Below are 72,089 nucleotides of genomic sequence, written 5' to 3' on the forward strand. Positions count from 1 at the left end.
CTAAAGCCACACTAGAAAGGCAGTAGGATCTTAGGGAGGTAAACAAGTGGCTCTGGAGTTGGTGTAAGAAGGAGGGATTTGGGTTCCTGGAGAATTGGGCTGACTTTGCGGTCGGCTACAGGCTCTACCGTAGGGACGGGCTGCATCTTAATGGGGAGGGTGCAGCTGTGCTGGGGGAAAAGATGGCTAGAAGGCTGGAGGAGTGTTTAAACTAGGGACTGGGGGGGGGGGGTAAAATGAGAAATAGTGGGGTAGCCAGTGTAATTAGCGATCCGGGTCCAAGCAAAGGGAATGGGGGACGAGCAGGGGGTGGGGTTAGTACAGTTAGAACTGATAGATCAGCCACAAGTACGAATAGCAACAAAACAAATTTAAAAAACAAAAAAAATGATATAAATTGTATGACCACGAATGCACGAAGTCTGATCGGTAAAGTGGGTGAGCTTGAAGCGAGAATGACTGATGAAAGCTATGATATAGTCGGAATTACTGAAACATGGCTTGATAAGTGCGATTGGGCGGTGAATTTGCAGGGGTACAATCTCTTCAGAAGAGACCGAAGGAACCAGAAAGGGGGAGGGGTATGTCTGTACGTCAAATCGAACTTGAAGCCGAGGCTACGGGAGGATATAGGGGTAGGAGACGAACAGGTGGAATCTCTGTGGGTAGAAATACAGGGAGGAAAAAATAACAAAATCCTGATAGGGGTCTTCTATCGACCACCAAAAGCAACAGAAGAAACTGAAAACTTACTACTAAGGCAGATAGAAGAGGTGTCAAAGCGAAACGAAGTAATTATCATGGGGGACTTTAATTACCCAGATATAACATGGGAGAACGAAACCTGCAAATCTCACAGGGGTGATAAGTTCTTGAGAGTAATTAAAGACAATTACCTGAACCAACTTGTGCAGGAACCAACAAGAGGGAGGGCCATTCTGGACCTAGTACTAACCAACAAACCGGAACGTATAAAGGGGGTGCAGGTTGAGGGGCACTTGGGGAACAGCGACCACAATATAATCAACTTCCAGCTGTCAATCAATAGGAAGCCTTATCAGGGAGTGGCTAAGAAACTAAACTTTAGTAAAGCAAAATTTGATGAGCTTAGAACTACTATCGGTAACATTAATTGGGACAACATCCTCAAAAATATCAGTACGGAGGAAAAATGGGAAAAGTTCAAAAGGATCCTAATCGCCTCATGTGAGCAGTTCATTCCCTTTAAAAATAAAAGGAACTCAGCTAAAAGGAAACCAATGTGGCTCGACAAGACGGTACGAGGGACAATAAACGAAAAGAAGAAAGCGTTCAAACTACTAAAGCAACAAGGCAGCGAAGAAGCGCTAAAATCATACAGGGAAAAAAAACAAAATATGCAAAGATACGATCAAAACTGCCAAGGAGGAAGCAGAAAGACGGATCGCAAAAGAGAGCAGAAACAACCCGAAGCTATTTTTCAACTACATAAACAGCAAAAGGATTTGCAGGGAGAGCGCTGGCCCTTTAAAAAACAATGCAGGAGAAATCATTGATGATGACGAAGGGAAAGCAAATCTACTAAACAGTTTCTTCTCAAGTGTGTTCACCAAAGAAAAGGAAATGCCACACGAGATGCAGGGGAATAAAACGAACCCCTCACAAAATATCTCATACCTAACGCAGGAGGAGGTGCGGAAGCGTCTAAAGAAAACTAAAATTGATAAATCACCGGGCCCAGATGGATTACACCCAAGGATACTAAAGGAACTAAGTGACGAGATAGCTAGGCCGCTATACCTAATATTTCTAGACACTATCAAGACCGGAGTAGTACCATTGGACTGGCGCATTGCCAACGTGGTTCCAATTTACAAAAAAGGGAGCAAAAGTGAGCCTGGTAACTACAGGCCAGTAAGTCTCACTTCAGTAACGGGAAAAATTTTCGAGGGGATTCTGAGAGACGCCATCGATGAGTACCTCAAGGAAATTAAGGGCATAACTCCTCACCAGCATGGATTCATGAAGGGTCGCTCATGTCAGACAAATCTGATCAGTTTCTACGATGAAGTAAGCTCTAAGCTGGACCAGGGAGAATCTATTGATCTTGTATATCTGGACTTCTCTATAGCCTTTGACACCGTGCCACATAATAGGCTAATATACAAAATGAGGCAGCTCGGACTGGGCGAAAACGTGTGTAAGTGGGTAAAAAATTGGCTCAACGATAGAAAGCAGAGGGTGGTAATAAATGGCTCATACTCTGATTGGACCACAGTCGCTAGCGGGGTGCCACAGGGTTCAGTACTAGGCCCCACTCTGTTCAACATATTTATCAATGACCTGATAGAGGGGCTGCACAGCAAAATATCAATATTTGCAGATGACACAAAATTATACAATATAATTAATGCAACGGAGGACAATGTACGGCTACAAACGGACCTAGATAAGCTCGGGGCTTGGGCAGAAAAATGGCAACTGAAGTTCAATGTTGAAAAATGTAAGACTATGCACATGGGCAGGAGAAACGGATGTCACAAATATTCACTTAAAGCGGTTGTCCCGCGAAACAAAGTGGGTCTATACACTTCTGTATGGCCATATTAATGCACTTTGTAATGTACATTGTGCATTAATTATGAGCCATACAGAAGTTATCAGAAATTTTTCACTTACCTGTTCCGTTGCTAGCGTCCTCGTTTCCATGGAGCCGTCTAATTTTCAGCGTCTAATCGCCAGATTAGACGCGCTTGCGCAGTCCGGTCTTCTTTTCTCAATGGGGCTGCTCGTGCCGGAGAGCGGCTCCGTGTAGCTCCGCCCCGTCACGTGCCGATTCCAGCCAATCAGGAGGCTGGAATCGGCAATGGACCGCACAGAAGAGCTGCGGTCCACCGAGGGAGAAGATCCCGGCGGCCATCTTCAACCGGTAAGTAAGAAGTCACCGGAGTGCGGGGATTCAGGTAAGCGCTGTGCGGATTTTTTTTTAGGTCCCTGCATCGGGTTTGTCTCGCGCCGAACGGGGGGGGGGGGGGGGGGGGGGGGTGGCTGTTGGAAAAAAAAAAAAAAACGTTTCGGCGCGGGACAACCCCTAGGGAAAAGTGATAGGGAAAAGGATCTGGGGGTATTAGTGGATAATAGACTAAACTGGAGTAACCAATGCCAGTCAGCTGCTGCAAAGGCAAATAAAGTCTTGGGGTGCATTAAAAGAGGTATAGGGGCGAAGGATGAGAACATTATCCTTCCATTATATAAGGCACTTGTCAGGCCTCACATGAAATACTGCGTACAATTCTGGACACCGGTGCTCAGGAAAGATGTCACAGTGCTTGAGGGGGTTCAAAGAAGGGCAACTAAACTAATACATGGAATGACGGGACTGGAATACCCAGAGAGGCTATCCAAATTGGGACTATTTACTCTAGAAAAAAGAAGGTTAAGAGGCGACCAAATAACCATGTATAAGTACATGAGGGGACAACACATGGATCTCTCCCGCGATCTGTTTACACCCAGGACCACGACGGTAACAAGAGGACATCCACTACGATTAGAGGAAAGTAGTTTTCATCACCAACACAGAAAGGGGTTCTTTACTGTAAGAGCAGTTAGACTGTGGAACTCTCTACCGGAGGAAGTGGTGATGGCAAAATCCATAGAGGAGTTTAAAAGGGGACTTGATGTCTTTCTGGAGAAGAAGGATATTACAGGATATAAATATTAGGTAAAGTGTCACTCCTGGTATATAGGCAGGTAGGAACTATTAGGGGTTGATCCAGGGAACAGTCTGATTGCCATTAGGGAGTCGGGAAGGAATTTTTCCCCCCAAAAGGGCTAATTGGCTTCTGGCCTTGGGTTTTTTTTGCCTTCCTCTGGATCAACACAGTAGAATAGACAGGCTGGACTAGATGGACAATGTCTTCATTCGGCCTTACATACTATGTTACTATGTCATAAGGTCCCTATCACGGGACATCACGGAGGACGGGGGCAAGTATTTTCACCTTCCCTCACGGATCTGATCCATGCGGGGAGGTGAAACTAACTTTTTAAACTTTTCAGTGATCACCGTTATCCATTGGATAGCACCGATCGCATGACCGGGGAAAGGAGGAGGGGATCTTCCCACAGGCCCCCATGACAGCTCCAGGTTGTGAGCATGGAGCTGTCACTTCCACAGGCCTTTAGTCCTCAGAGGAAGCATGTTTTTACGTCCCTGAGAATTAAAGCCCACTTGGCTACAATGTAAAAACGCAATGGGGCCATCGCGAAGGGGTTAATGACCTGGAAGAAGCATTGCACAGTAAAGTATCAATAAGTTTGCAGATGTAAAGATTAACACCAGAGGACACTAGAAGATTGCAAGAGGATCTGGATAAGTTGGGGGTTTGGGTAGAAAAGTGGCAAATGAGGTTTAACACTAATAAATGTAAGGTTCTGCACATCGGCAGGGAAATGCATGACACCATTGCAATAAATGGGAAACCACTGGGGAACACTGACAGGGAAGAGGACTTTGGGATTTTAAGTAACTAAACTAAACTGGAGCAACCAGTGTCAGGCAGCTGCTGCCAAGGCAAATAGGATCATGGAGTGCATCAATAGAAGACTATAGGCACATGAGAACATTGTTCTTCCTCTTTACAAGTCCCTGGTCAGACCACACATGGAATATTGGACAGTAGTGGGCCCTGGTACTCAAGAAGGACATATCAGAGCTTGAGCGGGTACAAAGACTGGCAACTAAAGTAATAAATGGAATGGGTGGACTACAATACCCAAAGAGGTTATCAAAATTGGGATTATTTAGTTTAGAAAAAGACAGCCGAGAGGTGCTCTAATAACTATGTATAGATATATCAGGGTCAGTACAGAGATCTCTCCCATCTATTACACCCAGGTCTGTGACAAGGTGGCACCCTCTACGCCTGGAGGAAAGGTTTCTACACGGACCTAGAATGGGGTTTACTGTAAGAGCAGTGAGACTATGGAACTGTCTCCTGAGGACGCAGTGATGGGGATACAATAAAAGAGTGTAAGAGGGGCCTAGATGTCTCTCTCATGCGATACAATATTACATGTCATATCACCAATCACTTCAGGACGGTCGGTGATCCAGGGATTATTTTGATTGCCAGATTGGAGTCAGGATGGAATTTTTTTCCTTTAAGGGGAAAATTGGCTTCTACCTCATGGGGTTTTTTGCTTTCTTCTGGATCAACATTGAGGTGGGGGAGAAATAGGTAAACTTGTTTCTTTTCAGCCATAGATACAATGTTATTATATACTATATTGTTGGGGGAGGGGCAAAGATTCTCATATTCACCCCACAAGACATTGTTGTGTTTTTAAAATTTTATTGTATCAATTTTTTTTAACAATTCTTTATCCAAAAGTACAAACATCTTGCTTAGAAAAAAAAAAATATGCAAGTTTGTGAAAACCAAGATTTGTAAACAAAGTCTATAAACAAATATTTCCTGAGTGTAGAATACATGACTAGAAATTACAAAATCACCCCACTATAATACATTAGCACAAAGTTACTCTTTAAAGGTTAGCTTAATGCAGTGTTCATAAATCAGAAAACAAGACTCTGCTACCTGACACCAAATGGAAACCGTGTGACTGAAGCCAGCTGGAGCAAAGGAAGCAGAAAGGAGGAATTACGTAGGAAGAAGCTGGAGATCAACAGCCAAAAGCAGAAGATGAAGGAATTTCCTCGCTATGAAATAGTTGAGATGGATTATGAACTGGTACCCTGCAATTTTGATCATCACAGCAATGAGACAGACACTGATGGTCACTTCCAGTCAATGGGAAACCAGAGAGTTTAATAAAGGAGAACCAAACACCAACTCCATATCCAACAGAAGCTCAAAACCTTGAGTGAGGAGAAAACTTTAGAGCCCTACAATGATCAGAGAGAGTCCTATAATGAGATGGAGGTCTGAAGCAGTAAGGCAGTCAGTGAGCAGTGATGAAGATAATGAAGGTATTAACACAGTGTAGGTTACTGAGAGCAGAGATTCTAAAATCGCTGCATCCAGAAGAGCAATAGTTTTAAGAGACGTGGGCCACCTCTCCCGATACGCAAGATTGATGATAGTCTAGAGCAGTACACAAAAGCTATAGAGCTGTCCTGTAAAATGGACCACTTGGTTCGGATTCCATCTCTAGAAAAGCAGAGTCTGGTAGAAGCAGTAACCATGAAGAATAATATGTGGGAGTCTGCGGAGGTCATCACTGCATCTAAACCTTCTCCCCTTGCAAGGACACAGAAGGCATAAACCTTGACATATTGGAAATGATCCAGTGGGGTAAAGAACAATCTGAACCTGTTCTGTCACAGCCGTGGACAAGCAGCCTAATGCTGAAATATGGAACCCTGCTACAAGTGCGACAAGTCACAACTCTGTTTCACTCTGGAGAACTAGCTTCATAAACCAATATGCCCAAGTAATAAGCTTAGTTCTCAAGTTAGTGACTGCTGAGCCTTTTAGGGGGTTGCCCAGGACTTAAATATTGATGCCCTAATCTTAGGGGAGTTGCCCCCACTTCTGGCTATTTTGCTGCAGGAAGCAGACAGCTCTGTGCATTGCACAGTGGCCTTGGTTGGTACTGCAGGCAGAGTTCCTTTCTCTTCAGTAGGAATCTACACAGTAATCTGGGTTGGTACTGCAGGCTGTGTATGGTACTGCCTGCTTTCTGTAGAACAAACCCCTTTTTGAAGAAGTTGTCAGGGTCAGATTTGTAGGGATCCAAGTCCCGGCCTCCCTGCTGATGAGTTGATTCAAGCAGCTGTGGTCCTCAGACTAGCAGTATGACCGCTTCATTCTATACTGGGCACATTACTGTACATTATGTAGCAGCCAAGCCAGGTCTTTCAGTTCAACCCTGGTAGGTTAAATGTAATTGAGCTGCAGCAAGTTCATTGACCAATAAATGTGACCTCACAGGTCAACAAGGACAACTGCACATGCCTGAACCCCGTGGTCCCTTTAGTTGACCAACTGAAGTGCTGGGAGTCACATATTGCTGACCCATCCTAAGGAAAATTTATCAGTATTAGTGTCCTGGTTAATCCCTTTAAAAAAAACAAACAAAAAACAAACAAACAATCAGACACCCATTGCAAGGATCCTCCTTGTCTATGTTCTAAGCCAGCAGATAGTTAATTACTTTTTCCTCTAACTTCAGGTGTCAGGAAATTAAATACTGCTGAAAGCTTATGCAGCACATTCAAAAGTGAAGAACACCCTACCCTTCGACTTATTGTAACCGTGAAAAAGTCCAATAAGTGATAACTGGGTCCATATTTGCTGTTAGAAAACTGACTTGAGCACAAAATTAACAATCTTACTTACTGAGGCTGGATTCAGACGATCGTATATCGGCTGGGTTTTCATGCCCAGCCGATATACGTAGTCTTTCTCTGCAGGGGGGAGAGCCTGGAAGAGCCAGGAGCAGTGCTCTGAGCTTCCGCCCGCTCTCCGCTATTTGCAATGGGAAGAGGCGGGACAGGGTGAGGGTAATTCTCAAAGCTTAGCCCTGACCCCGTCCCGCCTCCTTTCATTGCAAATAGTGCAGAGGGGCAGAGAGGGGGTGGGAGCCAGTTCCTGCTCCTGGCTCCTCCATCCTCTCCCCCCCCCCCCCCCCCCCCTGCAGATGAGGACACCATATATCGGCTCGGCGTGAAAACCGAGCCGATATACGGTCGTCTGAATCCACCCTGACAACAACAAAAAAAAGGCAAGTCTCATGTCCAAGTTACCCAATCACAATGGGCATTTAAAGAACTTTTTTGTAATGCTTTATTTATAAACGTACAGAAATATAAATAGAAAGGAAAAAAGTGAAAATAAAGCTTGCAACATTTTAATTTTAAACTTTTAAGCCACTTTTCCTCCCCTGCATGGATCACTAATTAAATGTACTAATACATACACAGTTCATAGAAGTCTATTAAGATGGGACACACACACACACACACACACACACACACACACACACACACACACACACACACACACACCTGCAGCTTCTAGTATAAGGGTGCAGCCGAGTAGAAGATCCATCACCCGGCTCCCTGTCACCTTCTGTAAAAGCACCATAACTTTATGGTACTGTAGGCAGGGGACAGGTTCCCTCTAAGCAAGCCAATACCCCACCTTAAAACCTAGCATCAAATGGCATTAGTCAGAAGTATCATCCCACTCAGGCTGACCTAGAAGTAGGTTTTTTGTACCAAGTTTGTTACATCTGTTCCAGCAGATAGCATAGCAATCATATTACCTTCAGGGCCCAAGTCATCAGGCCAGTCACCATTTAAACCCATTATTAAATTATCGTTTTAGAAGAAATCTCAGTGTAATCATTTGACCAGTGTTTAACTACCTGCCAGAGGATATCATAGGAGCTGAAGTACAGCTGCCTTGGAGGTGTAAAGATAGAATGTAATGTGTGTACAGGCACCAACACCCCATAAAGACAATAAGAAAACTACAGCAGATCACTTGGAACATTAAGTTACAGAAATAATCCAGGTGTTTAATGAACTTTCTGAAATGAAGCTATTCACAGATCAGCAAGAACAGTCAACATTCAATCAAGGATCAATTCCAAATTCATCCAGTTATTTTAATATATTTAGTTCTATAATTTGGTTGACAGGTTCCAGTAAGCTTCATATTCTCAATCTTACCAGTCATCTTGTCAATAAAAATATAAGATAATAGGGGCTCAGTAAAAAGGCACATCATCAAGTTTAGTTTTCCTAAAGGTACCGCCTTAATGGTTATCAGTACATTTCACATTGCAAGTAAGGTAGTTCAAAGTTGTCCAGAAATTCACAGCAACCAAGTGATCCTTATAAAACGTGGTTAAGGTCTCCTTAATCAACTTCTCCGCAGTCCGATATGACTATTTTTTTGGTAGGACGTCCATTCTTGCTGCCAAGAGTTTCCATTTTCTTTACAACCTCAAAGCCATCTTTAACATGTCCAAAAACCACGTGTTTACCATCCAGCCTGGAGGGACAGAAAATATAGCTAAATATTACACAACACTTAGCAACCAGATCCCCTTAAGGTCTTGGTCAGACGATTGGATAGCCATGTGTAGGAAAAAAAAAAAAAATCTGCATGACCACATCCATATGTTCTAGTTTTGGTAGGTGCGGATTTTTGGCCGCGCATGCGGTGCGGTTTTTTTTCCCACGCGGATATCCACTCGTCTGCCTGAGCCCTAAAAATGTGACCAAGGTCTAATTTAATGCAATTTATTTCAAATGTGTCAAGTTCTTTATAAAAAGAAAAGCCTCAAGAGTTTGGGGAGAGTAATGACCTCCTCTGTGGGATCAATGAGCCTTATTGGTTGTAATCGCTTTCAGTGAAGCAGTTGATGACGGAGCTGGTTCTAATGCTTTGGTACTGGATACATTGGGGTCCATGCACACATCCATATGAAGTGCAGAAGAATAATTTTTTTAATAATTAAAAATAATATAAAACAATTTTTTTTTTTTGCCAAGAATGGAATATAATTTTTTTTTTAGCCATTTTCCTCTTCTGTAGGCTCACTTTGCAATTACCAGTTTTTTCAGAGCTCAGCTGAAGAATGGGTGGAGACTAGGTGATATGAGGTCTCCATACCCAGCTCCTAATCCTCTCCCTGAGGCATACCCACAGAAGCAGCATGTAGGAGATTATATAGCAGTACCAAGCAGTGGAGCTGTAAACCTTGCAGTGGGGTGACAGTGACATTAGATTTTCCTCATCTATAATGGTGACTTGCTAAGAAACCAGACTAGAAAACTTTTAGCTAAGAAAAAAAACCAAGGTAATTCCAGATACTTCCTTTCATTGCATCTGTACATGTAGAATAAATCACCACAGCAGCTATAAAGTTACTTTTGAACGCGAGTCATGCTTAAAGTTACTCACCATTCTGTTTTTGTAGTGCAGATGAAGAACTGAGAACCATTGGTGTTAGGCCCTGCATTTGCCATTGAAAGGATGCCTATATGGGAGGGGAAAAGAACAAAAGTTGTTATGTAATAGGTTCAGACACAACGATTAGCACTCAAAAGATGTCTTGAGCGATAATCGCTGTGTCATTTACAGCGTGATCATCTGAACGATCACCTTGCGCTCTGAGCAGAGGATGCAGAAGACAAGCAGGGTGTCCCCGCTTGACTTCTGCATCCATCTGTTCTCTGCTTGCTGCGCCCGGCTGTTATACAGCCGAGCGGGGGTATGGAGAACACAGCTGGAGCGCTGTGTTCTTCATACCCCGCCTGTGTGCAGGGAGTGGGATACAGCTGAAACAATAGTATCAGCTGTATCCCACTGTGAATCCCTAATAAAGGCTCATCGTTGTCTTTCAGCACGCTACAAGACAACGATGAACTGAACAAAAACTGAACGATGTCAGTGAAGTTACAGACAATGATTATCGCTCAAAAGACAGCTTTTGAGCGATAATCGTTGTGTCTAAATGGGCCCTTAGAGATTTACCACCGCGGGCTCCTCCGAGAGCCAGCCTAGGTTAAATGTAGGTGTCACAGCATAGTTCACCCTTTGCATTGGAAACAGATGCCCAGCATTTCTATAACAGAATAGGCATGCTGCAAATTTGTAAATACTCAGCAAGCCCCAATATCTGTGCAGACTTCTGCCAGTAGATTGGATTTGTAAATTTATCTACATGTAGTATACTTTAAATGTGAACAGTTACGCCAGGTCTCAAGATGGCGCTCTTCATCTTACAGGAAATTAAAATGAATGATAGGAAAAAGAAAAAAAAAAAAAGAAAAAAAGAAAAGGTTTGCTCTGGAGCAGAAAACCCCTAGTACAATACTACAGCCTATAAAAACTATGACCCCGTACATGGGGCTGCGACAACTCCGCATGACAGGGAAGGGACACACGCATACAACCTAAAGACCTCTCCCTCTGCTTATACGCCCCAACATAAAAAAAAAAAAAAAAAAAAGAACACGTTCAAGGCAAATAATTGCTACAGTGAGGGAAAAAGTATTTAGTCAGATTCCAATTCTACAAGTTCTCCCACTTAAAAAGATGAGGCCTGTAATTAGTATCATAGGTAGACCTCAACTATGAGAGACAACATGAGAAAACACATCCAGAAAAATCACATTGTGTGATTTTTAACGAATTTATTTGCAAATTATGGTGGAAAATAAGTATTTGGCCACCTACAAACTAGCAAGATTTCTGGGTCTCACAGACCTGTAACTTCTTTAAGAGGCTCCGCTGTCCTCCACTCATTTCCTGTAGTAATGGCACCTGTTTGAAATTGTTATCAGTATAAAAGACACCTGTCCACAACCTCAAGCAGTCACACTCCAAACTCCACTATGGTGAAGACCAAAGAGCTGTAGAAGGACACCCAGAAACAAAATTGTAGCCCTGCACCAGACTGGAAGACTGAATCTGTAATAGGCAAGCAGCTTGATGTGAAGAAATCAATTGTGGGAGCAATAATTAGAAAATGGAAGAGATATAAGACCACTGATAATCTCCCTCGATCTGGGGCTCCACACAAGATCTCACCCCGTGTGGTCAAAATGATCACAAGAACGGTGAGCAAAAGTCCCAGAACCACATGGGGTAACCTAGTGAATGACCTGCAGAGAGCTGGGACCAGCGTAACAAAGGCTACCATCAGTAACCCGCTACGCCGCCAGGGACTCAGATCCTGCAGAGCCAGACGTGTCCCCCTGCTTAAGCCAGTACATGTCTGGGGCCGAATGAAGTTTGCTAGAGAGCATTTGGATGATCCAGAAGAGTATTGGGAGAATGTCATATGGTCAGATGAAACCAAAGTAGAACTGTTTGGCAGAAACAACTTGTCGTGTTTGGAGGAGAAGGAATGCTGAGTTGCAGCCAAAGAACACCATACCAACTGTGAAGCATGGGGGAGGCAAAATCATGCTTTGGGGCTGTTTCTCTACAAAGGGACCAGTACGACTGATCTGTATACATTAAAAAGAATGATTGGGGCCATGTGAGATTCTGAGCGCAAACCTCCTTCTATCAGCAAGGGCACTGAAGATGAAACGTGGCTGGGTCTTTCAGAATGAAAATGATCCCAAGCAGACCGCCAGGTCAACGAAGGAGTGGCTTTGTAAGAAGCATTTCAAGGTCCCGGAGTGGCCTAGCCAGTCTCCAGATCTCAACCCTATAGAAAACCTTTGGAGGGAGTTGAAAGTTCGTGTTGCCCAGCGACAGCCCCACTCACTGCTCTTGAGGAGATTTGCATAGAGGAATGGGCCAACAAACCAGCAACAGTGTGTGCCAGCCTTGTGAGGGCTTACAGAAAAAGTTTGACCTCTGTTATTGCCAATAAAGGTTATATAACAAAGTATTAAGATGAACTTTTGTTATTGACCAAATACTTATTTTCCACCATAATTTGCAAATAAATTCGTTTAAAAAAAATAATAAAAAAAAACAATGATTTTCTGGATGTGTTTTCTCATGTTGTCTCTCATAGTTGAGGTCAATTACAGGCCTCTCATCTTTTTAAGTGGGAGAACTTGTACAATTGGTATCTGATTAAATACTTTTTTCCCCCGACTGTATATACTGACTTGTCCTATAATCTGTCTCCAAAAGGATAGTTGAGGCTTGTATGGCCCTTAATTCTGTCTACTAAATATTGCCTGGTTACTGTGGTGAATGGATAGCAGAAGACCAGAAATCTAGGTTTGCTGACAGTAGTGAGGCTGGACATACTTTGTTCCACATAGGTAGACCTCCAAATAGCCACTTACCTGGTCCAGTGTGTTTCAGAATGAAGTTCTCATCAGGGAAACGACTGCCATAAATAGATTTGCCACCAGTACCATTATGATTAGTGAAGTCTCCACCCTGTAGAAAAAGTTATATACAAGTTACACCCCACACACTGGAGACAGCAACAGATTACCAAGTAGTAAAAGAAACCAGGAAGACTAAAGTAACTCAGGTGCACCACATACCTGGCACATAAAGTTGGGAATTACCCTGTGAAAGGTAGATCCCTTATAACCAAAGCCGTTCTCACCCGTGCACAAGGACCGGAAGTTCTCTAGGGATTAAAAGTAGAGATCCTCAATTTGTTTTATTAAAACAAAAAGGCAGCCTGCACCCTACTAGCAGAATATAACTTTTAATACATCAATAGATCTTTTCCCATGCAGCTCAACAGGGTTTGTTTTTTTACTTAAAGGTTTAAAGAGAAAACTTCTATTCCCGGTAGTGGACTTGAATATGGGCTTCGCTAACCATTTATATGTTTACTGCACTGCAATACGTGTAATGCAGTGTATTTTTGCCCACCAGTGCCTTACCAACAGGCAACCCATTACAGCAGGGGCCAATATACACATACATGGCAGTTTCCATGACTGCATGCTTTTTGCAGGTAAATAGTAACTTACCTGCAGAAAATGCATCTACAGGTGTATGCAACCCTCTAAAATAAGTTACAATGGATGCAAATCTGCGTTTACAAGGAGTTGTGGCAACTGACAACCCCAGTTTATATACCCCAATAGAGAATATGGATGACAGAAAAAAAAGGGTTCCAACTAATTGTTTTTTTAGACAGTATCCCACAGAGACATTTTGTTACTTACCAGCAGTTTTTGGTACCACATCTGCTTTCAACTGTAAGAAAACAAGAGGTTAAGTGAGCAAACAAGTAAAATATGGAACAGCACACAATCACGACTCACAGAAAGCACATACAACTCCTGCAGTATTTGTCTACTGACCCAACGTTGGGTTTCTTGGTATTGCATCATACAGTGTTCGTTTTGTATGTTTATTCATTTTTACCTTTTGTGATATTTTTCCCCCGATAAGATTGTCAATATTGACCATCAATCAGGCGCCAACAAATGTTAGCAGTTCAAGATAATGAATCTTTTGCAATACTTCATGTAGTGCATCAGTCCCCGGCCACCTATTAGGTGCTTGTTTTTAGGTTATGGTGGTTCAGTTATTTATAAACTCCTACAGTACCCTTAAAGGCCCATTTACATGGAGCGATGATCGCTCAGACGACAGTTTGAGCGACAGCTTTGAGCGATCATTAAGTAGCTACTCAGCTACTTAAGACCAATTAAGTGTGCAAATGAAGCCTTTTCACAGTGTAGACTATTTTTACATTAAAACTAGATTTTATTTCCAAATATTAAAATACCGCCATGTGGGGGCACACCAACAAATCTGCAAATGAAGCCTTAGCTGAACTCAGTTAATAGCCCAAGGGCTCTTATCTGCTTTCAGTTCTTTTGATCTCCAGCAGGAAACAATGCCATCAGCACTCCCCGTGGAGAACTGCTGATAAGGCTGAAGGACAATTTTATAGGTTGAACTGAATTTAACGATAGGCGTGCGTTTAGACCCAACGATTATTGCTTAAACGATCGCTTGTTAAATCGATTTTTGAGCGATCATTGCTCCGTGTAAATGGGCCTTGTTTGGGCATACTCCTAGTTGTATAGGCTTTTGTTTTTAAAGCCATCACATTAGTTATTGTAGGTCTACAAGCATCTGTCCAGGTTATCTAGTAGTGGACTACACTCCAAACTTAAAGATCCTTTCATACACCTGTGCAACATGTCAGTTTGCTGTGGTACTCTTGGTGAACAGGATGTACAGTGAACATGTGACCGTCATTTCAGGTTATTGTACTTTTATACATGTGGAGTTTTTGACCTGATGTAATAAGAAATCACCACACGTCAATCGGGGCGCAGTTCCTCTTTCACCAAGGCCAAAACTGTCTTATGGGGGCGGACAATCACTAATATGATGGTTCATCCCCACAGGCTGGTATAGCAACTTCCCGGTCACACACGGACCACTGATCAGCAAGCATTTTTTATGCTCTCAGACAAGCTGATCAGCTGACAAAAGTGTTCATTGGCAAATTACTGGTCCCTTTACTCAGCTCGCTTGGCCTAGGTAATTGTTCTACATAGAGGACTAACACTGGTGGAGCTGCATACATCTTACTAGCTTCAGGGGATGCAACGAAGGCTCCTATCAATGCCATTATTACAAGTGCAAGGGCTGTATTACAATAATCCAAGATGTAAACACTGACTCAACTATTGTTTTACTAATCTGTTTACTACTGGTGATTTTAGGAGCCTCTCCGACCAATGCAGGACCTGGTTGGACATACTTTTAGTGGCAAATAATAAGTTTCCAGGGGCATCAATAGGTAAGCAACCTGCATGTATGTAGCGTGTGCAGATGACCTCCGCCTGCAGACCTGTAGCTATACGTGTATATAGCAAACCAGGGAGAGTTCAGCACTTGATGGGCTGCATTTACCAGACCTGCAGGGTTTAACACTACAAATGCATAAGTCTTAAGATGGTTATATACATTAGATGTATGACTGGCAGGACCAGCAGATCTGAAGGTTAGGGCACCTCCTGACTCTCTCCCGATGGCAGATGGTTTTCAACATTCCTAATCCTTTTGCTGTTGAAGAGATAAGGCATAAACATTGAGGTCTGACAATGTCTCACCCCCTCTCCCTATTCAAAACTTGAGCGCGTGTGGTAGGGTCAGAAGAGATAGCCATCTAATGTGTATGGCCACTTAAATGAAGGAGGCAGTTGAAGCAGTTGGGGACCAGGGTTAATAAAGCCACCCTCTGGCCATGGGCAAACAAAGACAGCCAAACCACTCCTCTGACTGATACGTGCTATGCATTTGTTTGCATTATTAGTCTCAGGCTAGGTTCACGCAGGGTGTATTTGCCACGGAATTTCCATGGAGCAAATCAGCCTGCAGTCGCTAATCCCGTGATTAGCCAGCTACGTGGACGAGATTTTGCAAAAATCACAGAGCGGCCAATCCATTGCGGAAAAGCCGGGCAGAATCGGCATTGCGAATTTCGAGTATACAGCATGTCTTCCGCCCACCCCGTTTTGAAGCTGCATTTTCCCAGCAGAATGCCCGTGGTTTTTCGGTGCAACCAAACCGCGGGAATTACACTGGAAATCCACCCCATTTGAACCCAGCCTAAAGCCCCTTTTCCAAGGGACAATTATCATGCAAATCGTTCATTAGGTCAAGCGGTGGGCAGTGTGAACCCATGCAGTAAAAAAATAAATAAATCAGTGATAAACGTCTGATCGGATCCTTCATGCAGTCATTACATCATGGCTCGTCAGCCGTTGCATCGTTCATTGTGAACAGGCACTTCATCTACAAATGGAGGCGGGTGGGAAGATCTCTGGCACGCTCCGCCTCCAATCACCGAATGATGACCTCCGTGTAAAAGCTCAGGAACGATCATCGCTGGGGCGGCTGTTGGGTGCTGACAGTCGCCCCCTGTAAAAGGGGCTTTAGATACTACAGTACACAGGGCTTTGACTGGCCAGCTCCGCCCACATCAGTGACTTACAATGGTGGGTTCTACCCATTTAACACCCCCAGGTTGTGTCCTCAGAAAGCAAGAAGTTGTTTACCTGTAAACAAGTAGCTCAGAGAATTGATGACTAAGGTGTTCAGGCGGTAAGGTTTCTAAAGCAAACAGGTTAGACAGCACACAGCATACAAGTCATATAATAAGACTCCTAACAAGCCAAAGCTGATGACTGACACACACAAACACACACCCCGTTACCAGAGCTCAACCCGAGACAAAGCCAAGTGTTCACAATTACGCGGGATATTACTCCCATTTGGAATGACAGATACTTCCAAGCATCTGTAGTGCTACAGAACTACAGATTTAGGACAGCTGCCACATCGGTCCCCAATACAGGAACAGCCGACACCCCAATCACCTTTAGCAGTTTTTTTTTTTACTTTTAGGGGCGGGGAAGACTGATGCAGGTGACACTTGTAAAACACAGAGTGAGGAGGATGGTAGACTTGGGCTATTTTAGGCACTGGCTGTAAAGTCCAGCACCTCCCTGTAGTTTCTATCCATGAACTGTATCTCTACATGGCAGTCCTAGTCACATGGCTACAACATACAGCTAGTTAATGGGATGGGTCATCAGTTTCATAATGATGGTGACTTAGACTAATGAAACTTTGTACATCATTACCCAGCCGCTGGATGACTACAGACAATACTGCAAGATGACCAACAGCAGAGTCAGCACCGAGGCTGCACCATGGAGGGCGCCAAACTCCCAGTATGCAGCGGAGCAGATGACTGAAGCCCCGCATGGACGCAGCATGCCGTTGGCTAGTCTATACACCCATAAAGGGTTCTCTAAAACATGGCACAATATTAGGGTTCTACAGACAATAAGAGACCAAAATACTCCTGCAATTTGTTCTGTTAAGATACGAATCTACTGAAAAAATGCTTTTTAGAGTAGTAGAGTGATGGCCAATATGTCCATTTTTAAAGCTTACAAAATACTGCGAGAATCAAGAACAGCTAGCCTGTATGGTACTGTGAAGGTATTAGGAGGATCTCAGTACACTTGTTATTCAAGAGTTAATATTTGGCTTTGTCTGAGGCTGAGCGTGTCCTTGTAGTAGGGCGCTCAGCAATCCTGCCGACCATAGTCATTTTATCCGCATTCTTTTACCCTTATCAATATAAGTAAACCTCACACTGTAGTTATTACCACTTGCGGTTTTTTAACGCTGCGATATCGCTGTTTTTTTAATGCGATGGTCAATGGGACTCTCTAATTTTAAAAGCGCATTTCAGCATTTCAAAAAAAAAAAAAAAACACAAGTGGGTAGGCACCCTAAGACTTTGTAATGATTTGCTACTTTTAGAGAGTTGTCTGTGATTGGACTATTATACCTTTCTTTGTTCTATTAATAAAGTCAACACTGGGCTGGTCCCCTCATAAAGAGCAGTGGGGACTTCACATAGTTGACATCTCTTGTTCTTTCTCTGATGATCATCATTAATTTGGATACAAGAGAACTTCGATCCCAGTAGCCCAATTGCCGATTTTAACGCCAACACCACCAAATCAGACCTGAGACTCTACAAAGCAGTAGGGCAGCCGATACCATTGCACTGCTTAACATAATGAAAGCACATCAGTTTGCTAATTGTACACTTTCTACTTGACAGTCGGTGTTGACTGACTGATCCAGGACTAAACGCACATTGCATAAACTTGTGTACAAATGCCACCACCGTTGGCAGACACCATGACCCAACAAACTAATGTTCATAGAGCTAAGTGGAAAACTCCAACGCGCCCTGCACTAGCGCATGGTGCAAGCTGCGGACCGCACTTAACACAATAGACAAGCTTGCCTCTTAGTAGATTTGGTGCAGTTTCGCCATTCCGTACCTGAATGCGAGACCCCAATCCTGTCACATGGAGAGAGACGTTATCCAACCGAGCAAATGATGACAGAGTTGTTGGCTTTAACATGAACTCAGTTTACAGCACAGACCACTACTTTGGCTGCCTGTCCACGGGCATTAGTTCATTGCGTTACCCGCAGCGATTATCCGGCCATAGCGTTGCTATGGAAAGCGCAGCCTCGCTGTCCACAAGCAGAGAATCATAGCGATTCTTTGCTCGCGGGATTCAAATTGCAGCATGCCGCAATTCTCCGCGGTGAGCCTCTGACAGATAAGCTCACCGCAGAGCACTGACAGTACTTCCGCTCCCCTCCCCCCCCCCAGAACATCGCTAGCGATATTCCGCAACGGCCGTGGACAGGGGGCCTAAGTCTTTCCATCATTTGCTCAATCGTTGCCCTTTCAGAGGCCGGCGGACAGGAACGGCTCGGTCACTGCCTCTTACACATAACGTGAATGAATAAGTGAATTGTTCAGTTGTTGGCCGAGCAGAGGATTATAACCGATTGTTCCGTGTGCGAGCTCCAACTGTGACTGGAGGTAGACGGGATCTAAAGTTTACACTACTCCCTGGCATAATTAAATATTACTATTTAAAATAGTGTGTGTGTGTGTGTGTGTGTGTGTAGGGGGCGGTCATGGGGAGCTGTGCGGGTGTCATCGCAGGTGGGGGCCTTCTGAAAGGCCCCAGGGCCGTCATGGCAGAATGCCTATCAAGCTATGCCAGTGGGGTGGCCTGATAGAATGCCTGTTAGACCACAGTATTACCCTGTTTCCCTGAAAATAAGACATAGCATGATTTTCCAGAATTTTTGAGGATGCAAAATGATTTTTCAGGCTTTGAGGATGCTTGAAATATAAGCCCCACTCCAAAATTAAGGTATGTAATGCTATGGTATTACATTATACTGCAGGGGCGATCAAAGTCATAAGTTCTTGTCTCCTCCAGCAGCTTAAAAAAACACCCATATATAACAAAATGATCTAAATTGGGGGGAAAAAAAACAAAAGGGAAAAAAACACACACACACACACACACACACACACACACACACGGTACTGCTGCGTCTGTAAAAGTCTGATCTATCAAAGTAACGCACTATTTACCCCGCATGGTGAACATCATCAGAAGAAAAAAAAATGCCAGAAATTTGTTTTTTTTGGGTCACCCTGTCCCCAAGAAAAAAAAAATGCAGTAAAAAGCAATCAATAAGTCACATGTATTCCAAAACTGTACCGAATGCAAACTACAGGACATCCCGCTAAAAGTGAGTCCTTGTAAAACCACGCCGACGGAAAAAATAAAGTTATCATGGTGAGAAAATAATTTAATATCTTTCAAAAAATTTTTAAAAAAAAGGATATATACTTGGTATTGTAGTAATCGTACTGACCCATAGAATAAAGTTGTCATTTTTGTTGCAGTTTGTTCGCCGTAGAAACTAGACGCACCAAAAGATGGCAGAATCTCTTTTTTTCCCATTTCACTCCACTTAGAATTTTTAAAAAGTTTCAGTACATTACATGGCACATTGAATTGTACCACTAAAAAAGGCCATATCCTTTAAGGGGTTGTCTCGCGGCAAACATCAAAATTTTACATTAGCCCATTCCCCGTCACCCCTGACATAAAATAGCAATTTAAAGCGGTTTTTAAACCGCTTGCTACTTACCGATCCGACGAAATAAGGACTTTAAAAAATCTTCTGCCTAAGATGGCCGCCGGTCCTTTCCCAGGGATGCACTGCTGTTTTCTCCCATGGTGCACCGCGGGTCTTCTCCCATGGTGCACCGTGGGCTCTGTGCGTTCCATTGCCGATTCCAGCCTCCTGATTGGCTGGAATCGGCACACGTGACGGGGCGGAGCTACGCAGTGATCCGTAGAAGGGGCGGAGCCAGAACGCCGCTCGTGCCAGACCGAAGAAAAGCCAGAAGACCCTTCTGCGCAAGCGCGTCCAAAAACGCCAGAAGACAGCAGAATTAGACGGATCCATGGAGACGGGGACGCCAGCAACGGAGCAGGTAAGTGAATAACTTCTGTATGGCTCATATTTAATGCACGATGTATATTACAAAGTGCATTAATATGGCCATACAGAAGTGTTGAACCCCACTTGCTGCCGCGAGACAACCCCTTTAAGGGGTTAAAGTGACCACCTGGGCAGACTGACATTGTCTGCATGGTGAACATTTCTCACTACATGTAAAACGGACACAAAATATCCAACAAACAAGAGCATAAAGTATAAAGCGGGAGCTTAGCTGCCAGACAGGACAAGGGCAAAGGGTCGCGCTTACCAACGCCTCCTTTAGGGGGCACTACACACAACCTCTACAGAGGACATCACCTCTCACTGGCATGTTATATCTGTCACCACCACTAGATGGCGCAGACTCCACAACTCGGATTAGCACGGCCGCCGCTTACACTGACAGGGGCTTACCTCCAGGACAATGCGGCCCAGCGGCTGGTTGTCGGCGACCACATCCATGTAGACCAGCGGGTTCTCCTTACTGGCGTCCCGGCTGCACGGTCTGACCAGGGCGAGGGCTCCGGCGCGGCCGGCGCTCAGCAGGAGACGACTAGTGGCGGACAGCATGCTGCAAGTGGTGTGACCCGGAGGCGCTGCCGGGCTTGAGATATAACCCTGCGCACAGCGACACCTGCGGACAGCTGCGATACTGCACACGGCGCTGACAGGATGGCGCGTGAGGCGACAGAACAGCACGTGCTGCCTGACTGCCGAGCGGGAGATATAACCTTGCGGACAGCCACGGTACTGCACACGGCGAGTGAGACACCAAAACGACATGTGCTGCCGGACACATGGCCACTGCCGAGTGTATAGGGTCTGTCACGCGGTTGCTGCAGGACTAGGGGCTCTGGTAGACTGCTGAAGGTCTGACCTGCGGCCTGCACGGCGGGCGCTGAGGGTTGGGGGGATCACGTGAGCAGGTGGGGCTGGTCTGGGCTGAGAGCTCCTGGGATAACATTTGCTGGAAATCGTTCTACTCCCACAGCAGATTTCGGGCACAGGGTAGGGTTAAAGATAACGAGGAGCCATGCATTAGAGCAGACAATGGCGCAGTTCGGCCGGGCGTTAAGTTTACACGCAAACATATAGCGCCCAGTTTGCAAGACAATAATGGAAGGATCGGCGTCTACACTGACTGGTGAGCGAATGACGGTCAGTAGCATAAAAGGACAAACCGCACTGAACGCTTACCATCCAAGTTTGACGGGTCAGCGTTTTTTTTTGTTTTTTCTTTTAACGATAATCGTTGCGTGTAAGAGCGCTCCTGAGGAGGGTCCCGTTGGGGCGGATCTGCCGCGGATGTTGTATGGGCGGACCCTTAACATGGACATTCTGTGACATTTGCAGGATCCGCAAAGTGGATGAGATTAATACAAGGATTGAACGTGCGCAGCAAATACATGTTATATGCATGTTTGCTGTGTACTGCATATTACACACATGAAAAGCCTGCAGCCACGTACGGCCATGGGAGTGCGCACTTTTTGTGACAATTCTTACTCTGCTGAACGCCTATATTTTTTCGGTGAGGAGCAGCGATAGAAGAGATCCAGCAGATCCCAGAGCTTTCTCTAAGCTAGAGTAATCCACACGTTAGGCTGCAATCACACGGACGCGCGAGAAACTCTGCCCGTTACTGCGCTTGCCAATGTGCAATTTTTACAGAAATGCGATGCGTTCTTGATTGTAAATCATATCGCTGCTGTGAGATTGCGATCTTTACGCGTCTGAAATGATCTCGATGGGAAAAGTCACATCCACTCGCATGCACATCACACGGGATGCACGTGTCATGTGATTCTTTTTTCCCAAGGTCCTATAGGAAACCACGCCAATTCCTCCTGTGGGAACACCCAACAACGGAGCCCGCTGTGAGGACAAATGTACTCATATAAATAAATTCATTCTAAGCAACGGATTTCACATTCATGTGAGTTTTGCGCGCATCGCGTTATACCAAACTTGTGCGAGTTTCTCGTTCATGTGAATTAGCCCTTGTCTAACACCGTATCGGAGAATCCATTTGAAGTGTGTAAAAAGTGCGATAATTGTTACGTCCAAATGCAAAAACATCCTTTACTATTTGTTTACATTCTATCGCTCACTTTCAGCCGGTATAAAAATCATCCTTGAGTCGCTGACTTCTCGCTGCGTGTAAATGCTCCCCACTTAGTGTATATGTAGAATATGCAGCGCTGAGCGAGAAGGCAATGATAGCGCTGATGTGTCTGTCTAATAACTAGCGGTGACGTCAGCATTCGTGCAGACGTTTATAAGACCGTCGTTCTGTATAAACCCAGCATAAGGCCATGTTAGCAACGCTGCATTCAAGCACAGGTCTGCGCTCAGGACACCACGCTAATCGTGGTAAAAAGTGGCTGACGTGAGAGCAGCCTGTCTCAAGGCCCATTTACACGTAACAGTTATCGCTCAAAATTCATTCAACCGAACAAATTTGAGCGATAATCGCGCAGTGTCAATGTGAAAAAAATCGCTTACCTGTTCGCGGTTTGTTTAGCTGACATTTCAGTAAGCATAAAAAACCTCATTGGCTCCCTGGCTTGTCGTTCCATGTTAACGCTCCCCACTCAGCGCTTCCCATAAGAGGTTCACATCCGCTGTATAAGTGAGAGGACTGAACGAGGACTTGGTAAATGGAGCGATTAGTGAACAAGCCAACGGTGATTTTTATGCTCCATAAAATGAGCGGCGAATGAAAAGTGAACGATTTATTGTTCGCCGCTCGGCCGTTGGCTGCGATTATACTAAACAATTGTTGTTCACTTTTGCTCGTTTGAACAATTTTTGTTAAAAGCTGATTGTTCCGTGTAAAAAGGTCTTCATTGGGGGTCCTTACATGGTTCTGCAGGCAGCTCTACAACTTGGGAGGTGTCACTGAGGGGATAGTGATGAAAGGCTGCAGTGACACAGGAAGCATGCCATGCAGTGATATAACGACAGTGCTACATTCCCTTACTGGTCACATAATGTACATTGTGTCAGAATTAGTCATGTCATGGAGTTCTGACACATTGTTATAAAACAGCAGTCACAGTCTCCAGATATGTTGTTACATTTCCATACTGTCATCAGAAGTAAACGTGTTTCATAAATAGACCAAGAACATTCTATATTTTGCTACCATCGCAGCCGAGTAGTAAACGCACACAGTGTACATGAGCCTATTCACAGTCCGCTCATCCTGACAGCACATAGCGCTATACTTGTCAATTGACCAATTCAACAGCAGTTTTTCCACACGGACTGCTTGAAAAAAACAGCATACATTATTCTCTTACGATTTGCGGATATGACTGGCCCATTCATGTCAAGGGGGATGCAAAAAAAAACGGACAGCAAGCCCACTGCAAATTGGTGTAGCTGTTAACCCTTTAAATGCCACTGTCAATTCTAATTTTTAACATTTAAATGCCCTAATTAGCGTTCTGAAAAAAATCTCTCTGCGCAACAAGATTGCTGTTCAGTCGTCATGGTAGCCAAGGGGCTTCTGAAGGATGGGCCTGTAGCTTGTCTTAATAGAAAGCCTGCAGAAGTACCATATACCACAATACTGAAGTAGTATGATGTTATGTCATTTTACACAGTGTGTACGTCCCCAAAAGATGGCAAAATTGTGTTTAGTTTTTTCATTACACTCCACTTTTTAACATTTTTTTTCACTAGATTATATGGTACATTACAGAGTGCCATTGAAAAATTAAACTCACCCTGAAAAAAACAAGCCCTCAAACAGCTACATCAGCAGAAAAATAAGCGTTATGGTTTTTTGAAATTGGAGAGAAGAAAGCAAAAATTAAAAAAAATGTCTTCATCCATAAGGATCAAAGAGTTTCTCCCATTGTTTTCAATAGAAGACCTCACATTCTATGTGCCTAGCACATGGAGCGATGCTGCCACTGGCCCCATTGAAAACAATGTCCGATGAGATGCGAGCGCACGCAGAAAGATAGAACATGCTGCGATTTGTTTCCTGCATTGCATTGCGGTACCATGCAAGAAAACATCGCTCATGTGTATGACCCCATTCAAAAAAAGGGGATTCATATTTGTGTGTCTCGCCATGTACAAATCTTGCGTGATTTTCTCACCCGTGTGTAGACAGCCTAAGGGGTTAAGGGCCTATTCACAAATCTAGAGAACTGGCGTACAGGCCATAATACAGGTAGATATGCCCCAGTGTTCTTATATAGTATGTTTCTGTTTGCCAAGATCTTATTAGTGACCTTTCACACTGGACAGAATTAGTTTGTGCAGACATTTTACACGCCTATTACCACGCAACGATTATTGCTCAAAATTAGTTCAAACGATGGTTTTTGAGCGATAATCGTTGCATGTAAATCTTACCATCGCTGGCTTTTCTGCGGAACAATGGATTTCATGGGAAATCCATCCTTCGTAATAGCAGGGACTGCACGCTGAGTTCTCCACGGGAGCGCTGATAACATTGTCGTCAGCTGCAGTTCCATGGCAGAACAAAAGGGCTGTATGCAGGTAACAGACCACCTGCTGTTACCTGCATACAGCAAAAGGAGCCTCATTTACATGCAAATTAAGCTAATAAGCTACTAATGAGCATTAGTGCCTATTAGTACCGGTAGTTTATGCAAAATGATCGCTCAAACTGTCTTTTGAACAAATTTTGAGCGATCATCTTTACATGTAAATGGGGCTTATGTCTGAACCCTTGAACCATGTGATCTGAATCATTACTTTCCTGACTATATATTGTCTCCACACTGTAGCAGAGGTTATCCAAAAGGCTGTTGTGGTCGCTGCAACTAAAATGTACCCTGTGATGGGATTTGATAGTTCTGGTGAGAAGCAAGTCATCAAGTTGTATGCTGCAATAATCCAGTGCAAAATCTGCAAGCAGAAAAAATCAACTAAAATCATTCAAATGAGCAAAACTGAATAATAATAATTCAGTTTAAACCCAAGCTAACAACTGAATGATGAACGAGAATCACGCACTTCTCGTTTGTCAATCAGTTTCAGCCGCATTAGAAGCAGTGTCGGCTCGTGCACTTTAGGCCTCTTTCACACGGTTGACAGCGATATCACCGCTACTAAACTGCACCGATATCGCAGCTTTGTCCCCACAATTTTTTAGCGGCAGTGATGTGTTTTCCTGTGGAAAATCTTGCATCGCTGATGCCTACGATAAAATCATGCAATTTTTTTTGTTATCGTGAGAAGGTTAAGCCCTACCCCAAAACTAAGCCCTAGCTGCACTCCAAAAAAAAAAGGAATGTTTACCTAGCAGGCTCGGTCTGTGTCCTCCCGCTGCTCTCCGGGGCTCAGCCGGACGTCCTGCAGTCTTTGTTTGCTCACAAAAGATCCCTTCCTGGTTGCGTGATTTATAAATTCCGCTTCCTGGAAGCAATGGTTCTGACTGGTTTAATTTTCTTGCCCCCGCATACTCCCCAGCTCTTATTTATTTTTGGTGGGAAAGAACTTTATTGATTCCTTGGAATTATTCAACAGAAGCACATAAAAATGACCCGTCATGGCGATTTTATTAGCAATTTTTTGAAAATTTAACGTTAGTTAATACGGTATGTATATTACACATGTATATTAAACTATGCATGGGAGAGCTCCAGCATCTCCAGAGGTCCAGCATAGTGTAATATAAATATCGGACCTCTCTCCTGCATACTGTATCATACATATGCAGAAGAGGACTCCAATGACGGACCTCTCTTCATAGTGTTAGAAACAAGTGTCAGGCATCGCCCGACATGGGAACTATGCAGCGAAATCACAATGTTGGATGAACTCTGATACTGGATTGGAAAGAGTTAAAGGGGTTTTCTGGGACTACTAAATTGATGACCTTTACTTAGGAGTGGCTATCAATGTCAGATCCGTAGCAATTTAAGTCCTGCCAGTGTGCCATCCGTAACCGGTAGTGGCTGGCGTTATTATGCCTTCAGCTCTGCTGTTTGCCTCTGACAATGTCTATTGGAAATACCTTACTGGGGCCTTCATCTCCACTCTACTGTAACATCTATGCTATGTATGGACTGATCGGTTATCAGGGAGGCATGTTCCCTGGGTGGCCAATCAGTCATGGTGTGAGTATATTTAACCCGCTCACACCTCTACCTGGGTGTGGGTCATTCTGTTGTCTACCTGTTTGTGTGAGGATTTGTGCTGTGTAGAGCTCTGTCTGGATCCGGTTTGGCGTGGTAGTCTAGCTCTAGGTTGTGTCAGATGGGTGTAATCTTGGCGGTGGTTTGCCTGGATCCAAATTAGAATCTCGTATCATCTAAATTTCTCTTCTAACCATTGGTGTGTGGACGCCAGGTCTAAAGTCTGAATGTATCCCTACCATCTATTGGCTTGCAGATGCTTGAATCCTCTGTCCGTTGGTGTGGTGACGCTTGGTCTTAATGTATCCTTTTTGTTTGTAGTTGCGCAGATACCTAATCTGAATGTCTGTCCTCCGTCTGCTGGTAAGTGGATGCCTGGTCTGAATGTCTACCCTCCGTCCATGGGTGTCTGAATGTCTACCCGCTGTCCGTTGGTGTGGAAACACCCGGTCTCAATATCTACTCACTGTCCGTTGGTGTGGAGACACCTGGTCTGAACTACAAGTCTCACTTCAATAATTGGAAAAATATTCAAGGGGTTTCTGAGCGATGCCATCCAGAAATACCTCAAGGAAAACCACGGTATAACTCATCAGCGCGGGTTCATGAGGGGTGATCATGTCAGACCAATTTTATCAGCTTCTAAGTTCTAGGCTGGGCCTGGGAAAGTCTATTGATCTTGTATATCTGGACTTCTCTAAAGCATTTGACACCGTGCCGCATAATAGGTTGATATATAAAATGAGACAGCTCTGTCTGGGTGAAAACATGTGTATCTGGGTAAAAAACTGGCTCAGGGATAGAAAGAAGAGGGTGGTAATAAATGATTCGTACTCTGATTGGGCCACTGTTGCTAGTGGGTGCCACAGGGTTCAATATTAGGCCCCATTCTGTTCAATATATTTATCAACGATCTGATAGAGGGACTGCACAGTAAAATATCAATATTTGCAGACGATATTATACAAGGTAATTAATACAACAAAGGACAATGTACAGCTGCAAACGCACCTAGATAAGCTGGGCGCTTGAGTAGAAAAATGGCAAATGAAGTTCGATATTGATAAATGTAAAGTTATGGACATGGACAGGAGAAACAGATGTCACCAATATACACTAAATGGGGTATTGCTATGGAAAAGTGAGATGGAAAAAGACCTGGGGGTACTAGTTGACTGTAGACAACTGGAGCAAACAATGCCAGTCAGCGGCTGCGCAAGCAAATAAAGCCTTGGCGTGCGTATAGGGGTGAGAACATTATTCCTCCACTATATAAGGCACATGTCAGGCCCCACATGGAATACTGTGTACAGTTCTGGACACCGGTTCTCAGGAAAGATGTTGCGGTGCTGGAGGGGGGTCAAAGAAGGGCAACTAAAGGAATAAACAAAATGGGAGGACTGGAATACCCAGAGAGGCTAACAAAACTGGGATTATTCACCCTGGAAAAAAGACTGTTAGGCCTCATGTCCACGGGCAAAAGAAGAATTAAAATCCGCAGCGGATTTTAACTCTTCTCCTGCCCGCGGATCCGTACCCCATAGGGATGCATTGACCCACCGCGGGTAGATAAATACCCGCGGATGGTCAATAAAAGGGATTTTTTTTTAAATGGAGCATGAAAAAATCTGGACCATGCTCCATTTTCGTGTGGGTCTCCCGCGGGCTTCTATTGAAGCCTATGGAAGCCGTCCGGATCCACGGGAGACCTAAATCGGAATTTACTCACCTGCTCCGGATCTTCCCTTCGACGCGGCTTCATCTCTCCGTCGCGGCCAGATCTTTTTTCTTCGGGCCGGCGCATGCGCGGGGCACGCAGCCGACGTGCCCTGCGCATCCGCCGGGCCGAAGAAAGTAGATCCGGCCGCGACGGAGAAAAGATGAAGCCGCGGCGAAGGGAAGATCCGGAGCGGGCAAGAGGTGAGTTAATTCTTATTTTCAACGCTCATGTCCGCGGGGCAGGAGGGACCCGCTACGGATTCTCCATGGAGAATCCGTAGCGGGCCTGATTTTCCCCGTGGACATGAGGCCTTAAGGGGTGACCAAATAACTATGTATAAATACATGAGGAAACAATACAAGGATCTCTCCTATGATCTGTTTATACCCAGCACTGTGACGGTAACAAGAGGGTATCTTGTAGGGTTAGAGCAGTGGTTCCCCAAATTTTTCAGCCATGGAACCCTTTTTGAAGCAAAAGTTTCTTGTGGAGCCCCAAGATGTGGTCAGGGGAGGGGTTAGGGGCGTGGCTAATCACAACATATAATTTTTACCTCCGTCATTCTAAAAAGGACAGGACCGTTTAAAAATGAAAACGGGTAGGAACGCTGAATAGGCTATTGATATACATTATATTTAAATTAGCATACTGCGGAATTAAATCCTGCATCACATGTCAATATCCGAACGGGTGTTGTTCAGATTTTTTCCACAGCGTATGAATGAGACTTTTTAAAAATCTCATCCACTTTGCTGCTACAGCTACTGTAAACTCCAAAGCAAATCCGCCCCGTGTAGTAATAGAGACCCCCTATATTGATGGTCCCAGTAGTAATAGTGACCCCCACAGGGGCCCCAATAGAAATAGTGACTGCCCCCACAGTGGCCCCAGTAATAATAACCCCACAGGAGCCACAATAATATTAACCCCCTCAGTAATATTATTAACCCCCTCAGTAATATTAACCCCACAGTAACCACAGTAATATTAACCCCCTCAGTAATATTAACCCCACAGTAGCCACAATAATATTAACCCCCCTCAGTATTATTAACCCCACAGTAGCTCCGTCGGCTGCTCGTCACGGAGATGCTTGATCGGAGCCCCTGACTGTCGCTCTCGGAGCCCCAAGGGCTCCGCAGAGCATAGTTTGGGAACTGCTGGTTTAGGGTAAAGAAGGTTTCATCACCAACATAGAAGGGGGTTCTTTACTGTAAGAGCAGTGAGACTATGGAACGCTCTGCCTGAGGACGTGGTGATGGCAAAATCAATAGAGGAGTTTAACCCCTTCAGTGGCACGCCCGGAAGTTTTCCGGGACTAGCTCCACTGCCCACAGTGATATAGCCCGGAAGATTTTCCGGCTATGTTTCACTATGGAACCGTGCAGAACACAATGCCATAAGTTGTGGCATTGCGTTCTGCACACACGGCGCCTGCACAGTCCCACAGAGAAGCAGTGCAGGACTTTAAAAAAAAAAGCAGGAAGATATAACCGATCTGCTGGCAACTTCCCGCCTTTTTTTTTTAAACTCCTGCACTGTTAACACTTTGCGATAGAGACCATCGGTTTGTCAGAAGCCGGCTGATGGTCCATGTGGCAGGGAGAGCTGTTGATCGGCTGTCAGATGATCGTCGGGCACCGGCTTTTACAGCAGAGAATGGAGAAAACTTCCGATCTCTGCTGTTTATGTTTAGTATGTTTTTATTTAGATTTTACGTATTATTCACAGGTTAACAAGACAACATTTAAAGATACATGTATACCATTTGTTCTTTGGCGGGTTGTGCAGGGCCCCATTATGCGGTTGCGATCTCTGCTGTTTAACCCCGTTACATGCCATGGTCTGTGCGATCGCAGCATGTAAAGGACTATCACCATCAGACCCCTCACAATGTGATCAAGAGGTCCTGATGGGTCTTCGTGGCACCCGGAGGCTTAAATATAGCCTTAGGGTCTGCCAGCGATCTCTGCTGTTTAACCCTTTATATGCTACGGTCTGTGCGAGCGCAGCATGTAAAGGGCTGTCAGAGGGAGGGGGCTCTCTCTGTCACTTTCGGACCCCCCTCAATGTGATCAGGGGGTCCTAATGGGTGTCTGTGACACCCTGAGGCTTGAATATAGCCTCCCAGTCTGCCAGCTAAGTTAGGCTATGACGCCCAGTCTCGGTCTGTCTGAGCATCATAGCCTGTCTAATACTCTGCTATGCCTCAGCATAGCAGAGTATTAGAAGAATAAAAAAAAAGTATTCTGCAAGTTCCCTAGAGGGACACAAATGTTAAAAAAGTTAAAAAATTTACTTTGTAAAAAATTAAAAACAAATTTACACATGTGGTATCCCTGCGTTCGTATTGACCCAGAGAAGTTAGTGCATTATTTAATTTGCAAGGTGCACGGCATGAAAAAAAAATTAAAATGTGGTAAAAATAGCTAATTTAGCCTATCTCACCATACAAAAAAACAGATTAAAAAATGATGAAAATGCTGCATGGATCAACAAATGTATCACCGAGGCAAATAAGTTCCCACTGGAACAAAATTCTCACTCACCGAAGGGAACCACTAAAGGTAAAACTTAACTTTTAATAATAAAACTATTTAAAACATGCGTCATCGGATATGTGTTTATATTTTCTATGCACTGATATAACCGGGGCTGTGTCAACTCCTGATGTTAAAACTCCTCCTCTTAAACAAAAACGAGTTGGGCCTGTACTTTACGGCCGAAATTCATCCAGAAACAATCACATTCCTTGACTTGCGAATATCGAAATTGGAAAACGGCACCCTTGAGACTACGATCTTCCGTAACAGCTACCAACACATTGCTACACTGGGAGAGTCACCATCCAATTCCCCTTAAACGTGGGATCCCTAAGGGACAACAGATCCGAATACGTAGAAATTGCTCCTCGGACAGTGATTTCTTACAGAAATCCGATGAAATATCCCAGCGATTCATTGATAGGGGGTACCCCCAGGAAGTGGTATTGAGAGCAAGCAATTTTGTGAAGCAAGCCGACAGAGATGTATTTTTGAAAAATAAGGAACGAACCATTGGTGATGGTAAAATAAGGATACTAGGAACCTATGACGATTGTTCCAACGAGGTGAGAAATATACTGACCAAATACTGGCATATCCTCCGACGTGACATGGACCTATCTGAATACCTACCGGATAAACCTCTTATAACATATAAACGAGGAAGGAATTTGGGTGACCGGTTGGTCCATAGTCATTTGACCCCTGGACCCTCATCAACCACGTGGTTAAACTCTGAATTACCAAAAGGTTCTTACCCTTGCTCCGGATGCAAGGCTTGTAAATTCATGAGACGCGGAACAACATTCACCAGCTCATCTACAGGTCATGAATATAACATCAGGGAGTTTATCAACTGTAGATCCAGTGGAGTCGTCTACAAGGCTACCTGTCACTGCCCCCTCGACTATGTTGGCAAGACAATACAACAACTAAGAAGACGTGTATTAGGACATATTGGCAACATAGATCGAGGGGAGCATACCAGCCTAGCCACGCATATCAGGGAATATCATAATAATGATCCTAATATGGTTAGATTCCAAGGGATCGAGACCATCAAAGAAAATGGGAGGAGAGGTAACCGTGACCGGAAACTACTTCAAAAAGAGAGCCAGTGGATCCATCGTTTGGACTCTTGTACTCCAAGGGGACTCAATGAATGTCAATCTTTTGTGGCATTCATTTAATGAGAACAAGTTTCCTTATGGAATTCGTAAGTCAGTATATATGGTCTCCTGATCGCAATAAATATTACTGCCTACAATCTGAGAATCGTGTCAACATCTGTTTGATACACTTGAACCCAAGGTTGCCAAGGATTAAATCCCTTGTGAGATCACAGTGCGGTTGACGTAATAAAATACAATATCTACAGTCACCGCATGGATGGTAATTGATGGTTTACCACCATATATATATGGTTACACATAAATATATAGGGAGGTCTAATAATGTAGCTAGTAGTTATGAGAATTGCACATATTAATATTAACCATTATGTACCCTATCCTGGTTAATATGCGATAGGCCTCTGCCTATCACACATTATGGATGCAATACTATGCCTTGTAAGTATTGTGCACTCTCATATTTAGCTGCTAGGTCTTTTACCTGACTAGTTATAGCTATTATACATCAGTGTGCGGAGCACAATGTATAAACAAAATTGAGACATTTGCATTCCTTGGTGAATTATACTTACCTACTATATGAGATCTAGTTATATTAACAGATATTACTTTGTTTGTAATCATTTTCCATACATGTCATGAGCACTATCGGTGCAGTACACCATGTTTTTGTTTCTGAGAAGTGTTAATATCCATCAGACTATATCAGAATGTACTATTATTTGCCCTTGTGGGGTTAACAGTCCCGCAACAGACCGGCAGTTCCCCTCTCTGCCGTCCGCGGCGCACCGTTACCGTGACGCCGATCACGTCATCCGGCGGCGTCCCGGCCGCCTGGTTGGCAGTGGTTGGCGCACGGCCCTATGGACTGTGTGCGCATGCGTGGATTCGCCGTGACATCGCGATAACTGGCGGGAGGTGTGTTCGGCTGCCGTCTTCTGATTGGAGCAGTGGGACGTTCCCCCACTCAGGGAGGCGTGGATTTGGACATAATAACCCGTGCTCACGGGGAACTTACCATCTATGCTAAAAAATCTGCAGCCGTCAGAGCTGCTCCTGCTTGTCTCCTTATAACTAAAACCACCCTGATGAAGCAGCAGCTTTATTCCACTGCGGAAACGCGTTGGTGGCAGGATATATAGGAAAAGATGGACATTTAAAACCTTTTTAATTTATCTTCTCCTTATAATTAGGAATGACCACTCTTGCCTGAATATCAATGGCATGATTAGGGTCTCCCTTTTAAGCAAGACATTGACCTACTGGTCACAACTGAGCAAGTAGCTCAGTGACCCATCTGAACAGAATTATTATATTCTGAACTGGGGAATATGTTAAAATGGGATCAACACTAATTAGAAAGGAATGATAAATATCAATACACATTCCTCTTCTTCTTATTGTATGGCATTTATAGTGAGGGTCAGGGAGTACATAGATTGTTGCTAAAAATCAATCCGCTATATACGCGGTTCTATGCAACTACTATATCATCTGTCTGCTCCCTTTGATTACCACACCAACAGAGATTAAACAAGTCTGTTTGACATACAATATTACCTTCTGCCACATTTGACACTCAGCGCTGAGTTCATCATAATCAGTCTATCATTGATGAATGTGACAAATGGTGATAAATATTTAGCAGACCTATATGGAGTCAATTGGTTTATAACACATATTGCTCCAATAGTATATAGCTCTGCAACTGATCCTATATCAGGAGTTGACACAGCCCCGGTTATATCAGTGCATAGAAAATATAAACACATATCCGATGACACATGTTTTAAATAGTTTTATTATTAAAAGTTAAGTTTTACCTTAAGCCTGGGTTCACACAGGGCGGATTAGCAGCGGTTTTGCCGCGGTTTGCCGTTGCATATCCGCATTGCGGCCATTCCGTCGCGGTTGCAGTGCAATGCAGTGCCAATGTGTTTGGCCAAAATCTCGTTCTCACAGGGCCTAAAATTAACCGCAGAGCCGCAGTGCGGATAAGCAACTGCGTCGCGGTTTTGAAAGATGCAGCATGTCCATTCTTTCGACTTTTCCGCAGCGTTTTTTTTTCCATAGGGCCCCATGGACGCAGCAAAAACCGCAATGAAAACCGCTATTGCTTATTTTGTCGCGGTTTTTCAAAGCGGTTCCGCAGCTGCTTGTCCGCATGAGAAAAGAGGGGCAATAACAGGAAGTGGTTCTGCGGCCATTTTAGACGCTTGGCGCCATTTCAGCCTGGACTGCATGGAGAGAGGAAGCAGGGAGCAGGAGCTCCGCCGGCAGCACCACAACGAGCGGCACCAGACCCTCCCCAGCGGCACCAGTACACCCATTGGCAGCAGCAGCAGCACTATCACCACCACCGGTAGGCACTTCACTGACGCCCAGGGGAAAATATTGGCCAACAGGCGGGAAACTCCCAACCCCGTCAGTGGCGGGAAAAGCACCGCCAGCAGCGGCGGCACCACCACTACCCCCAGCGGGTCCACCACTACCCCCAGCGGGCCCACCACTACCCCCAGCAGGTCCACCACTACCCCCAGCTGGCCCACCACAGCCTCACTACAACCCCCATTGCGACCACGCCCAGTGGCGGGAAAAGCAGTGGCGGCACCACTAGCCCCAGCGGAGGCACGACTACAACCCCCAATGGGGCGAGCAGCCTGTCCACCACAGCAGCACTACTACCCCCAACGGGGCGAGCAGCCTGTCCACCACAGCAGCACTACTACCCCCAACGGGGCGAGCAGCCTGTCCACCACAGCAGCACTACTACCCCCAACGGGGCGAGCAACTGGCCCACCACAGCAGCACTACTACCCCCAACGGGTCCACCACTACCCCCAGCTGGCCCACCACAGCATCACTACAAACCCCCATTGCGACCACGCCCAGTGGCGGGAAAAGCAGCGGCGGCACCACTAGCCCCAGCGGAGGCACCACTACAACCCCCAACGGGGCGAGCAGCCTGTCCACCACAGCAGCACTACTATCCCCAACGGGGCGAGCAGCCTGTCCACCACAGCAGCACTACTACCCCCAACGGGGCGAGCAGCCTGTCCACCACAGCAGCACTACTACCCCCAGTGCGACCATGCCCAGTGGCGGGAAAAGCACCGCCAGCAGCGGCGGCACCACTAGCCCCAGCAGAGGCACCACTACAACCCCCAACGGGGCAAGCAGATGGCCCACCACAGCTACCACCACCGGCAGCAGCACTTTCAGCACCGCCATCGCAATCACCTCTAGCAGCATCGGCAACCTCTGCTAAAAAAGGTAAGTAACTACTTCACCACATTATGCATTGAAGGCAACACGCGTCCAGCTCCACCCACTCCACCTTCTTGTGCTCTCTCTTCGCAGCTTTACGCCCTTTTGCGTGCCTTTTTTTGGCCATTGCCACCCGCGGTATTCGCTGGTTAGCTCCCTTGCTTTACTCAACTGTTGCATGGTGTACCTTTCCAAGGGTCACGCTCGGTATAACATCGAACATCGGTCATTTCCACCATTGTATGGCCCCCACACCCGGTTGCATGGCATTTTTTTGCACGGCCGAGGACACGCGTTTAGTCCAATTTTTGCATAGCCGACCCACAGTTTTTCTTACCACTTTTCCTTTTACATTGTTGTTTTCACTTTGGCCTGTCACTTGTGTAGATGTGATCGTAAGCGATATTTTTGGCGACTTGCAATTGTGCGCTAGTGGGCCAAGATCTGTATAGGATGAATGTTAACTTCTTCTTATTGCGCACAGGACTACCTACATTTTCTGCAGTCGCCCAGTGCATTCCGTTTGCAACGTCAAGCCACTTTCCGGAAAATGTCCTGGTATCAACGAATGGGGATCAACGTCGTCAGGATGATAACCTTGGTGAGTGTAGTCTCCGCTGACACAACCATATCCACCCCCCTTGGAATGCAATTCAACCGGTTTTTCCCTCCACCCCCCCCACCCCCCCCCCCCCCTGCAGGTTGAAAGTAGGCCGGAGATTTGGGACCCAGCCGAGCCGGGCTACAGTGACCGCGACATAAAGGCGGACGCCTGGAATGCGGTCTGCTCTGGGATGTATCCCGATTGGGACTCCGCTACAGCTGCCACCCAAAGTAAAATCCGTAAGTTTACAGTATTGGTTGTAACGCTTTGGTGTTTCTTTCTTCGATGTATTTTGAACTGTACTGCATCTAACCACACTGTTTATTGCAGCATTCGGTGGATTCCATACTTTTACATTCTGCTTTTAACCATGTTTTATTATATTGCAGTTAAAGATATCAAGAATCGCTGGAGGTCAGTTCGGGACCGCTACAAGAAACACGAGAAAGAGTGTGAAAAAAGCGGCATGTCCCCGTCTAAGAAAAAGTGTCCAAACCAGGAAATACTGCATTTCCTCAGAACAAGTCGGGCATTGCGTCCATAAGTGCTGTATTTTAGGCGAGCTTTTATAGCTCAGCTTCACTGTTGTTGCATTTTGATGTTCTATGTCTCTAACGGTACTCTGGTTTCGTCCACAGATCCTGCGGGAACATCACGGCCACCCCTCCCACGGTCGAAACCGCTACAGCCGACACAGAAGGGCAGGAAGAGGAGTCACGGGATGATGATATCACAGAAGGTACCCCAACCTTGGAAGACAGCCAGCGGAGCACGCCCGATTTGTCCCGCACTTCAGTAACACCGGAAGTGGTGGAACAAAACGTGTCGCGTAGCAGTAGTGCTGGCCCTAGCAGCAGAGCATGCAGTAGCCGGGAGGTGAGTTCCGAGCGGACGAGCCGCAGCGTTGCGGCTCGTCCGCGTCGGAAGAACAAGGCAGATGCCGCAAATGAGGCGCTGACGTTATTGCGGCGGGTTGACACGGAGGATCAGTGGGATACAATGGGTGCCACCATTGCGTCACGCATTCGTGAACTTAGGTCGGAGCGTCAGTGGGCTATTGCGCCCGTTCTTTACTATGCTTTAGAGCTTTTTGCTTCTGAAAGGCCCATTGCTGATAGCTGTACCCTTATTTCGGCAATGAGAAATGCAGCCTTTGCAGTACCACAATCGAACCGCATGTTTCCTCCACCCCAATCTTTCCCTGACCAACCAGGCAGGGTTCCTAGGACAACGGGATACCCCATGCACCATGTTTCTCAAGACACTGGCTACGGCGACACGGTCTCTGGCGGGTCCCCTTCCCAGCCATCGTTTCTCTCAATGATGAGCAGCCCTGTGCATCAGACCTTGCAACACACAACCACGGTACTGTACACGCCGCCAAGCGGATCTCAATCCAGTACAGGAGACGGCTCTTTTATCAATTATACGACAGTGATAACAGCTGTTGCATGGTGATAACTGCAATGTCTTATACGCAAGCATTGCAAAGTGCTGGATCCGTTGTGATGCTGCCTTTTGTAGCGGTGCATGCAGTTGCCTGCTGTCCCAGAAATCCTAACGGATGCTCATGTGAAAGATTGGGGTGCAATTTCTTCCATCGCTCACTGCCGGCTACTATCTGCTCTGCTGCTAAATAGGCAAGGCACACACATTCCTTCCCGTGAGTGGCATGACCGTGAAATTATTCGCAGGTTGTGCGACTGTACGTGAAGGATTGTGTATGTGCGTCTAGAGTGATTTTGTCCGCTGCCTCGCTGTCCTCCAAGGTTGGGGTATTTCACTTCTCGGGGTCATTGCCTTTGTTTGTTGTTTTCCTTTTTTTTATTTTCATGTGTATTTTCATGTTTGCTCCAGTGTAATGCATGTTACAGGAGTTCGAACATGAAATAAACTCCAAGAAATGCTGATGAGAACAGGGGCAGTCTGTCTGTCGGCCTGTTCCCATCCGCCTGTTCCCATCCGCATTTCCCCTTGCGGTATATCCGTCAAGTGTGGCGAAAGTCAAATTGGTATTGGATCGCCCGGCGACAGAGAAAAACGTTACACCATTTACCAAAAAAAAAAGTCACCACGTGCAAAATGACTGCAACTGTGTGGCGAGAAATTAAACACCAAACCCTGAATTCCGCTATCCAACATTGATGTAAAATAATGTCAGTATTTTAGTGGATAAAAAACGGTCACATACGTCGCTTCCATGTGCTCCTGGGGCGTGGCTAATGTAACGCTCGGTAGTGCTGTGGCGTGAAGCTTGTGAATGTGGTTCCATTGCTTGGGTGAAATGTATTGTGCTACTCATGTTGTTGTAATCGTTAACTGCTGAAATGCTTCAAAAAGGTTACGTTTAAAAACCAATACACCTGCCATGTTCATTAGGCTACTTATTAAAAACCAACATAGCCTAACAATTGTTTCAACTTAACATAAAGTTCAGGTATTTTGTTCGACAACAAAAAAAGAAGAGTGATGTTTTTCGTTAAATATAGTAAAATTTATTTGTGCAACCTTTTTTCTAACAATTTTGTAAACTTTAATGCCCGATCAGAAACTGCATGGACCGCCTTTGGTGGGTCTTGAATAAATGCACTTTATGCCAATAATGTCTTGTGCATCCTTCTGGGGCTGGGCGCCGGGGGAGGGTCACACTGCAGTTTTAGGGCTGCACACCACCGACACAGGAGAACTGCCATGGCACGGTGCCTTCGTGACTAAGGAAATAGTCAGTGAAGAGTTCTCGAACCTGCACTGCGGTACCAGGCGTGCGACCTGTTAAAGGCAGGATCGAGTTCTTCGACATCTACCTCGGGGCGATAGTCCCGGAGGTAGTTGTGAAGAACACAACATGCCTTGACAAGGTCATCAACTGTGGTAGGGTCTACCATAAGGGTAGTCCCTAGAACTCTCCACTGACTAACCATGATCCCGAAGGCACACTCAACCACGCGACGTGCACGGCTCAGCCGATAATTAAAAATCCTTTTCCGGGCATTCAGTCCTCTTCGTGGGTATGGGCGCAACAGGTTTGGCAACAACGGGAAAGTCTCATCCGGTACCATCACAAAGGGGACTGGATGTGTGGTTCCCGGGAAATGTTGTGGGGCTGGGAGCGAAACGCCATCTCAAAGAATTTGCATCCCAATCTGTGAAGTTCGCAGCACCCGAGAATCTCCAGTGCTGCCATAGGCGCCGACGTCGATGCAAACAAATTTGTTATGTGCATCAGCCACGGCCATCAGGACAATAGAAAATTTTTTGTTGTAATTATAAAATTTGGAGCCTGAGTGGGCTGGCTGAAGCACACGCACGTTTGCCGTCGACGGCGCCTATGCAGTTAGGAAATTTGGCAACATCTTGAAAGCCTGCTGCAACACGTTGCCAAGTATCCTCGGTAGGTGAAGGCATCACGATGCGCTGCAACTTCTGCCAGATAGCGCTGCATGTGCACCTCACAATTTCGGTGATAGTAGATTTACCAACACGAAATTGGAGATGCAGGGATGCATAGCTCTCTCCTGTGGCCAAGAAGCTGAAAAGAAGCAGAGAAGAGAAACAAAAGTTAGTACACAATGAAGACTTGCATTATGTCAACACTTCAAACAATTAAAGTATTCAGATATTGATCTCAACACAAAATTTATATAAGAACACAGTATAATTCATGTGAAGGAAATAACATGAGCATTGCAGAGGTAGCCATGGGGGAGGTTACATTATCACTTTACACGCCACACATTGTTCACAATTCCATTCTCCCCATCTACAACATAGGGGAGAGAGAAAGTTAAAGTGCAAAGATGTTCCTGCCACACTCAGGTACATAACTAGGGTACGTTGACTGCCGGTGCGCAACAATGGTTGGCCAACTTTGCTGCTATGGTAAGTTCAACAATCTCACTTCTGCCAATTTGTTTCGGAAGTCAACCACCCACAAGATGATGATGCCTGTGTTATGTGCCAGAAGACAGAATACCAAAGACAACGAACTGTTCCACCGCCCTCTCCCAAAACTACTAGAGGAGAACCCGAAAACGTACAACTGTACATTTTCAGCAACGTCGCCTGCGAATTAAAAAATGGAGTTTGTCTTCCGCTGGATATAGCCCTTTGTGACGTCACAAAATTAACCTATTTCCAGCTGTTGCAGAACGTGTGTCTTGGCAGCTAGCAGCGCTGTCTCACTCCACGCAGCAAGGGCGTAAGGTGGTTTGAACTAAGACACACGTCCGCTGGGGCAATGGCGGCTATTAACCCTTTCCAATCCATTCTCAGGCCTGCCCCGACATCATAATTTGCCTTCACAGCTGCGATGTGGTGGCAGGCACGACAATGCAGTGCAGCAGTGCATCTGCACCCGATCATCAGACACATCGGGTGCAGATGCATTCCTGCACTCATCCTCATCGAGGACCCCCGTAGTGAATGCAGAAAGGGTTTTCAACCATTTCTGCCTTCTCCTTTACACATTACATACCGCTCAATTAGCGCTATGTAATGCATAGAGATTCCGGCAGCCCGGCGATCATGTGTCCGCCGCGATTACCCGACCCACGGCGGTCACATCAAAGCCGAGCCGGGAGCCAGCACTGTGGGAGGACATGCTTACCTGACTTGCTTCTTGCACATTCTCCTTCTGTCTCCCGGCCATCATGTGATGGCCAGGTGCCACCTGACCACTGCGATCACATCATCGCCGAGCCAGGAGGCAGAAGGAGAATGCGGAAGACGCCGGACAGGTAAGCAGTTCCCTCCCTGCACCATCCTGAACTCTGTCAGTTCAGGAGGGTGCAGGGACAAAGGAATTCTTTTCACCCATTCTCCCCAGCACCAATTTATTTGGAACTGGGGAGAATGGGTGAGAAAAAAAAAAAATATTGGAAAGGGTTAACCATTGAAATGCCACTAGCAATTCTGACAGCGGCATTTACATAGCACAAATGGTGTTGAGGGGTCACGCACGGGCAACCAAACACCCGCCCGGTGAGTTCGGGGAGGCCGTGCACGTGTCATTATGGCGGTGTTGCTAATGAAAGGGGTGCTCGATAGCCAAGCTGTCCAAAAGCAGTGTGATTGCCGGAGCAATCACAGCATCGCATGAAAAAATAAAATGTATTGCACAAAACGTGTAAGAAAAAAAAAATTATACAGTTGCAAATTACATTACGGATAAAACAACTGGGACAGGATAAGAAAGGTTACTTACCGAAGGGTGATGAGCAGCCTTTCTTCTGCAGTGATCGCCTTCCTCATCTGCATATCCTGGTACGTAAGATCCCGGCGCACCAGCTCCAGAAGGCGGTCAAAGGCCTCCATGGGCAGCCTGCAGAAGGCTATGAACTTCTCCGGATGGCTGCAGAGAGAGAGAGAAAGGGAGAGCGGGCTAAACTAAATACAAATTCTTTGCACAATCTCAAACCTATTCACATCACATGATACACTTCACTTACTTTTTTAAATCTTGGTACAGGCTTGCAAAATGCCCCTTCGTCCCCCTCTCGGTGAGTATGGGATGCACCCAGTAGCACCTCCGGCGCCGGGAAGCACGATCAGTCTGTATAAGAATATTAGCAGGAATTAAAGAACATGGCAGCAATCGCACTCTAGTCCACAATGCATCTAAAGAAACAACAAGGAAACAAAGCACACACTGTCGAAACACTGCTCACCTTTTCTGATTCTTCTCCTTGCATGTACAGCATTAGGGCGATGAGTGTGCGGCAGTTGGCGCGCCTCAGCCGAATTCTTCTGGTAGGCTCCATAGCTCAAGAGAAAATGGCCACAAATTCTTAGCCTCTTCCTACCCTGTGTAGAAATGGGCGTGGACGATGACCTCACAGGAAAGGGTTTTTTTTAGAATCTGCACCTACTAAAATACGCAGTCAAATCTGCAACTAAAACCGCGCCTCTCCAAAAAAAATATGCTGCGTTTTTTTCCGCAGCAAAGGACCTGCGGATTTAACTGCGGTTGAACCGCAGAATAATACGCGATGAAAACCGCGACTACATTTGGATATTGCATGCGGATTTGCCGCAGATGCGGCATGGTTGCGGCAAAACCGCGACGGTAAAACCGCGACGTTTACGCGGCAAATCCACCCTGTGTGAACCCAGCCTTAGTGGTTCCCTTCGGTGAGTATGGATCAACAAATGGTACTAATAAAAAGGACAACTCATCCCGCAAAATAAAAACCCTTACACAGCTCTGTTGATAAAAAAAAATGAACTTTTTTTAAAGTGTGAAAAAGTAGCAAAAAAGAAAAAAACTATTACAATTTGGTATGGGCATAATCGTACTGGCCTGTAGAATAACTTTAATATATTATTTTTACTGCTCAGAGAAAGCAGTGAAAAATAAAAAAAACATTACAGATTTTCTTAATCTTTGGCTCTAGAAAAAATAGAATAAAAAGTGATCAAAATTTTACATGTTACCAAAAATTAGATAAATAAAGACTAGAGTTCATCCCGCAAAAAACAAGGGCTTCTAGAGCTCTGGCAATGGAAAAATAAAATGATACGGCTCTTGGAATGTGGCGACATAAAAGCAAACCTTTAAGAAAAAAAAATGTTTTAAATGTAAAAAAATAGCAAAACATAAAAAAACTGTAAAACTTGGTATCGCCAGAATCTTGCTCACTCAGAGAATATAATGTTATCACACTATTTATTTTGCAGGTTGAATGATGCAAAACTGAAATACGAAAAAAAATGGCAGAATTCCCCCCCCCCCCCCCCCCCCAATCTCCCTACAAATTTTTTTCCAAAAGTTATGCAATACATTATAAATACCGAAAAATGATGCCACCAAAAAGTACAAATTGTCCTGCAAAAAACAAGCCCTCATATGGCCGTGTCAATGGAAAAATGAAAAAGTTATGGCCCTTGGAACGCGACTGGAAAATTAGTTGAAATTAAATGATTAGACCATTTAAAAAACCTGCCCTGGTGGGTCGGACTGGGTGGTAAGAAACCCGCCACTGAAGGGGTTAAGAGGGGAGTAGATGTCTTCTTAGAGTGCTGTGATATTATGGGATATAGGCATTAAATAACTAGCGGGATTGTTGATTCAGGTCTTGGAGTCAGGTAGTCACTTTCGAAACATTGATCCAGGGATTATTCTGACTGCCATTATGGAGTTGGGAAGGAGTTTCTTCCCCAAAATGGGCTAAATTGGCTTCTGCCTCATTGGTTTTTTTTTGCCTTCCTCTGGATCAACAAAGGGGGGTGGAAACAGGCTGAACTAGATGGACATTGTCTTCCTTCAGCCTATCATACTATGTTACTATGTATGTCTACCCGCTGTCCGTTGGTGTGCAGATGCCTGGTCAGAATGTATCCATTTATCCCTTCCATCTGTTGGTGTGCGGATGCCTGAATCCATGTCTTGTTTGGTGTGTGTGGTGCGTATACAACATCTGTATGTTGAGGACCTAGGTGGTTTATTTTACATCTGTCTAGTTCTAAGCTCTTTCGTATTTTCTATCTAGGGACAGACTAGGCCCTTAGGTACAGAATGATACTAGGCTTTGTCAGAATGATTGCCCTGCTTGTAGCCCGGGTCTGCTCATCCAAAAGCTGCTAGGGATAATTTCCCTTTTATGTTTGTCAGTGTGGTCCGTCTTGAATTGTTATGTCTCGGTGTGACCCCTTTCTTAGTTTCTTCATGCAGGCAAGGTGGATAAACCCTGCATGAACATAAGCCAAATCGCCTTTATTGTGTACCCGGGCAGGCTCCATGGGAATTTTTGGGGCCCTCCTAATCTGACTTTCCTGTTTGGAGGGTGAGGACTGTCTGGACACCGAGGTTCAGACTAGTAAACCATTGAAGACCTACATACTTACAGGGATTGTACTTCTCACTCCACATTTCCTTGGGAGCGAAGACAGTTTGTGCCATCACAATGGAATAACTACTGCCATAATCTCTCTGGCTGTTATTATGTAGCCACTATTAATATTCGTTCACTGTCTGGCAGTATTATTTTTACAGTTAAGTGCATTTATGGCATTCTTCTATTTTGCTATGAGGTAGGTTTTCTACAATGCTACTTTTTTACTGCCAAGTGGCGTTATTTTTTTAGAGATAGTGACCCCTCCATAGTCGCCCCAGTAGTAATAGTGACCACCGTAGTGGCCCTAGGGATACTTTCCAGGCAGAGGCCAAGAGCAGTCCCCTTATTGGCCTGTGGCCAGGCATCATTCATACAAGCTTTCCACTGACCCTCAACTGCAGCTCTGGTTTGGCAATGGCAGCCGCTGCTGAGTGTGTGTCCGCTGACCTGTAATTTTGGCGCAGACGTCAGTGGTCACAGACTCTGCACTGTGCCGCCCGACCGGAACTGCAGGCGGGATGAATAGAAGCAGCACCCGACAGGATACACCGGGCTCGGAGCAGAAGCCGCTGTTCCTACCCCCAGTTAGTGGCCGGCACTCGTAATTGCAGGCACAGCTCTCCTTGAAATCAATGGTAGCTGCGCTTGTAATTGCAGGCTGGAGTCTTAGTGCTGCCTGGATAACCCCCTTTTTAAGCATGGTTGGTGGGCCACATAAAATGAGGCGGTGGGCCGTGTGTTTGACATCTGTGCTCTTTAGGTGGCAGCATTTTGTATGAAAAGGCAGCGGAGATCTAGGTTTACTACTTATTCATTGTAGAAGTGTAGTGTATCAACTATGATTAACACCAGTGTGGTAGATCAGGGGTTAAAGGGGTTGTCCCGCGAAAGCAAGTAGGGTTATACACTTCTGTATGGCCATATTAATGCACTTTGTAATATACATCGTGCATTAAATATGAGCCATACAGAAGTTATTCACTTACCCACTCCGTTGCTGGCATCCCCGTCTCCATGGCTCCGTCTAATTTCAGCGTCTAATCGCTCGATTAGACGCTCTTGCGCAGAAGGGTCTTCTCCCTTCTGGTCGGTCCGGGCACGAGCGGCGTTCTGGCTCCGCTCCCTTCTACGCGTCATCGCGTAGCTCCGCCCCGTCACGTGTGCCGATTCCAGCCAATCAGGAGGCTGGAATTGGCAATGGACCGCACAGAGCCCATGGTGCACCATGGGAGAAGACTCGCGGTGCACCATGGGAGAAAACCGCAGTGCATCATTGGGAAAGGACCGGCGGCCATCTTTAAAAGAAGAAAAGAAGATGCTGCGCGAACTGGGAAGGAGGTAAGCGTTTTTTGTTTTTTTTTTAAATTACAAATGGTATTGATTTTAACGGGGCAGAATGCGGGGGTAGGTTGAAAAAAAAATTTGCATTTCGCCGCGGGACAACCCCTTTAAGTACCTAAAATAATAGGAAACTATGACTTACTAAAAGTCAGATGACAACATGTAAACACACCCCTAGAACAGGAATTTCTGGCCGAGCACGGGAGCAATTACATTCAGGTATCGTATAACAAAATTATCAGGATTACTCAGCATCGTGTGTCATTTTTAGGCCACTTAATTCTGTTTTGAATATCTTCTTAGACAAGTGGAAGTGAGCGGTTTTATGCAAGTAAGGCTACATTCACACGGGCAAGCGCAATATTGGGCTAAGAAACTCGGCCTGATATCGCACTTGCCAACATGCATTTTACATGCGGATATGAGGCATTTTTCATGCAAAAACACCTCGCTTTACTTCTGTGAAATTGCGCTAGAGGATCGCAAGTATTTCAATGGGAAATATCACATAACCCATATGAGTGCATGCAATGTCTTCTAACGTCCCGTTGAAAACAATGGTTAAAGCGTCTCACAACGCACAAAACTCGCTCGAGATTCTCGCATGTGTGAGTGTAGCCTAAGAAACGTTTTTCCACATTGAAACCATTTTAAGGCTGCATTCACACATCGAAGATTTGCTGTGGATGTTGTTGCAGATTTTACTCCTTTAATTTAAATTAAGCTGAAAGGGTGAAATCTACTGCAGTTTCACAGTAGCGTATAAGTAAATGCACATGCTTCAATGCAACATATTTATAATATGAACAAGTTAGATTTGCACGTGTATCTGCACATTGCAATGTACTTTTTGCGCTCGCAGAGCATGTTTTTTTGTGCGTGGGACACAACCACACCCCTATTTAACCCCTTAGTTACCACCCCATAGACTTTTTACGTCCTGCTTTAGTGGGCTTTAATCCCCAGGGACATAAAAACGCACTCTCTCTGGGGATTAAAGTCATGTGACCTGTCATGGGGGGCCGCGGGAAGCCCTCTCCCGGACACGTGATCGCTGCTGGATAACTGAAGGTAGCTGGGAGGTAGGAGATATCACTGGGGACCGCGGGGATTGGTCCAAGGGCCGTGATTGCCACTAGCTAATAGAAAGCGGCGAACACGGAAAATTTAAAAAAAGTCAAAAGTTAAAACTTCATCTCTCCTCATGGATCGGATCCATGAGGGGAGATGAAAATACTCACCTCCGTGCTGTCCCGCAGAGATCTGGACCTGCTGCGGGCTTCTGCACATGCGCCGAAGTGGTGCTCTTCGCAGAAGGCCAGAGAGCCTGACAAATTTAAAATCTCCCTGCACCCGGCTGTCAAAGATAGCCGAGTGCAGAGAAATGTCATCAGGACCGCTGTATGTGGTTCCCGGTCACGTGATCACCGTTATCCAATGGATAATGGCAATCACATAAAAGTTAAGTGTAGGAAAAAAAAGGTTAAAAAGTTAAAGTTTCGTCCCCCTTACGGATCGTATCCGTAAGGGGAGATGCAATTGCATACCTAAGGTCCCCAGATTTGTCCCCTGATTGGATTTTTATCTGCGGACCTTTCCCAGCATGTGCAAAAGTCAAGAATTGTCAGTTAAAGGGGTTGTCTCACGCCGAAACGGGTTTTTTTATTATTCAATAGGCCCCCCGTTCAGCGCGAGACAAACCCAAGGGATGGGTTAAAAAAAAAAAAAAGTTTATTACTTACCCGAATCCCCGCACTGCGGCGACTTCTTTCTTCCTTTACCAAGATGGCCGCCGGGATCTTCACCCACGATGCACCGCGGGTCTTCTCCCATGGTGCACCGTGGGCTCTGTGCAGTCCATTGCCGATTCCAGCCTCCTGATTGGCTGGAATCGGCACACGTGACGGGGCGGAGCTACGAGGACCAGCTCTCCGGCACGAGCGGCCCCATTCACCAGGGAGAAGACCGGACTGCGCAAGCGCGTCTAAAAATGCCAGAAGACAGTGAATTTAGATGGATCCATGGCGACGGGGACGCTAGCAGCAGAGCAGGTAAGTGAATAACTTCTGTATGGCTCATAATTAATGCACAATGTATATTACAAAGTGCATTAATATGGCCATACAGAAGTGCTGAACCCCACTTGATTTCATGAGACAACCCCTTTAAATTTAAAATCTTTCTTCTCCTGGCTACCGAAGGTAATCGAGAGTCTAGAGATGTCAATGGGGGTCGCAGTATGCGGTTCCTGGTCACATGATCGCCGTTATCCAATGAATAATGGCGATCATGTAAAACTTTGAGAGGAGAGAGGAGATGAAACTTCTTACCAGAGGTCTCCGCATTTGAACTCCGACACAATCCTCCTCCACGGACCCTTACCAGGTTCTGTGCATGAGCCCGCCAGCAATATGCCAGACACATGTGCAGGAGCCCGGGAAATTTAAAATCTCCTTGCTCCCGGCTACCAACGGTTTCCGAAAGCCTGGAGCAGTGACTGGTGGCCTCGTTGAGTGATTACCGGTCACGTGATAAAAAAGGTAGCTATCTACCATAGGCCGTTCTCACACGATAGAAAAATTGCGGATTCCGCATGCATTTGATCTGGTAATACGCAGATCAATCGAATGCATTGGATTACACAATTCCGCTCACATTAGCGGGTCGGAATTACACAATGCACTCGCATAAAACAGAACGCAGTATGTTCTATTTTACAGCTGATATCTGCAACCTAGAGCCCATTGTGCTCTATGATCGCAGATCTACTCACAGCCCATACGCAACTACATTGTGTACGGGCTGCGGGTACCTGCGTCATCGCTAAGCGACGGTGCGGGAAATATAAACAAAAAAAGGTGTACTGCACATGACCGTCTGTGTGAGTATGCAGTTATGTGCAGTACATTACGTGGCTGTACCCAGCGCCTTGGCTGGTCTCACAGCTGGGATCTGCTGCGGGCCTCCGCAAGCGGATTCTACATACGGCCGTGTGAGTCCGGCATTATTCAGATCACACCCTGTAATATGTATTTACAAGAAATTCCGGGAACGCTCGTCTCCTGCAGTTCCAGGAACAGCTTGTTGAGCGCCTTCTGTGTGAGACCGCCGCACCTCAGCAAGTTTCCGAAGCCTCACAGAGTGCCATTTTTTACACCCCATCCCCACCAGTGAAGAAATACCCCCCCCCCCCCCCCCAAAAAATGTCGGGTTTACAGCAAGCAAGGGTGGAGGAGGGATACCCGATTTTATTGCCCCATGTGCCGAATCCTAACTGGGCCAACTTAATTACCTCGGTCTTCGAACATACCACACGGTTTACATTATTACTTTTATCTAAGATTTAAGGATCAACAAAAAGTGGGGGATTATTTTTAATAAGTGTGCAATGGGGCCTGGAATTTATTCAGTTGTGCCCTGAAATCCAACGGGTGTTCCCTCCATTATAGACCTATCCATGTGTTCTATAAGTAGATTGGGGCTGCAATGGGTATGTTTCTGAACACGGGAGAAACAGGGGTATCCATTTTAGGGTGCAAGTCTTCTTTTATATGTGTGCTGTACAAAAAACCTTTATAGATTGGCACAATTGCCAAAAAATGAAAACTTTATTTTTTTTCCTTCTGCTTTGTGTAGATTAATTTAAAAACTGTGGGGTCAAAATATGCAGTACACATCTAGATGAATTCGTTAAGGGGTCTAGTTTTTAAAATGGGGTCATTTGGGGGGATTCTCAATCGTTTTGACAGCTCAAGGGCTCCACAAGTGTGCAGTAGGGCCTAAAACACCCTAAAAAAATGTTTGTTCTGAAAGTCTCCAGCTGCTCCTTTCTTTTTGGGCCCCGTTGTGCATACAGACATATTAGGGCCACAATGGGTTTCTGAACACAAGACAAACAGGAGTATCCATTTTGGGGTGTAAATCCTCATTATCATGTGCACTATAAAATAAACCTGCCATTAAAATGACATATTTGCAAAAATATGAAATTTTATTTTTTCTCCACTAATTTGCATTAACGCCTGAAGAAAAACTGTGGTGCCAAAGTACTCATGACACCCCTCAGGGAATATATTAAGGTGTGTAGTTTTTTAAATGGGGTAATTTGTGGCGGTATCTATCACTCTGACACCTATGAGCCTTTGTAGTCTTGGTGTGGTGTACGAAAACAGTGTTCCTCAAAATGTTGATTTTTTTGTACGTCTCCTAAATGGTTAAAAAAACTAAAGTTTTTCAAATGTGCGTCCACAATAAAGTAAACAGATGGAAATCTATATCTTATCAAAAGTTTGTACAGTTTGTTTGCACATATTGAGATATTACAATTGAAAATGTGAAAAAATGACTATAATTTCAAAGTTTTCCCAATTTTGGTGCTTTTATCAAATTTCCACAAATTCTATTGATCTATTTTTGCCACCTAAATGAAGTACAATATGTGACAAAAAAACATTGTCAGAATTACTTGGATATGCAAAAGGGATGTCAGATTTCCAAAATTTGACCTGGTCATTAAGGCGCAAACAGGCTTCGTCACTAAGGGGTTAAGTGACTTTTTAGCCTAATGAGGTCCAGATGTGTTTTTTTTTTACACTGGACTGCGCATTGTGTTGTGCATTTGCGCACATATACACACTCCCCATAGAAAGATCGAACAGGTTCTGTTTTTTGTGCAAATAAATAAATTGTGAATGAACCCACTGAAATCGATTGCACACAAAATTTTGCATGTGTAAATACGCTCATGTGAAGCCACCCTTAAGGCCCATTTAGACACAACGATTATCGCTCGAAATTCGCTCAAAAGTAGAGATGAGTGAGCATACTCGCTAAGGCAAACTACTCCTTATAAGAGTACCTGTCCGCTCGTCTCTAAAGATTCGGGTGCTGGCAAGGAGCGGGGAGCGGCGGGGGAGAGCCGGGAGGAACGGTGGGAGATCTCTCTCTCACTCTCTCCCCCCCCGCTCCACCCTGCTCACTCCTGCAACTCACCGCTCTCCCCTGCCGGCAGCCGAATCTTTAGAGACGAGCGGGCAGGTACTCGAATAAGGCGCTACTCGCTCGAGTAGTTTGCCTTAGCGAGTATGCTCGCTCATCTCTACTCAAAAGCCATCGTTTAAGTGATAATTGTTCCGGATATCTTCTGCCTGTCGTGCAGTTTTCGTTAAAGATTCACTCATTGTTGTCTTTCAGCTCGCTTAAAATTCATCGTTCGGCCGTTTGCTTTTCGTTTGGTCAAAATAATATCGTTCAGTCGTTCAGCGATTTTAGGGGATAATACGACTGAAAAGCCCGACATTTTTCAACGATTTTCTTTATGTCTAAATGGGGCTTTAGTGGTCAAGTCCCGCGCTTAATTAGCGTTTTCCTGTTCACTGACACAGGTGACGTATTTGTTAAAAATCCTCGGAATGACTTCTAATGCCTAAACAGAGGCACCTGAAGGCTTTTTCCTGTGTTGGACGCTGCTAAACTGCCTCCCCCTCCCTATTTTTCCAGCTTCCACAGGAGTCTATGGGAGCTGCCGATGTGTTCTGGCCGCAAGATAGAACAGGAAATATCTTTTCCCTCCGAGCATTAACGCCCGCCGGAATTGGCAGCGTATGTGCTATTTTTCCCCGCCAGGTGAATGTTCACGGTGCAAGATTGGCCATGTGAACAAATCATTGAAATGCCTCAGATGGTCGCGATTCTCGACCGTCATAAAAACTAAGCTAACTAGCAACGTAAAAACGCTCATGTGAATAAAGCCTTAGGCTGTATTTACACGGGCGAGTTTCCAGTGCAAGTTTTGTGCGTTGTGAGATGCACAAAACTTGCACCATAATAGACCCCATTGTTTTCAATGGGTCTATTTACATTTACAATTTTTCTCTTGCAGCAATGCTGTTAGATACAAAAGTCGCACCATGTTATATTATTTAGCAATTTGGCAGAAAACTCGCCCATTATTTCCTATGGGTGAGTTAAAAATCACATCCACTCACATGTACATGTGAGTGAGATGCAATTTTTTAACCCCTTAATGACACGGCCTATTTTGGCGTTGAGGACCAAGCGATTTTTTGGTATTTTTCCATCTCCATTTTTCAAAAGCCATAACTTTTTTATTTTTCCGTGGACGCGGCCGTATAAGGGCTTGTTTTTTGTGTGGCGAGCTGTAGTTTTTATCGGTGCCACTTTTGGGTACATAGACAATATCGTAAAATTTTTTAATTTTTTTTTAATGATAACAGGGAGAGAAAACGCATCAATTCTGCCATAGATTTTTTTTTTTTTTTTTTACAGCGTTAATCATGCAGCATAAATGACACACTAAATTTTTTCTGCGGGTCGGTACGGTAACAACGATACCAAAATTGTTATATTTTTTTTAGGTTTTTACACTTTTTTGCAATAAAACCCCCTTTTTTTTGGAAATCTTTTTTTTTTCTCTATAGCTGCATTCAAAGTCCTGTAACTTTTTTATTTTTCTATGTACAGAGCTCTATGAGGGCTTATTTTTTACGAGACGAGCTGTAGTTTTTATTGGTACCATTTTGGGGAATGTACGGCTTTTTTGATCACTTTTATTGCATTTTTTGGGAGGCAAAATGCTAAAAATTAGCATTTTGCCTCTGTTTTTTAGCGTTGTTTTTTACGCTTTTTATCGTACAAAATAAAAAGTGTGTTCAACTTTTTGTACACTTCATTACGGACGCGTCAATACCAAATATGTGGGGTTTTAATTTTTTTCCCCTTTTTTTATGCTAATATTAGAAAAAGCATTAAAAAAAGGGTTTTTTTAACATTTTTTTTTACATTTTTCTTTTTTTACACTTTTCTTTTTTTTTTTTTATACTATTTGAGTCCCTCTGAGGGACTTACAACACTGTGCCTATGATCGCTGTCATAAGGCATGGCAGAGCTACTGCTCTGCCATGCCTTATCGCTTATACAGCGATTATAGGCACAGGCAATACAGGACGCCAGTGTCTGGCATCCTGTTGCCATGGCGACAGGCCGGGCTCTCGCGATGACATCGCGAGTTCCGGCCGGAGAAACAGAAGGAGCGCGATCCCTCTGTGAACTCTTTCCCTGCCACGATCTACTTGGATCGCGGCAGGGAAGGGGTTAACAGCAGGCGGCGCATCTCCGATGCCCCCCCCCCCGCTGTTACAGCGGGACGCCGGCTGTGACTGACAGCCGGCTCCCGCTGCGGGATAGCGCTGGATCTTATGTGATCCCGCGCTATCTCCAGGACGTACCGGTACGCCCTGTTGCGGGAAGTACCAGGCTGCCAGGACGTACCGGTACGCCCTGGAGCGGGAAGGGGTTAAAGTTTTCCAATTGAATAGACATGCGATTTTCACGCATGTGAAAAATCACGTGTTCAGTGATGCAGTGCAATTTTCCTTCAAATCACATCACCTCGCACTCGCATACAAAATCACAGTTTTACAAGTGCAATGTTGTTCTGATTTTTCTCAGTCCGATATCGCCCTCTTCCGTATAAATACAGCCTTAGAGCTCATGTCACAATGGCGTTTCCGTAAATCTCTGTCAGTCTCCCGCTGTGTTTTACATATACACAGTCCATGTGCTCTGCTGACAGAGACCGCGTATGGGCCAAGTATGGCACTGTGCATGCCCGCGAATCTGGCGTCACAAACATGTGCAGTGTGATTTCTTTAAAAAAAATTTAATTACTCTGTTCAGAGCGGGGATGCTTATCGGAACCCTGCCCGTACACATGTAGAAGGGTTGTAAGTGTTTTCAGAACTGTCGGGCCGAGGATTCAGCTTGAACACTTCGCCGTCCACGGCTTTGTCTCCCATTTGTTGGGAACATGGAATCAGTCAAACTGGTAAGCACTTGATATGAACGTCGCTCAGCAATGCTTGACTCTCCCTAGTGGTGCTGTTGGCTGAAGCACAACTGCACTGCTAGACTTAACATAGGAACTATAACACAGCCTGACAAGTCACTGAATATATCAAAGTCAAATTTTATAATTTTACAGCGGTGGTGAGGTTGTCACAAATTTAATAACACCAAAATCATCCATGAAAGCTCATGCAAAGGGGTCAAAGTGTGGTGCAAGAAAAAGCCTGTAGGATTTTTTAGATTAGATTCTCTCCTGATGAGCGTCTTTCTCTATGCTTCTGTCTATTAACTAGTAAAACTATCTTTGTGGCCCCTGGCAACCAATCACGGTACAGCTTCTCTTTTTTTAAAGGAAATCTATGCTGTGATTGGCTACTACGGGCTCTAAACACAATTGTACCATTAGGTCTGATAAATAAGGCAAAAATACTTTGAGTTTTTCTTTCATTTTATGTGAATTAGAATTCCCCATTTACTTTATTTTGTCATACTGATTGATTGGAACACCCTATATTTATCTTTTTTATGCAGTGTTGGCTGGTTTTTGCCTCCATTAAAGCACAATTATGAATAATGGTGCAACCTAAGGCTTTTGATTTTTGTAACTACTTCTTGTGTTATGGCATGATAAAAAAACAAACAATCTTCCCATGCCAATGGTAGTTCACCAAGTTACAATACTTGAAATGTAACTAATACTTGCAGTTGTATTTATACTGATGGGACATAACATTAATATTGTGCCAGAGCAGTTCTGACCTGTTGAGGGCATGGACCCTACGAAACCGCTGAAGGTGCCCTGTTGTATCTGAAACCAAGATATTAGAAGCAAATCCTGTAAGGTACAAGGTGAGGCCATTCCTGGATAATCTTTGCAGTGTGGCAAGGAGCATTATTCTCTTTCCATGAAGGGGTGTATTTGAAAAGTAACTATGTTTAGGTAGGTAATGTTTCAAAGTAACATAGCACATAGTAACTTAGTAACATAGTATGTTAGGCCGAATGAAGACAATGTCCATCTAGTTCAGCCTGTTTCAACCTGCTTGTTGATCCAGAGGAATGCAAAAAACCCCAAGAGGCAGAAGCCAATTACCCTTTCGGGGGAAAAATTCCTTCCTGACTCCCTAATGGCAATCAGACTAATCCCTGGATCAACCTCTAATAGTTTCTACCTGTCTGTAAGACCTGGAACTACAACCCATAGGTCGCCTAAAATTTATATCCTGTAAAATCCTTCCGCTCTAGAAAGACATCAAGTCCCCTCTTAAACTCCTCTATAGATTTTGCCATCACCACATCAGAGAGTTCCACAGTCTCACTGCTCTTACAGTAAAGAACCCTTTTCTGTGTTGGTGATGAAACCTGCTTTCTTCTAGACGTAGCGGATGCCCTCTTGTTACCGTCGCAGTCCTGGGTATAAAAGAGATCATCGAAGAGATCCTTGTATTGTCCCCTCATGTATTTATACATAGTTATTTGATCACCCCTTAGCTGTCTTTTTTTTCAGGGTAAATAATCCCAATTTTGATAGCCTCTCTGGGTATTCCAGTCCCTTCATTCCATGTATTAATTTAGTTCCCCATCTTTGAATCCCCTCCAGCACTGTAACATCTTTCCTGAGCACCGGTGACCAGAACTGTACACAGTATTCCATGTGGGGCCTGACAAGTGCCTTATATAGTGGAAGAGTAATGTTCTCGTCCTTCGCCCCTATACCTCTTTTAATGCACCTCAAGACTTTATTAGCTTTTGCAGAAGCTGATTGGCATTGGTTACTTCAGGTAAATCTACAATCCACTAGTACCCCCAGGTCTTTTTCCATATCACTTTTCCCTAGCAGTACCCCATTTAGTATATATTGGTGACATCCATTTCTCCTGCCCATGTGCATAACCTTACATTTATCAACATTGAACTTCATTTGCCATATTACTACCCACGCCCCCAGCTTATCTAGATCCTTTTGTAGCCGCATATTGTCCTCCATTGTATTAATTGTCTTGTATAATTTTGTGTCATCTGCAAATATTGATATTTTACTGTGCAGTCCCTCTATTGGGTCGTTGATAAATATATTGAATAGAATAGGGCCTAATACTGAACTCTGTGGAACCCCACTAGCAACGGTGGCCCAATCAGAGTATGAACCATTTATTACCACCCTCTGCTTCCATCTCTGAGCCAATTCTTTACCCAATTACACACGTTTTCACCCAATCCCAGCTGCCTCATTTTATATATAAACCTATTATGCGGCACGGTGTCAAATGCTATAGAGAAGTACAGATATACAAGATCAATAGACTCTCCCAGGTCCAGCCTAGAGCTTACTTCATCGTAGAAGCTGATCAGATTGGTCTGACATGATCGACCCCTCATGAACCCATGCTGGTGAGGGGTTATTCCCTTGTTCTCCTTGAGGTATTCTACGATGGTGTCTCTCAGAAACCCCTCGAATATTTTTCCAGTTACATAAATGTTAGGACTCAAGGTTACCCAGCAGAACGTTGCCTAGAGCATCATACCTTCTTTCCATAGTGTCTCCTGGTGCCATCTCTTCCCCATGCAAGTAATACACATACACACACCTGGCTGTTGACCTGATGTAACATCATAAGACAAAACCACCTTACTCCATTCATCCATAGTCCAATTCTGAGGCTTATATGCCCATTGAAGGCATGCACCCCCCATACACACTAGATAGCAATGCGCTGTGTTCTGACATCTTTCAGTCTTTGCCAGAAATAACTTTTTCAGCACCTTGTGCTACAGTGCCTTTTCTGCCAGATCGAACCAGACTGGTTATCAGTAGCTCCATACATTCATCAGCGATTTCCATGTTGCTGGTAATAAGTACTGGGAACATCCAACAAGTCCTGATGTTTTGGAGATGTTCTAACTGGGTCATCTAGCCACCCCAATTTTAACAACTGTCGAAGTTGCTCAGATCCTTATGTTTGTCCATTTTTTCAGCGTCTATCAAAATCTGCACTAAGTAATTATTGCCCACTTAGATCTTGAACTTGTGTGGACCACGACCTCTCCCCTCTCGTCTTATTATTAGTTCATATGTTTTGATTACTTGTGTATTTTGCCAGTTGTAAAGCACTGTGGAATATGTTGACGCTCTATAAATACTAGTAATTATTAGGAAATTATAGTACCAGTGTTTCTGGTGGCGCAATACGCCACACAGCTCTGCTACATGCACATCATGCACACACACAGCTGTGGTACATGGGCTTGTGACAGACACACAGAGCTGTGCTACATGCCATGCGCTTGACAGACACAGCTCTGCTACATGGCATGCGCAGCACAGAAACGTCTCTGCTACATGACATGCACATCACAGACACAGCTTTGGTACATGACATGCGCCTGACAGACATGACATGCGCATGGTACAAACACAGCTTTGCTACATTATATGCGTGTGACAGACACAGCTGTGCCACAGTACATGCGCATGTTACAAACACAGCTCTGCTACATGACATACATCCATGCTGACTATACACATTACACGCACAGCAAATTAGACAAACAGCGACTCGCAGCTCTACTACATTTACTGCACACATGACACACACGGCTCCTAGATACAGTGATGAGCCCCTGGTTGTGTAATCCCTGACTTTACCCACACAGATGATCACATCACATCATTACAGGTCCTGGTAGTTTTCTGTTGGCTTATCCAGTATACAGTACTACCAAACTCCAGAATGGCTTCTCCCACAGCACTGACATCACCACACGTCCTTCAGCTTGTCAGATCTCTGTGGTGGCGGTAGGTCAGTGTCTCCTGTCAGGACCGCTGATCTATGGTGGCGATAGGTCGGTGTCTCCTGTCAGGACCGCTGATCTGTGGTGGCGGTAGGTCGGTGTCTCCTATTAGGACCGCAGATCTGTGGTGGCGGTAGGTCGGTGTCTCTTGTCAGGACCGCTGAGTTGTGTCTGAGATAGTAACAGCTTAGTTGTATTCTCAGTGTGTTATGACCAGCTATGATGTCACCAGGGGGTGGAGCTATGACATCCCCAGGGTCGGGAGCTATGACGTCGCCAGGGGCAGAGCATGAGAATCACTCACGTACTTACATACTAAAGGACAAGTGGTCGTTATTAGTTTGATTAGTACATGCTTCACAGGTTTTTGTTTCTCCTTTTTCACAGCTCAAGGCTGGACTGAGATACATTAGTACAATGTATCTATGCAGTTTGTAAACATCCATGTCCTGATATGTTATACCTAATTAAAAAAATCACTACTAGCGGATCCATTTGGTGTGCATGGGCACTACAGTGATTATCACTCTATGGGACTTTACTATATAGTTGGCGATGCTGCTGTAGGTGACGTCTATATGTGGCCTCGCTGCCTGCTACTAATGTTAAATTAAACTTTAGTTATAGTTGTATTTCACGGGGTTGACTCTTAAAAATTAACTTTATGATGCTTAAAATTGATTGATCTCCAGCCTACCATCTGGGCTGAAGACTCTGCCTTCCTTATCCCTGTTTTTTTGTTTTTGGTGCTCTTACCGGGGGCTTTTTGGGCCAGAACTAGGCAGGCTTGTAATTGTTAGATTTGCCACTACTAAGCATAGCTGTATCTTAACATGTACCTGCCAGGCACCTAATTTTATGTCTTATCATCAATACACCATTGAGGACTATTGTGGCAGCATTCTCTGACCCCATTTCGGTCGCATTACCGTGGCAGGCTTCTATTTGTTCCTTTCTTTATTCTCTGTCTGGAGAGGCGGGTTGAGCTTATAACGTCAGCAGTGTGATGACTATTATTTCACGTAACGTGCTCGCAATCTATACCAACGCTTAAGGAACAGGGATCAGGGGTATTTAACGACCTATTGGGGTATCACTACCTGTGGTCGTTCAAGTAATATCACTTGTCTCCACCTTTTTTTTTTTTCGTTTTGAGAGTACGTTGGTACTACTTTTTGGGTCTCCTCACTTATACATCTTTGAGGGATCCCAAACCCCATTCTGGGGTTGGTTCTATCAGATCCAGGGTTCCTGATAAGTCACTAATATGACAGAAATGCGTCGAACTAAAAAGAACCTATATCTATTGGTATTATGTTTGTCTAGTTTTCTCAATGAGACTGTACTAACATCTGACCGATACTCCAAGCAGTTTGGAGTGCTACATTAGTAACTGTATAACCACCTATTGATGAAAACGAGTTTGGGTACTCAATGAGTTCCCCCCAACATCTCTCATGTGTGTACGTCTTTTTGTTCTTTGAGGCTCCTAGTTTTTAAGCATCATAATAAAAGGTAATTTCTAAGGGTCAACCCAGTGAAATAGTTTTGCAATTGTTGATTCCTCTGCCTCAGTGAGTTTCAGTTATAGTTGTGTTGCATTTTATCTTCAGAGTAATTGTGTGTGTAATGGATGAAAAGGGACACATGCAGTACTACCTAATTACAAGTTTTATTGGTGTGCCATGGAACTACAAGAGACTAGACTTGGAAATGATATTAGTGACTGAAGATCACGTTACACTTGTTCCAAGAGTTTTAAACAGGTCGACTGACCTTACAAGTGTGAGACAGCCGCCTGCAAGCTGACAAAACCTATGATGACTACACACACCAATAATTACATTAAATATAGCATGTGCACATAGTTACATGATGTTTAATGAAAAGCTATGTACAGTACTTAGGAAGTGCATGTGATTGCATAATGTAAAAATGTGAAATTATGTTCTAAGATAAATGATCCTTCTTCTAATCTGTATGAAGTGGTGCCCCCTGTCTGGTAGCTCTGATATTGAGCCTCTCTCAGTATGTTGTTCCGCCTCCACTCAGTCAGTCCTTAAGATTCAACTAAAAGAATATGTTTAGATGTGCACACGAAAGCCCACTAGTGGCAGAAGTGGACGCAGAATCTGTACCCTAGTTTATAGGGTGCTTATGTGAAATCCACATTGCGGAAAAAAGTGACCTGTCATGTCTTGACACAGAAGCCACATCGGTTATCCAGATGCAGATTGGCCCCAGTGAATGGGATGAGTCCACGTGAAGCTGTGAATGCGAGTCCACAGCAGAAATCTGAGGCTCAAATTAAGTAGCAAATCAGTGACAGATTTTTCCAACATGGAGAGTACCATCAAAACATGGCCTAAAATAATTTCTGTGTGACAAAAAGATGAACTGACAGACTTGTATTGTATATATTGGCTGGTTACAGCAGCGATCAGTCCTTACACAACTTTCCTGTACATTCACTGTGGTCTGCCAATAACAACAGGTTCATCCTCTCTGCTATGTCAATGTAACCAGGGGTGTAACTAAAGGCTCAGGGCCCAGGTGCAAATGTTCGGCCCTCTCCCCCGCCACCTATACTTGTATCCGTACCTAAACCGCTCTGCATACAGCTGCAAAACAAATTTACATCCATGTTCTACCCCCCCTGGCATAATTTTTCTGAAGATGACTCATTTCCTGGACTACGTGAAAATCTGTTTGTAGCTCCTTAGGCTGCTTTCATATGGCCAGGAAACTCACACAAGATTTGTGCATTATGAGATCTCGCACGAATATGAACCTCATTCTTTTGAATGGAGTCATATACATGACTGATTTTTTTTTTCTCCTGCATCGCGGTGCAGGAAAAAAGTCACGGCATATCCTATCTCTTGTAATGCATTGCCTATTGATTTCAATGGGACCTTTAATGTATCACCTGGCACTCGCATGCCGTGCAGTGTGCGATTTGAGGTTTCCCATTGAAATTGAGATCGGGACTTCACAGATGCAATGCTAGGCATTTTTGCCTGAAAAACACATTGCATCCATGGGTAAATCGCACATTCACAAGCACGTTTTTGGGCCAATTTCACAGCCTTAAATCGCGCTCGCCCATATGTAGGTGGCGTAAGGCGCGTTCATGTTTTTGTTTCTATTTTAAACTGCAATTAAAATCACACTTAAAAAAACGGCATACACTATTAAAAATCGCATATGGATTTAAACAATACATGCGTTTTTTTTTAACTGCATGCGGATTTTTGATGTGGTTTTGTAATTGTGTGTAATCATATACAGGAGATACCCAGGTTATACCAGCATGGTTGATATCACTAAATACAATATATATAAATTATACCAGCTGTACACATATAATTATATACAGGAGATATCGGTATTAGTGTATCTTGACGCCAACGGAGGCTTGGGGTTTGACAGGGAGAACGCCCCTGGCACAACCCTAGCTTCTGATAGGGTCAAGACACGAAGGTCCTGGCAGCACAGTGTGCATTGATGACCGGCTGCCCTGCTGCCTTAGGCTGACCGTGACTTCAATGTGACCGTTGTAAGCTGCCTGCATTAACATGTAATAATGAGAAGTAACCATCAGCTAAGGCAGCAGGGCAGCCAGTCATCAATGCAGATGCTGCAGTGAACAGTGTGAGCCTCAGTGCTAAGTTGCGGCAGCCGGCACAGAGCCTCTGCTCCATAACTGCCGCTCACCGGCATGTTGCCGCTGGCCGCGCATCTGTAAGGACGGCGGCTGACTGCTTTGTCCCGGCAGCCACCGCAGGGTCTCTGTTCCGTGATGGCCGATCCACCCCCTCACCGCTGCAAAAGTACACGCTGCCGACGCATCTGCTGCTCCGCCGCCCAAACAGCTGGCCGCCCTCCACCTAACTGCTGCATTCCGCCAGCTGCCGCAACCTCTGTTTCCCTGGGGCACGCTCCCCCGCTCATCCAGTACAAAAGTGGCCGCTGGGCACGCATGTGCTGCTCCACCAGCGGGACAGCTGGGCGGCCGATGACTCCTCTCTGCTACGTTCTGGCTGCCATCCTGGCTAAATGGTTAGTGGCCTTCCAGGATCTACAGGCCAAGCAGATAATCATATTATTAGCTTGAAGGTCCACGCAGTAAATTTCTTTGAAGTCTGAACTTGGACTTACACTGCCCCTGTAAATTTAATCACTGACAGGGGGTGTCACCCCAATGTCAATCTTGACTCCACCAGAAATTCTGGTGGCGTCAAGATACACTAATACTGGAGATATCCAGGTTATACCAGCATGGTCCATATCACTATATACAGGTGTCGTGGATTTCCTTTTTGCATCCAGGGCCTACTCAATTAGGAATGTTTACACCCTTCCTGATTAACTATGAATTGATTATGCGCATAAGAAGATTTCACACTGACACAGGTTCAGCATGTATAAGCTTCCTTAATTCTGCTTTATTGTTGGGCGCGCAGCCTCTTTTAAAGAGTTTAACATATCTGCCCATCTGGGCAGGTCAAAGATTACATAGATACAACGTATTGTTTAATTATTGGATAAGCATCTTGAAATTCTTCCATCCTCCGGTCATCTGCCATTGGCCATCATGTGGTAGCAGGACGAGATGAGTGGGTTGTCTTGGACCCACGTGTGGTTCCTCCGATATGATTGGGTATTACAGCTTGAACTATTAATTGCATAAATTTCCCGTGTTATTTGCATAAGTTTCCAGTAAAACTGCTTGGGTTATTATTGCGGTAGCTGCTTCAGACTGCGGTTATTTATGTCTGATTTTACTTCTTCTAGAGTTACTAACTGCTAGCTTTGTTTACAGAGTTTAGTAAGCGGAAAGTTTCATGATATGAGGAAGTAGATATATTGGATACATGAAAGAATATATATCTATATTCGTAGGAAAACAGACAACAATGGAAAAGTACTGTCATTTGGTATACTGAATGCTTAACATATAAAAACAGGTCCACTGTCCACTACACATGTCCACTATCCAAAATATAAATATATTGGATTTCCACTACAAACCCCCCTTGAAACTATCTGTTTCACTAAACTCACTACACTTAGTGTTCCTACACTACCACATATCATTCTCAACTATTGACCCTCCTCGACGTCCCAGATCGTGGTAGGCACACAATGGAGCAGGTAGTCATCGGGGTGGAACAGGTAGTCATCGGGGTTGGAATACACTGTACATAACAACAACAAATAGAAATTAGGATGACTATAAAGGTGACAAATATAATTAATAACTTCTTTATCAGAATAAACTCTAGTGTAGAATGTTCTGAAAACTCAGTAGAGTGGGCGGTCTTTCACAACTGTCGCTTAGGCTGTAAATGCCCCTTCGATACCTAGGTGTGGGCTCATGGCAATCGGGTCTTTGGTACATAAGGATACTTAGCCGGGACAGTGCACACGGCCCTCCTGGAATATTGGTGGGGATATTTGTGTAGGAAAGATTACCACAGGACCAGACCCATCCTGCTTTAACTTGATCTCTGGCTTTATATTCATCTGGTACCCTCATAGGTACCCTTACGGCATCTCTGTACATGTGGAGGTCTAGGCTACCACCTGGGATCTCGAGGCATTAGGTTAGGAGAGGTGCGGCTTTTACTATTTCAGGTAAATACTGCATAACTTGTGTAGAACCCGCCTTCTTGACGCTACCTCGATTCATCCACAAAGAGTTCAAAATTAGCGCTATCTAATGACTAATCAACATGACTGAACCTCTGTCCCATTAGTAAGTGCATAATCATATCTATCAGTCTGGAAGGAAAACTACGAGGTGATTATTCCCACTTCCCTTTTCCAGAGGCGGCAAGGTAGTGGGATCGGGGGCGTTGTAACGCCGGCATGTTGCATGGCATGAGCAGAGTGCACTGCAGATAAAATAAAGCAAAATCTTAGCGAAAACCTAACAGTGTTCTAAATACACAATGTTTTAAAACTTATTTTTTCTCTTCTCCTGTTAGGTATGTACCTTACTGAGGAAACAGGCTAATAAAAGGCACTTAGTCCGTTTTCTCTATTGCCTTGTATCTTAGATTTTAGGGCACCGTTCATCTTTCCTACTTTCCCAGACTAGAACGGAAAAGATAATCAGTTCACATACAACAGCGACGCCCATCTGAGCCAGGATCCTTGGCGAGTACTGGTCCCAAAGGTTAGCTCTTTTTAGTTAGTGCGGTCAGCTTCTTAATGGCAACTGCGTCTTTACCCGCGGGTCACGTGTTGTCTGGGATGTACGTACAGTTTCCCCTATCATGTTACAGACACTCCCCTTTTTAGCTAAAATCGTACCTAAGGCCATTCTATTTTGAAAAGTCATAGTCGAGGTAGGTCCTATTGGTCGACTAGTCCCTATAAGGCATCTCTAGTATAATTTATAAACTGCTGCTAATTATAATAAACATAATTAATCCAGTCAACATTTTATTTACCATAATGATCAGGAAAAATGGACTCGAATCTAGCTTTAACGTGGTCTCTAATTTTTTAAAACTCGTCAGGTACCCCCCTTGGCTGTCCTATGACGTCAATGTACACGCGTAGGTCAAAACTACCACCAGGAGCCTCTCTTCTCACTCTAGTGTACTGTTACAATACTAGTAGTGTGTACAGGTACGCACGGCGTGGGACTCCCTGATCTTCACCCACACCAATGTCCTTCCTGGAGATAGCCCTGAAGGTGGACAGGTCCAGGCCGCCAACACTGACCCTACACTACCTAGTGACAAGACTGGAAGGAACCGCTGTACCTATGCAGAAAACAAGGATAGACCAACATGACAAGAAAGCCACAAAACACAGACAGAGTTGGATCGAGATAAAGTAAATATTGGGGGTAACCTCATTATCCTCAATGCTGTCTGACAGGATGTGGAGGAGCATAAGGGCTTTACTAAAGCACACTTCCCTGTCTAATTACCTTCCAGGCGGGTCCTCCACCTCATGTTTCCACAAGGCAAGTAAACGTCTCCTAAGGACTGGACCTGATTCTACTTCCATTCCCCTCCTATTGTACCGTAGGAGGAGCAATACCCGTTAGTGAGTTTCTCAAAAATCTCCCTCCACCCTGCCCATTTGTCTGGCAGGTGTAGTTTCCAGGGTAGTCAGTAATACTCTCTCTGGTGCAAAACACTTTAGTTATAGAGTATTCCTTCTTCCACTTCTCCCTTTTTAGCGTGCCACTAAGTCTCTCCACCTTTCCACTACTCTAAGGATGGTAGAGTGTGTAAAAGGCCAGGGATACACCCAGAGCAGACATGATGTCACATTATTTCACCTATGAAGTGTGTACCTTCGTTTAACTCATTCACTTCCGGTAACCCTGTATCTGCAGATTACCTCATTCATGAGCTTCTGTGTGGTTACCTGCTCATTTACCTTAGTATCAGGGTGGGCCTCCAACCTGAAAAAGACTCCAGCAACAGCAAGCACATATTTATACTCCCCAACAGGTGTGAGCTGAATGTGGTCAATTTGGCATTCTCTGAAATGGGTAGAGTGGTCCAGGCAAGTGTTATATGGCCACCTTACTTCTGTCCTGACTCGCATATGGCAAAGATCATGCAAACTGGACAAATGATGCAGCAGCTACAGAGAACCCAGGTGTCACCCATTCTCGTTCAGTGTCGACGTCATTGCTGCTTTTGATTCTGTGTACCAGCTGGGCCATCATGGGGCACAGGGACCTCTGAAGGCAAGTTCAGCTGACTGTTCGCCATCCGTCGTCCTGTTCTGTTGCTCCCGTCTTTTAGCCCATTTTGCTTTCCTTCCTCGTTGGCTTGTAACTGTAAAGTCCTTAGCATATCAATGTCCAAAGATTTGTCAATGTCCAAAGTTTTATCAATGTCCAAAGTTTTTGCCACTGACTCATGCTGTCAGTATCTTTTCTTCTTTCTTCCACGGCTTGAGGGCCGCTGCCTTTGCTGTGCTGTCGGCGAGGGTGTCGTCTCCCGCTTCTCCATTCTAGGAATCGGTGTGAGCTTTCCATTGCCAGGTAGTAGTAGTAGGGCCTCCATGAGACTCTGCACCGCTGCACCATTCTTAATTGGCTGTCCTACTGAGATAAGAAGCTGTCTGGCCTTCCATATTGGGCCGTAATCATGAGCTATGCCAAATGCATACCAGGAGTCAGTGTAAAGGGTTGCCGTCTTACCTTCTACCACTCTACACGCCTCAGTGAGGGCCTTTGGTTCTGCTTCTTGCACTGAGACATGCGGAGGCAGAGCTTCTGCGTTTAGGACATCTTGTTGTGTGACCTCTGCATATCTGGTTCGGAGTCATCAATCCTCACCCTGGTACCATCTACAAAAGAAAACTCAAAATATGCATTATTAATAGAGATGAGCGAACTTACTCGTTTCGAGTAATTACTCGATCGAGCACCGCGATTTTCGAGTACTTCCGTACTCGGGTGAAAAGATTCGGGGGGCGCCGGGGGGCGGGGGGAGGCGTGGCGGATCGGGGGGTAGCAGCGGGGAACAGGGGGGAGCCCTCTCTCTCTCCCTCTCCCCCCCACTCCCCGCTGCAACCCCCCACTCACCCACGGCGCCCCCCAAATCTTTTCGCCCGAGTACGGAAATACTCGAAAATCGCGGCGCTCGGGCGAAAAAGGGGCGTGGCCGAGTAGGTTCGCTCATCTCTAATTATTAACAGTGGGTTCTAATAACAGTTGTTTTTTTTTTATCAGAATCTTGTTGCAAAGAATTAAAAAATTTTAAAAATAGCTGATCTGCCATACTCAGATCACCTATGCCTCCCCTCCCCCGTTTGAACCAGAATACCCAATTAAAAGAAGAGTAGCCGGGTTCAAGGTAGTACAACATCGGAAAGAAATATTGGGGGAGGCATGGAAAGAGCACATTGTAGCCGGATCTAATCGGCCAGAGATAAGTGCCAATACCAACTTAGAAGATTTGTCAACCATTGCCTGTACTGCTGCCACCACACAAACACAAGAGGGAGCTCCTCGAGTCACTGGATCCAACCTCATGGAGTAGTATCCTAGTGGCCGTGGTTGTCCTCCGTGCTTTTGTGTCAATACTGTCGTATGGGCGCCAGTATGAAACAAGGCCCAGAAAGGAATTTGGCAACGAATGTAGGTACAGGTATGGCCTGGACAGCAGCCTTTTGTTCCTCTGTCAGATGTCCAGTTCCCTGGCTAAACAATGATCCAGGAGAACAACCTTTCTTGCAGAACTGGAGTTTGTCTTTGAAGGCCTCCAGGCCTTACAGCCATCTTCTGCAAGGGAAATTAACAGTGAAATTGTGGCCGGTCGGCAGTTTTTCCAAAATCATCAGCACACAGCACCTAACATACGTGGCTGACCCTTCACCCCCTTTTTTTTTTTTTCTAAGGGGATACTGTTTGACTTCTGACACCATATTATCATGGTGGGTACATTCAGTTTCCCTATGTCTGTCTTGTAGTTGGCCCATAATTTGTCAGGAACCGTGGGAAGCTGCGTTTCCGCAGCGGCTATCAGGCCAAACACATAAGCCAGCTCCACCAAAAGAGCAGTTTAATTTACAAAAATTTTTTTCTGAAATGACACCTGAGGTCCCAACCCGTACCGATCCATCTGGCGCCATTATGATGGATGCAGATAGGGTTTGTAAAATATCAGTGCCAATAACAGAGACATGCCTTCCATCCGGGCAGCCTTATTTAAAATGTGATATTCTTTAAGAGAATTCATTATTAACTTAATTTGATCCTGCCTGCAATGTCTCATCAAATTTGAGACAGGAGAAAAAAACAAAACTTTTCCTGGCTATCTATAATTCTCACCCCCTCCTTTGGACAAGAAGATGACCCATTACGTATTCTTGCATCATCTAGCTCCACCCCTCTGAATTTGGCTGATCACTTGCTTCCTCATTTTCTCATTCAACGTTTGCAGTCCTCAGATACACATCACAACCAAATAAAGGATACCAGACCTTATCGTTACCTGCTTGTTTCCCATTCTTTGGTTTCTCTGCTTAATAGAGATGAGCGAGCACCAAAATGCTCGAGTGCTCGTTACTCAAGTCGAATTTTCAGTGATGCTCGAGAGTTCGTTTCGAGTAACGAACCCCATTGAAGTCAATGGGCGACTCGAGCATTTTTGTATATGACTGGTGCTCCGCTAAGGTTTTCATTTGTGAAAATCTTAGCAAATCACCAAAGTCATGTAAAAAACACAGAAATGGATAGGGCAGGCGAGAAGCAACATGCAGGGCTGCATTTCGAGCTCCAAGGTCTCACTATTAGGCCACAATAGTGGCAAGAGTGAGCCCCCCTCCCCCCCCGCACTGTCAGCATAAAGATCGTTCTCTTCTGCCACAGCTGTAACAGCTGTGGCAGAGAAGAACGATGTTAGCCCATTGAATTCAATGGAGTCGGCAATACGGCCAGCTCCATTGAAAGCAATGGGCTGCCGGCGAGCGCGGGATGAATTTTTGGGAAGGGCTTAAAAATATAAGCCCTTCCCTGAAAATCATCAAAAACTGTGTAAAAATAAAAAAATATATATACTCACCTTGTCCCTGCAGCCGGAGTTCAGCCGCGGCCGGCCGGCAGTTCTCCTGAACTGCTGTGAGTAGTATTCAGTCTGAACTCCGTCTGCCGGGACAAGGTGAGTATATATATTTTTTTTAATTTTTACACAGTTTTGGATGATTTTCAGGGAAGGGCTTATATTTTTAAGCCCTTTCCGAAAATTCATCCTGAGATCGCCGGCAGCCCATTGCTTTCAATGGAGCCGGCTGTATTGCCGGCTCCATTGAATTCAATGGTCAGTGCTCGTTTAATCGAGACGAGTACCGCGTGGTGCTCGTCTCGAGTAACGAGCATCTCAAGCACCCTAATAGTCGAACGAGCATCAAGCTCGGATGAGTATGCTCGCTCATCTCTACTGCTTAACTTTACTTATTTTTCTACTGTCTGCAAATTTATCTTCCCTGGGACTGCAGTACCAGTGACTTCCTCTTTTTTAAAATCTCTCCCTCCCGTGACAGCCCCTCCCTTCTCTAACACAGAATGGAAGAGACATAGAGACAGGATTATAAGGGAGAATGTGGCTAATTTACTTTTACAACAGTTTTGTCCCAGACTTGTTCCTGGTCGTCCCTCCGGAGACCGGAGCAGATGCAGTCTTAGATGCCAGGCATCTCCATCTGATTGGTAATGTACTGCAATTCACATATTGTGTGCCAAAGGTTGCTGAGTGACTGAGATATTATTCTATCTCCTTATTTACTGAACTGTTATATTGAACGCTGGTGTCTTTGGCATGCTTGGGTACCGACGCCATTTCAGCCCGCCTTCTCTCCCTCTGACTGACATTCAGGGAAATTCTAACGTCTACTGTATAACTACTATGTTGTAATTTTACGTTCACAGCTGTGACCACCTAACATTGAATTTGGGGACTTGGCAAACATAGATGTATTTTTTTTGTGGGCATGGCGGGCTATGCAGTTTGTTACAGTTTGTAACCCTTGTATTCTTAAGAGCCCCCTCAGGATGTGAGTGGCATATAACCTTTTACATTTGTGTGACGGACGTATAACAAAGATTAGATTACATAACAAGACATACGAACAGTAGTTGTTATTTGTCACAGCACATGAATTTGCTTTCTCTTCTATCGCTTGGGTCTAATCCACCTGCTCTAACAATTCTAGTACATTACTGAACGTCCAACTGTGACTTTAGACACCAGTATAAATGCATCTTACAATACTTCTCTATTACCTGCCTTTTAAGACAGTATAATTCATTACATTCATTATAACCTTTTTTTTCCCCTCTTTAACGCAACAAAGTTACTTCCTCCTGGAAAATGAGGAAGTAAGGGGGTCTGAGCTTGCAGATTCGAGCAAGCAGCCTTTCTCTCTTACTAAAACAAACTCAGTTAAAGGGGTTGTCCCGCGCCGAAACGGGTTTTTTTTTTTTTCAATAGCCCCCCCGTTCGGCGCGAGACAAACCCGATGCAGGGATAAAAAAAAAAAACGGGTAATACTTACCCGAATCTCCGCGCTCCGGTGACTTCTTACTTACCTTGTGAAGATGGCCGCCGGGATCTTCACTCTCGGTGGACCGCAGGTCTTCTGTGCGGTCCATTGCCGATTCCAGCCTCCTGATTGGCTGGAATCGGCACACGTGACGGGGCGGAGCTACGAGGAGCCGCTCTCCGGCACGAGCGGCCCCATTCAGAAGGGAGAAGACCGGACTGCGCAAGCGCGTCTAATCGGGCGATTAGACGCTGAAGATTAGACAGCACCATGGAGACGAGGACGCTAGCAACGGAACAGGTAAGTGAATAACTTCTGTATGGCTCATAATTAATGCACAATGTACATTACAAAGTGCATTAATATGGCCATACAGAAGTGTATACCCCCACTTTGTTTCGCGGGACAACCCCTTTAACCCTTTGTATACATTCACTTACATATATATATCTATATCTATCTATATCTCTTGTCCCCTACTCACCTTGTCACGTACTGATTCTCTCTCTCTCTGCTGCCTACGGGCAAACAATTCAACAGCAACACAGTTTAGCAGTCTGCCTTTACTAGAAGGGATCCAGTACTGCACATCTACCTATGAATTCCAAACTCACAACGCCGCTGTGTACGGCCGCTGTATAACCCAGCCAATGCGTTCCCATTGCCAACAATCCCTTCTTACAGTTTGAGTAGGACTGCTACTAATTCTATATGATAGACAAACAGACTATTTCTATACAAACAACTCAGCTGGATTGGCTCTACACAACAGACAAGCACACTAACTCTATATAAAGGACAGGTAGGACATTTGGAGCACACAGAAAGATTGCTTGATGAATCAATAATAACTTGACTCTCCACACCTTCTACACTTTTCTGGAGGGTGTAAGAATTGACCTTGGTACAATGTTTGCTGCCTCTCAATCTCAATTATGGCAGCCAGATTTATGGTTATACGATTCTCCTCAGACGCCGGACACAGTATGTCCCGCCCTAGGGTCTCTAGCATTTCTGCTGCTACACAGTTTAATAATCTACCCTCAGACAGAGGGATCTACTCATGATGATAAACAAATAAGTGTGGATAGTGGACCATAGCCACACCGGTGAGCGGGGTAGGGGTTATCGTGTTTACAGATCTCCCATCCCCAGGTGCTTATGGTTAACAATAACCCTTTCTTACAATCGGGGCAAGACATGGAGGTGGGACGTACAAACAAATAGACAGAACACCAGTACGGCTGGCTTAGTCTCACTGCCCCTCGGGATCCTGTCTGGCTGTTCCCTTTCTCCTAGGTCTATTACCAGACTCTCCGAAGTAGCGATACCTGTCCAGACGTTTGACAGTTCCCTTACTCTTAGGTTTTGTAACCAAACCTCACCCGAGTAGGGATACCTGTTCAAACTCCCCTGACAGTTCCCTTACTCTTAGGTTTTGTAGCCAAACCTCACCCGAGTAGGGATACCTGCTCAGGTCCCCCCCCCCCCTTAGGGCAACTCATTGATCTTGCCAGTCGACCAGTACTCTCAAGACTACAGGCATGCAAACATTCCTTTTCTTTATATATATATATATATATATATATATATATATATATATATGACAGGTTTTGATGAGTGGTCGAGACTTAAAATACCTGTCGTGCGGATCCAGATCGATCGGCCTTGACACGGCACATAGGCAAGCTTGGAGTCAGCCACACAGGTATAGATAATTAATTTATCTTACCGTGTTCTGATGATTTGTTGGGCCCACCAAGTCCAAGGTTGCCTATGTCCACGCCTTGTTTCCGATTGTCTCTAGATCCTATCGACCACTCCCCGTACGGGCCACCAACTGTCGTGGATTTCCTTTTTACATCCATGGCCTACTCAATTAGGAATGTTTACACCCTTACTGATTAATTATGCATTGATTATGCGCATAAGAAGATTTCACACTGACACAGGTTCAGCATGTATAAGCTTCCTCAATTCTGCTTTATTGTTGGGCGCGCAGCCTCTTTTAAAGAGTTTAACATATCTGCCCATCTGGGCAGGTTAAAGATTACATAGATACAACGTATTGTTTAATTATTGGATAAGCATCTTGAAATTCTTCCATCCTCCGGTCATCTGCCATTGGCCATCATGTGGTAGCAGGACGAGATGAGTGGGTTGTCTTGGACCCACGTGTGGTTCCTCCGATATGATTGGATATTACAGCTTGAACTATTAATTGCATACATTTCTCGTATTATTTGCATAAGTTTCTAGTAAAACTGCTTGGGTTATTATTGCGGTAGCTGCTTCAGACTGCGGTTATTTATGTCTGATTTTACTTCTTCTAGAGTTACTAACTGCTAGCTTTGTTTACAGAGTTTAGTAAGCGGAAAGTTTCATGATATGAGGAAGTAGATATATTGGATACATGAAAGAATATATATCTATATTCGTAGGAAAACAGACAACAATGGAAAAGTACTGTCATTTGGTATACTGAATGCTTAACATATAAAAACAGGTCCACTGTCCACTACACATGTCCACTATCCAAAATATAGATATATTGGATTTCCACTACACAGGGTGGTATAATACATTATGTATATACAGCTTGTATAACTTATACCAGCTATACATAGATGATTATATAGAGTACATACTGTCAGCATGGTCCGCTGACTCCACTCCATTACACTGTCAGTGCATGGCCAGCAGAGCACTGATTGACTGCAGTTGTGACCAATCACAACTGCAGTCTTTCAGGGGAAGGGAGGACCGCACATCAGATGAGTCTGCAGCCTGCAATTGACTGCCTGCTCCCCAGTTAATGGCCCTCGCCTCCCTGAGTGCCACCCACAGATGGCCCACGACAGTGAGACAATATATGGGGGGGGGGGGGGGTCGACAGGCACTCGTTCACTATGGGGTCGGGTCACAATTGCGACCCCCAGTGGTACACTGGTGGATATAACCATGGAGACTACCTCTAACTCCTCCCTCACACCTGACTTTTTCTCAGAGGGGCTTCTTTCACTGATGCAAGATGATGATATCAATGTCTTGTGCAGTGACATAACAGTAGCCATATTGAATGGGTCAACACACTTATTGTTCTTGTAGGTCAGTAGGCAAAATTATATATAAATCTGTGCATGTGATATTTATTACATAACTACAAATACGTTAGAGATGCCCACTCTTACTTGAAACCGCGAAATCACAGCGATATTGCCCAGTGCTTTCAATGGGGCCAGCAGCAGCGCCAGCCCCATTGAAAACATAGGGAATACATCGCGGACTTCTGCCACAGCTGCGACAGCTATAGCAGAGGATTCCTTCATCCCCGCGGGGACAGCAGGGATGAAGGAATCCTCTGCCACAGCTGTGGCAGAAGTTCGTGATGCTATCCCATTTCTTTCAATGGGGTCGGCACTGCTGCAGCCCGATTGAAAGCAGTGGATTGCAGGCAACCCACGCAGCAATGATTTTCGGGGAAGTGCTTAAAATAT

At 44.8% G+C, this 72,089-nt stretch overlaps 3 protein-coding genes across 3 annotated transcripts; 1 reads left to right on the forward strand and 2 right to left on the reverse strand.

The window, feature by feature from the left end:
* Positions 1-7,743: 7,743 nt before the first annotated feature.
* On the reverse strand, positions 7,744-21,170 carry PPIF (peptidylprolyl isomerase F). Its single transcript, XM_066600353.1, has 6 exons — positions 20,757-21,170; positions 13,625-13,655; positions 12,986-13,074; positions 12,779-12,875; positions 9,924-9,999; positions 7,744-9,008 (listed from the first exon to the last, which is right to left on the reverse strand). Exons 1-6 carry the CDS (start codon positions 21,123-21,125, stop codon positions 8,873-8,875), a joined length of 798 nt encoding a protein of 265 aa, XP_066456450.1. The 5' UTR covers positions 21,126-21,170; the 3' UTR covers positions 7,744-8,872.
* Positions 21,171-31,341: 10,171 nt separating this feature from the next.
* On the forward strand, positions 31,342-38,331 carry LOC136626555 (uncharacterized). The gene is made up of 5 exons (XM_066601605.1): positions 31,342-31,810; positions 34,249-35,136; positions 35,615-35,731; positions 35,832-35,973; positions 36,124-38,331. Exons 1-4 carry the CDS (start codon positions 31,342-31,344, stop codon positions 35,834-35,836), a joined length of 1,479 nt encoding a protein of 492 aa, XP_066457702.1. The 3' UTR covers positions 35,837-35,973; positions 36,124-38,331.
* Positions 38,332-38,998: 667 nt separating this feature from the next.
* On the reverse strand, positions 38,999-53,580 carry LOC136626556 (uncharacterized). Its single transcript, XM_066601606.1, has 5 exons — positions 53,533-53,580; positions 41,401-41,536; positions 41,182-41,285; positions 40,938-41,084; positions 38,999-39,263 (listed from the first exon to the last, which is right to left on the reverse strand). Exons 2-5 carry the CDS (start codon positions 41,491-41,493, stop codon positions 38,999-39,001), a joined length of 609 nt encoding a protein of 202 aa, XP_066457703.1. The 5' UTR covers positions 41,494-41,536; positions 53,533-53,580.
* Positions 53,581-72,089: the final 18,509 nt, after the last annotated feature.

This window comes from Eleutherodactylus coqui, chromosome 4, assembly GCF_035609145.1.
Source record: "Eleutherodactylus coqui strain aEleCoq1 chromosome 4, aEleCoq1.hap1, whole genome shotgun sequence".
Classification (NCBI taxonomy): Eukaryota; Metazoa; Chordata; class Amphibia; order Anura; family Eleutherodactylidae; genus Eleutherodactylus; species Eleutherodactylus coqui.

What these genes read in the sequence shown, in the direction of transcription:
- PPIF (XM_066600353.1), bottom strand. Translation starts at nt 21,125, where the DNA reads ATGTCGTTTTGGTGTCTCACTCGCCGTGTGCAGTACCGTGGCTGTCCG. An exon ending in TGGGCCGCATTGTCCTGGAG is followed by an intron (nt 13,656 to 20,756) that starts GTAAGCCCCTGT and finishes GTTTTCTTACAG; the next exon opens with TTGAAAGCAGATGTGGTACC. An exon ending in TGTGGTACCAAAAACTGCTG is followed by an intron (nt 13,075 to 13,624) that starts GTAAGTAACAAA and finishes TTTAATCCCTAG; the next exon opens with AGAACTTCCGGTCCTTGTGC.
- LOC136626555 (XM_066601605.1), top strand. Translation starts at nt 31,342, where the DNA reads ATGGACCTATCTGAATACCTACCGGATAAACCTCTTATAACATATAAA. An exon ending in CAAAGAAAATGGGAGGAGAG is followed by an intron (nt 31,811 to 34,248) that starts GTAACCGTGACC and finishes ACTGACGCCCAG; the next exon opens with GGGAAAATATTGGCCAACAG. An exon ending in GGCAACCTCTGCTAAAAAAG is followed by an intron (nt 35,137 to 35,614) that starts GTAAGTAACTAC and finishes TATTGCGCACAG; the next exon opens with GACTACCTACATTTTCTGCA.
- LOC136626556 (XM_066601606.1), bottom strand. Translation starts at nt 41,493, where the DNA reads ATGGAGCCTACCAGAAGAATTCGGCTGAGGCGCGCCAACTGCCGCACA. An exon ending in CTGTACCAAGATTTAAAAAA is followed by an intron (nt 41,085 to 41,181) that starts GTAAGTGAAGTG and finishes CTCTCTCTGCAG; the next exon opens with CCATCCGGAGAAGTTCATAG. An exon ending in AGGCTGCTCATCACCCTTCG is followed by an intron (nt 39,264 to 40,937) that starts GTAAGTAACCTT and finishes GCTTCTTTTCAG; the next exon opens with CTTCTTGGCCACAGGAGAGA.